Source organism: Polyodon spathula, chromosome 24, assembly GCF_017654505.1.
Source record: "Polyodon spathula isolate WHYD16114869_AA chromosome 24, ASM1765450v1, whole genome shotgun sequence".
Taxonomy (NCBI): Eukaryota; Metazoa; Chordata; class Actinopteri; order Acipenseriformes; family Polyodontidae; genus Polyodon; species Polyodon spathula.
In genome coordinates, this window is record NC_054557.1 from 15,806,685 (window position 1) to 15,878,773 (window position 72,089).

A 72,089-nucleotide genomic window follows, 5' to 3' on the forward strand; every position below is an offset into this window, starting at 1 on the left:
GCACAATTGAGATTTTAAAAAGCATTACTCACATGTTTATCTACCTGTGCAGCATATGCCAAGTAGATTCAGGGCTCAACCAAAAGCGTGTTCTCTCTCCAAGTATTTGGAAAATCTTCACATTCTTAAATGAGCTTATGCCTCTGTTGCTGTAACACATTGGATCTGACACAGCACAGCATGAAACACATTGGATCTGACACAGCACAGCATATAACACATTGGATCTGACACAGCACAGCATATAACACATTGGATCTGACACACCACAGCATGAAACACATTGGATCTGAAACAGCACAGCATCTATCTATTTGTTTGTTTGTTATTTTACCATGCATATTAAAATATATCATTTGATGTCATTGACTATCATTTAGGTGCCATGTACAGCACTGCGGGACAGATTTATCAAGCTCTATGTGGCTTATTCTAGTGAATGGAAAGTAAAATTAATAATGGAAACAATGAAGGTCAATGTAAGTAATGGAAAGCTACCATAGGTTGTGCATCACTTAATCATCTGCATCACTTAATCATCTGCATCACTTGTAATCATCAACATAGTTTTTTTCAGTATTAAGACAAAAGCTGTGGATCCCTGTCTCAGCTACAGACTAGATTATATCTGCTGGCAGGGGCCAGTGCATGTGAATGGGCAGAGGGTACTGTGAGAGACCAGGCGTGCTGCTTGAGTAATGGGTTCTACTTTTAATGAGAGCTGTGACTCATCTCTTAAGAGGACCTTCAATCTGTATTGTGGAAATCTTTATTCTTTTCCTTAAGCAAAATCAATAATGTATCTCAAGATGTAACACACACACACACACACACACACACACACACACACACACACCACACACACACACACACACACACACACACACACACACACACACACACACACACACACACACACACACACACACACACACACACACACACACACACACACACACACACACACACACACACACACACACACACACACACACTTTTAATGACAACTCCAGTGTTTTTTAACTGGTTTAAGCATGATGTTCTGAATCGAGTCCATTAATTATAGCCACTGCTTCAGCTAAGTTCTAACTGACCCTCTGTTTTAATGAGCCCCAGCAGGCTTGAGACTCCACTGCTAGTCTTTTCATTACACTGGTACTGAGGCAGAAATAACAAAAATGAATAAATGTATTTTTCACTGTCTTGAAAACCTCACTCTATTTACTCTGCAAGTAAAGGCACATGGCAAATAAAACTGCTTCTCCATACACCCCTTACTGTAGATCAAATTTCAATAGCTTTCCAATTATTTACTTCAGCCTGGCTAAACGGCTGTAGATTAATAAAACTGCATTATAGCTGCGTTTGGGTTATCAGTGTGTTTCAATCACCATTCACAATTATGTTTGATAACCTTTAACAACATACATTGTGGTAAAAGCAATGTGCATTGATCAAAACAACACGTCTCTCCCACTCCCCCACCTCTACCAAGTGCGACAGCATAAAGACAGTAATCAGGGTCTGGACACCTGGAGATATTCCTATAGCAGCTCTTTCATTGCATGCATGGAAATTCAACTCAAATCAACATAGCTCCAATCTCGTTCAATTGCTTTCCAATATCCAATCTGGCCAGCGCATCAGTAATAATGCATTAAAACTTCTCCTGAGGCAGGTTCAAACCCACCGTGTTTAGGAGGATGCATGCTGTAAGAGATATGACACCGTGTGTGTGCCCAACACAGGTGTAATGGAGGAAACAGCTGAAGTTGTTTTAATACAGGGGACAACCAGAATAGATTCCAGCAGTGTTTCAGGCTCAAGGGCTTATCAAGCATTCAAGCAGAACAGTTAGACAATATTGAAAGTAATGATTAAACACGTCATTAAACACGCCTGGGATAACATGCACCAGATTTTAAATATGGGCCCTAATTGCAGTAAATGTAAAAATAATAGATGTAAAAATAATAATAAAAGCATAGGGACAAACAAAACAATGAAAGAGATGTCTTGAGAGCATTACCATAGATGCAGATGAATCACAATAACAATTCAAACTTAATTGTACCAGAAGTTCCTTTCTTTACTGGCAAAATCCCAAGACGTTATCAGACCACATTGACATGATGTTTCTGTTCACATGTCCTAGAATTGGCTCACTTAGTACAATTAAATTGGATGAAAGTGACACAATTACATAAGATTGAAGTATCTGGTTATCTGAAATTCCACACGGGGACACTCATAACCCTGCTGGACTGCAGTCATGCCCATATAGCGTGTGGTTTCTGCAATGACCTTACTGCAGAGGGTTAGAGGTGCACTGGAATATTGATCAGTCTACAGATCTTTGAGAGCTGCTGAAATCCTTGGCAATGGAATTACAAAGACATATTTTATGTTGCAATCCTTGGCCCACCTGCCTGAACAAAATCTGTAGTAATGTCCGTCCGTCCCTGTCCCCCCCCAGGTTATGACTGTTCTTACATTGCCATTTCAGAACGTATGGAGTTATTATACCTGCAACTCCATTAAGAAATGAAGTAATTGGCTGTCTTTTATTCCACTTAAAGGAACCTGACGTCTCGTTCAATCAGCATCACTTTGCTGAGTGTTGCTGCAGCATTTCTGCATTCTGCAGAAAGTTTAGCAAGGCTACACACCAGTGCATTTGTCTTAAAAAGCAGGAATCCAGTGCATTAACAACTACATTATGACAAAATGGTTTACATTATTACACAATACACTCAAAAGCAAATGTGATAGTTATCTAATTGAAATGATTCTGTGCAGCAAAATGTTATACTTTAAAAAAAAGAGGCTTTAGGTAAAAGCATGCAGTATAAAACAAAAAATAAGTCATTTGCTTGAAATGCAGTTCTGAAAGCAGCAGTATTTATATGAACTTGTCATTGACATTAGATGCGTTTAGCAAACATTCTGCAACAGTACATAATGCAGAAAAGGATTGTTTGTTCTCTTGCAATATATGAACAGCCTGTAAAACAAATTTACATTTGGTCAGATTTCAATCTCATTAACCAAAACATGCATTGCGGCTGCTTGACTTCTGGAGTGCTACTTGTGGCTGTCATTACACACAGAGGGAAAGCCATTCCAGCTCCAGCCACTTACTGTGTGGCGTCTTTCAGTCACAAATAGAAATAGTCAAGCATAACATTACTTTTAAGTTTCAGTTGAGCTCAGCCTTGGTTTGGTGAGGTGAAGAAAATATCTGTATTATTTTGTACAGCAAAGAAAGAAAAAGTAAACCTGAGCCTGGGGCTGACATTACCTTCAAGGAATGTACACAAATAGGGTGGCTAACAAAGTCTACCGCTACTTTCTGAGGCAGAGAATAGTGTATTAACCAGACTTCCATTTATTATATTTTTTCACTAAATATAACATATTTTTTGTAGGACACTGCGGCTTGACATTAATTAAGTTTCTACTTTGCAGTACGGAACCTTCTTACTCAGCACTGGGCTTGAACAAACTGCCAAGCCTGGGGGTGTGTGAGCCCCACAAGAATACAAATGAATGACTGGCATCTGCAGCACATGAAGATACCTCCCTTCATTTAGATTAGTAGCTCATTTATTATTCATGAATTATTTATCTTTAGAACGTCTTCAACAGTAGAATTTCCCTCTGCCTCAGGAGACAAGTCCACCAAGTGAATGGCAGCCAGGGATTATACTATTACTGACCAGGGGTCAGTTGCATCAAAATACCCTAATTGCTCCAATTTAAGTTCAACCTTTTAGGAGTGACGTTAAGAAGTATTGTGCAACATTAGTCTTTTCCATGAGTAGAAGGCTTGTTGGATACAGCTGCATTTTAAAACAAGCTCTACAATTCAGCTTCAGATGCAGAACAATGCAGACTCATCATTTTAATATGGATAGTGAACCAGTTAATTAACTCAAGGCTTGCAGTTTCTAGCTTCAGCAGATTTGTATAATTTGCACTGCATATTGCAGGAAATGCATTCGGAATTTGGGGTTTTGGCAGAGCTTTGTCGACAAAAAAATGATGCTCATGTAGTCTTTACAGCCAGCTGAACTCTTTCCTTGATTTAATAAAAAATATTTATATTTTTCACCAGTACTAGAGACACTATACACTATAGTAATATAATCGCTGGCATAAAATGAACTGATGACAACTGGTTGTGTTCTCTTTAACAACTCTGAGGCAAGAAAGCTGTTTAAAACTGTGCCGTACTCTAGGGAAGCCTGCTGAGTGATGACAAATCCTCTTGCACTAAACTGATAAGAAACACGTCACTGCATCGATTGCCCTTAATGTTTTATTAAACACACTATCTGTTTTTGTCTTTTACACACATTATGTTTTTTAGCACTCGGAGAACTAAATAAAATTGCTTAGAATGTACTACACACAGCAATTGCCTCTTTGGAGGTATGCTGTGTACCATATAGGAATAATTCCCTCCGGGTAAACCTACCATCTGGTTCAATGCTCATTAATCAGACATACATTTTACTACACCTGCTTCCAAACCAAGGTTTAACGTCTATCCAATCATAATATTATTATTCAACTTGTCACCGAATCCTTTTATAGCTTGATCGGTGTGTGCTCATTAGCCTATGCCTCCCTGCACGTAAAAATGATAAACTTAAGAAACATAAACAGATGTAATGCTAAATAAACGGGGCTCTGACTAACTGCAATCCTTTAAGACACATTTCATAATTAAAACACAGTAAGAGCTAGGCAATGATTTACAAGTAAAATGGTGCCGCTATTATGAAACAATTCATCCATAAGTTCAGCAGAAGGTAACTATATACATTCTCTAGGGGCATTCTTACACAAGCTATGCATTTTAAAAAAGTATTCAAACTTGTTCAGCAAGGTCTGCTGCTGAGACTCATTTTCTCTTGTCAGCCAGTACAGACTCGCAATGGTATAATTCTGTGACCGTGGTCTGTTCACTGCTGAGTTAAAGGGAGGCATTAATGTATGGGCTCTACTTACTTACTGGGTTTGTTTTTTTTTTTTGCCACTTAATTACAGAACTTCTTATAAAATGATATTACTGTTCAATTGATCTAAACAGTGGCACACCTAAATACTGGCAAGGTTATAAAACACAGACATATAACTGTGGATATGATTCTGCTGAATGTTCAAAACATCCAGGGACAAGGCAGTGCCAGCCCTCCTCTCTCTTTTGATAGATGAACTGCCTTAATCTGATTCTTGGCCTTTAGCTGTTCCAAATGAATCTTGAAATGAGTGAATCGCATTAAACTGCCCTGGGGAAATCTCTACTGGCAAGGTTTGAAATAGGTACAGTAGTCTTGGCAACACATTCATTTTGACAGCTTCCACTCTAGAATTCGGGGACAGAGGAAGCAGATTCCACCTGGACATATCATCTTTGATTATTAGGGTTAAAGGGTCATAATTTAAAAGAAATAGCTTTCAGGGGTATTTTGGCAAATTAACCCGCAGGAATTTAATAGGTACTGAATGCCACTTCAGTTTATATCTTTCTTTCATTTGATCTGATCTGAATTATATAACAAACACCCCGAGACTTTACCATATTCCTCCAGGAAGGACATCACCTCCCTGAGGTGATGTTTTATGGGATGTAGTCTGTTCCTGTTGTTTACATAATCGTCATGCTAATATTTATACAGTTTATCTTAATGTAATCTTCTAGAAACAATTCTTCTAGAAAGAAAGTACAGCATGATTTTACTGCACTAGTTTGTGTAAACAGTGAAGAGACTTCGATACATATTTTTCATTCCAATCTTTTTTCAGTTAGATTGAACCATTTTGCTAAGAGATAAGACAATAATCTGTCAATTTACTGAAGCAGCTGCCATCATAACCATTTTGTAGAAATATTAAAATGAAATCAACTGCCACCTTGTGGCAACAAATTGGTGGTACATCACTAACTGAATCTGAGTTAGTTTCTTTTATACGGTATAAAGATGACCTAAACTGTCCGCTGTTAGATGGATGACTCGTTCTGCTTGACTGTATACAATATTAACCCATACAATATCCTCGGTCTGGGGAAGGGAATGATTTAGTACCTCTTATGAACAGTAACTGTCTCTCTGGGTCCAGCAGAAAGACTGGGTCCCATGGAGTAGCTAAGGACTGTGGAGCTGGAAGCACCAAATTACAGATGAGGGTCCCATCAGTGCTGTCAATGAGCGCTATGGTGCTGTCCCTGTACATGAAAAGGACCTGAGAATAGAAACATATCATGGAACTCAGTTAGGATATTAATACATATTTTCTAATGATTTTCATAAAAGATAATAATACCCATTTTTATTAGGGTAAATGAAGCTGGGCATGATCTATATATTGTTCTTCAAAGAGGAAAGTTGATGGCTGCTGGTCTGTTTTAAAGTCACAGGATCCAAAATAATTAAATTTAAAACACATTTAAATGAAGAGTAGCCAGCAATGCCCTGTAATTATATTAGAGCCATGGCAACACCAGTGTTGTTGATAAATGACACAACTTATACAAACTGGCTTAAGTGCTCATGGTCACCTGAATAGCTTTCAACATTCAAGTGACTCACCAAATTGGGTTGAAAAGGTATGGATTGTATTGCACTGGGGAGGGAACCTTGATCTTCAGACCTATTGATAATTAATCACAAATCAGTTAGTTTTGCTTTTCACTTTAGATTGAGTAAATACAGGAACAGAATAAACCATTACTCTGATGCTAAACAATGACATATTTTCTTGATGCAATATATTTACTTTTGCATACACAGAAGCTTGTGGTAATGGCACCGTTAATACAGTAGATGTGTTTCTTAATGGCACTGGAAGAAGTTGATAACATATTGATTTGAATGAAGAACTTACAGGAGAGCATTGAAACTCACCTTTCAGTTATCCTTGTAACAGTGGTGTCCCTGCCTCTTACTGATACAACTGCATGTGATGCCCCATCTTTGCAAGACACCAAGACCTGAGTTTTGGGGTTCACTTGGAACGTGCTGCGTGGGACATTACCTTTATTGACAGTGTGGGGTTCCATAAACTGCACATGTCTGATATCACTGTCCCCAGGGATTGAAAGCAATGAGCAGGGGAGACCTGCAGAGCACAACACAGACGCATTTCAAATCACAGGGCTGAATTTTAAATGTATAAAAAGGTCATTTAACAATATCCCTTACTCGTTAGATGTTAACGGAATTGGGTTTAAAAATTGCAGAACAAAAATGCAGCAAGTAATCAATTTGTCAGATAAATTGCAACATTTCCATTGTTCGGGTTACATCCAAAATAAAGGGAGAGTTACTTTTATAAAGATTTCAAAATCTGATTATGTAAAACTCCAAAGTCATTTTGAGAATGTCTTAACTTAACAGACATCTTGTGCTCCAGCTGTAATGTGCTCAAGAGGACAGTGACACCTGCTGTCACCTGTTTTTGTGATGTTGACTGAGTGAACTCAAGCTCTCGAAGCCAGGAATCTTTGGGAAACCGGTGGACCTCCAGCCTGTGTTGAGTCACCACTGCCTGTGTTGAGAAGCCAGGCTTGGTTAAGCAATTCAAACTAGGCTAAATGTGCAGAACAAGTAAGCAGCCACCAGACATTATAAAAGTGAGTCAGCGATTTGGCTTCCTACTTTATCTGGAGTATGGGTTGCTAGAAATGAATCACCAATTCATTTATTGACTTTTATATATTTATACATCAGTGCATATATTTGTGATTGATATTTTTATATGGTACATCACATTTTTTTTTAGTTTTTGGTACAGAGGTTTCTTCTATTTACATCTTCCTGGATAAAAATGAGGTAGATTTAGTTAAAGATCAATGAATTGTTTACGTTATTACCACAAAAAATCATCAATCTATCTATCTATGTTTTTATGGCATGCTTCTTTAATGTCGTGTAATCTGTCTTGAGGTTTGACTTTCCCCGTGGGTCATGTTATAATTTCACAGGTATTTACAGTGCTATTTAAACACAGGTGCCTGTGAGTCAGACTCATGAGAATGTATCATGCTTACGAAAAAAAAAAAAAAAAAAGAGGTAGATTTGAATCCTCACCTGGATTTCAACCGTTGCTTCTCAGACTGGCGACTGTTTCTTTGTTTGTTCTACACGCTTGAGTTGTGCTCTGTTCTGGATAGTGCTCCATGCATCGTCGATCAATGTGTTTATCACCTTGCTGATCATCCGAAAAGGCTGAGGCAGCTCATCCTGAATCTGTTCAGGGTCCTTCTCAAAAGCCTCCTCCTCGTGTACACTGCAAGCCGCCTCGGACGGGGAGGGAATCTCCAGCGAGCTTTTTCTCATGTACACAGGCATCCTGAAGCTAGTTTACAGGCCAGGTAAAGCTATTATAAACAAAGACGTGCAGAACCTCCAAAAAAATTAAACAAATCTAAACTAAAAATAAATAAATAAACAAACAAACGGGTTCATTCTGAAGTTACATCGTGTAGACATTTTTTTTTAACCTGTAACCCACAGTCACATGGATCCACAACAGAAGTATTTTCCAGGTGAAATAATTGCGAAAACAATTAAGTGCACTAGTCCCAGGAACGTGTTACCACATGTTCAATATTAAATAATATTAGCATCAAAATACAGGCTACTGGTAATGCAAATAAACAAATAATAATAACAACTTTTTGGCCACTTACTAAAACATTTTACTTGCAAAGTTCTTACCTTTGCTTCTCAGTTGTTGACACGTTGCCATGGTATCAACCACAGGAAGTGCCCTCTTTGCCTGTCCGTCTGGTAAAAGAGTCCACGCAGCAACGAGAACTGGTGCTGCAGTTAATTGTACCTTATTGCAGCTATTGTATATCCATTCATTCATTTAATAATGTGGACAACTAGTGGCGGACTTTATTTCATAACTCTTTTAAGAATAAGGAAGATTACATTTTTCGGAAAAGTCAGCTATATTTAATTTTTTTTTCGCTGTTTAGGAATTTACTTTTTTTTTTTTCTTGCTGTTGTTTTACACGTTTCTAGGTAAAAGGGCACAATTGGTTTCCTAGTTTTTATGCTGGTCTGTCAAGCAAGGTTCACACGCTCATTTTGTATAGGTATTTCACCTTAAACTCACCTATTGTATATTATTTATATGTATGTAGATTAAAAACAAACAAACAAACAAAAAAACACTAAGATATCATTTTAGTAAGTTTTGACGGGTTTGTACAGTTTGCAGGTGCACCGGTTTAATATAAGTATGGAATACTTTGTAAATTTCACCAACCAGAGCCAAGGCAGAGACCGCATATTCCGGTGAGTTTGTTCGGTGTTTTATTATTATTATTATTATTATTATTAGTCGTAGTAGTTATAGTACTGTATTTTACACTAGTGTATTTACTCAGGTTGTAGAAAATAGGAGGCAAGCTAGCAGAGCTGAATGTTCAGGTGTGCCTTATTCCCATTCCTTCATTGGACTTGAATACAAGATCACTTTACACTGCTGTGACATCACCGAAGCTGATCTTTAGTATACGGTACTCATGTTTCACTTCATGGGCTGTGTTGGTTCGTTTGCATGCGACTCTGTGGTGCTCTGTGCTTGGTTTCTTTCAGAGCCGCTCAGTATGGATCTGCCTTGCTTATTTATTTATTGAAAAACAAATCTGGAAGACAGAAACTGATCAAAAAGCTACAGAGCCTGGAATCCAACATGAGCACAGGAAGGAAGTGTAAGTGTTGGAGTGATGTGGAGGGAGTGGGAAACCTGCTCCCCAAAGCACAACATTCACAAGCAAAAACAGGGAGGGAAATACCACTCTCATTGCATTGCAGTCTGTTCAGTTCCTGGTTTTATTTCTTTGAGTTTAATAAGACACACCTGACCTTGTTACCTGTACACTGTGGCTGCTCATGCTCGTAGTAAAACCAGGAATGAAACTGCTGTGCAACAGGAGTCTTATTTCCATCCCTGAATAATAATGTCACAAACATGGCTCTTCAACACTTTATCTGTACAGTGTCAATGTGGATGTTAATTCAATGAGTGGTGCACTGTGATAAAAGGTGACAGACATGGCTCAAACTGCTATGCAATGGGTGTCTCATTTCCATCCCTGAGTGTAGCGATGCTCAGCTCACAGTCTTAACATCTTACCTTTCTTTCAGTGTTCAGACTGGGCAACACCGTCAGTGCGATCGATGCAGCCAAATGCACCATGCATCTTGAAGACCCAGTGCTGCGTTTGTGCTTGACGGTGGCCAATCTGAATCGCTCCCTGTATTTCTTGTGTGACAACATACTGTGGGCAAGAAGTATCGGGCTGGTTACTGACATGGACAAGGAGAGGTGGAGCGTGCACGCCTCCCGCTGTTACTTTGTCTCCTTGCTCATGAACCTGACCCGGGACCTGTACGAAATCTACCAGGCAATGGAGCGGGAGGCTGAAGACAAGCAGTATCGGCAGAAGGTGAGCCAGCACCGCAGTGACGGCAGAGATGTGGCATGCGTGGCAGTCCTGAATCTCCAGGCTCTCCTCCTGCTACTGTATCACAGCCTGAGACGCAACCCGTCTATCCTGCTGGACACGGTGAAAAATGCGTGTGACCTCTTCATTCCCATGGACAGGCTTGGCATTTATAAAACAAACCCCGGAGTGGTGGGCTTGTGTGGACTGATGTCCTCGATTTTAGGAATCCTGACACTCATGAAACCAAGCTTCAAACTGAAGCCTTAACATTGGAAGCAGTGATTAGGTATCATGAAGCTGAATATCTACTGTTTGTGGTATAGCAAAAGTTGCACAGTTATTATTGAGAGATGAAATGGTAGCCGTGTCAGTCCAGAGATGATAGATGTGTAGATGTGATATCTTTTATTGGACTAACTAAACAATAATTAATCCCAAGCTTTCAAGACCTTCAAATGACTCTTTCTTGAGGTAAAAGTAGATAAGAGAGATTGTATCACTTCTCCTTCTCTTTGTCTGTCATCTCTGGACTGATATGGCTACCATTTCATCTGTCAATACCTTACAGCAAAAGGTCTTTTTGTAATGTAACATACAGTAAAGCGCTGGGATCTTTTTCTATAGTACTGTAAAGCATTAACCCTAAATACTATAGGACATGCTCTGCTATAGCGGGTATTGTAGGAAATAAGCAGAACTGTTACTATGGTTCGAAGCAGGAAATTAAAAGCTACTGTGTGTTCTAATAGCCGTTTGCATTCCATGGAATATTTAGATATCTTCTATTGGGGAACTCTGGAATTTAGAATACATATTGTATGTTGGAAAGAAAATAATTTGGCTATCATGGGCAACAATGGGAATAATTTCCATATTCAGTGGATTATCTGACTTTTTTTCCTTTTATTGTTAGGTTCAGGTTTAACAAGTGTAGTAATTCCCTTCCTTTCGGGTCTGGCCAAACGATTAGCATGTGAAATGAAAACTAATATAAACAGCAGTGTCTAGGATAGTCCTAGACTGGAATGGTTAACAGGTCTGATCCGGTACGAATCTGGAAATGTGAATGTTCATTATTATTAGTAGTAGTACTATTATGTATGTGTTTAGGAAAGCTAACATTTCTTTAGGACATAAAAATATAACTATGCAAGTATTTTAAAGTATGCAAAATAAACACTTCTATCTCAAAATATAATTATTATATATACTTCTTACAATTTCTATTATACTGAAAGATTGTGTAGCTAAGATTAACCGAAATCTGTGTATGGTTAGGTAGCGTGGTTGTGAACTAATAAAGTATTTTTTCTTGACTCATTTACACATTGAATTGGTCTTCAAACCAGTTAGTTATTCACATTTTTCCTGTTTTTTTGTTGTTGTTTTTTGGTTGAGTCATAAATAATGCAGAAATGGTGTGAATAATATCACAGAGAAAACTACAGGCATCCCCCCCCCCCCCCCCCCCCCCCCCCCGAGTATCATTCTGACTCTGAAATGCATTACAAGGTGAGGTTTCAGAAAAGCCTTTGGACTGTAGTTTATTAGCGTATGATGAAGAGCACAGAGTCCAGCTTTGCCCCATGCATTTGAACTTTAGTTGAGTTGGAATGAAAAGAAAGTGTTGAAATGACATGTTTGCTGTAGATACGGAGCTTTGTTTTTTAGAGTTTGTTTCAGACAGAATGACCACTGGCATAGTTCATGTCTGGGAATGCCCACTGGCATAGTTCCTGTGTGAACTATTTGAATCAAATTCAAGATTGCACAAAACGTCACCTCTTACCCAGATGATTTAGGGTTTGCTTGTGACACATTTTAATGAGTTCACTGGAATTACATGGTTCTTAAAGGTACAGTGGCTAACCATGTTGCGAACAAAATAATTTCTCAGTGATCAAAATAAATAAACAAATAGCAAACGTGCATTTTCATTTAACAAAAATGTGCATGCATTAATTTCAGTCAGTCTATTGTACTTGTGCTGTCTACCCCATTTCTCCAGGAGAGAGAAATTCTCTCCTTCAAAGCCTTTTTTTCTCTATTTAATGAAGTATTTGATTCTCTTACTGACTAACATGCTAAATGACATAGGAAGTGCAGGTATAAAAGACTACCTGAAAGTAAGACTTGCTGGTCCTGGCAGATCTCATTTCTGAAATGAAAACCCATGCTTGCTATAACATGTCCTCCTTTGAAAACTGCACATGTGCAACCTGCTTAGCAGATGGGGGGTTTGCAATAATTTCATCAACACAAGTGCAGTGTTAATATTGAATGAGGTTGCTGAAAATCCCTTTATATTATGAGAAACCTAACCCTTCCACCACAAGCCATGACTTAATGAGTGTATAAATTCTCTGCACAGACACATGCAAGCGATACCTGCACCGCCCCCTTCATACACCTGGGGTGTATTTCCTGTTTCCTTGATCTAAAGATCTAAATGAGTAAAGGTGAGTTGAACTTGAACCCACTGCTATAATGAACCTTTTAACATTGTTTTGCAGTATAGCAGAGGCTGCTGTGTGCCAATCACTGCAGTGTGGGTGGGCGGGGCAGTGCTAGTACAGTGTCTCTAGTTGCTGTGTGTCAGTCTCTGCTCCAAGGAGGGAATATCACAACGCAGCTGGAGAGCATTGCAAGGGGAGCTATACTTATGTAAATATTCAATATTCACATTTTCCATACTTTTATTATTATTATTATTATTATTATTAGTAGTAGTAGTATGCATAGTAATGTTTATAAATATGTATGTATTTATTAAAACCATTAGTTGCTAAAGCAAGATTGTGTATTTCTTGTGATGACAAAGTGACTTAAAATAGTGTACATTTCAGTAAGTGATACATTGATTACAACAGAATTCCTATTGTGTGGAGTCTGAATTGTGTAGCTGTATAGTTTGAGACTTCTTCTACAATGTTGTGGGGTTTATCGTAAGTCTATTGCAATGACTGAATTAGAAGTTTCCTTGGTTACCGAAGGTAATTATACTTTGAGAGTAACGATGCAGAGCACCTGTCCATACTTTTCAATTTGTGCTGTGTTTTTTTGTGTTTTTTTTTTTCTGAAATGATTATTTCCTTGGTAATGTGTTCCTCTAATGTCTTTGTGGTGTGTGTGTGTGTGTGTTTTTTTGTTTAATCTCTACTGCACAGTTATTTTTATTCTCCATGTATTCAGATTGTGTTCAGTTTGCTTGGTGCAGATCAGCAGGTAGTGATTTCTTCCTCCACTGCTGCTGATGAACAGTGTGAGACATGCTTGCAAACTGCAGGAGCAAATCCTTTACTGAATGATGCAAGGAAAACCTCACCTGCTCACCCGCTGCTCTATTCATTCTCATAGATTAACGTGTCACCATGGCCACAGAGAGAACCTCTCCTGTCCAAAAGGATAACAGACAGGTAATTATTATTATTATTATTATTATTATTATTATTATTATTATTATTATGATTATTATGTTTTCACTTGTGACCATCCATAAACAACCTAGCTGTATGCATAAGCAGTTGCTGTAAATAGTCTTTTAAATTGTTTCTTCTTAGTTTATGTCTTTGAAGATAGAATAGAGCACATCTTTGTGTTGGTATGAAAACATTGATTTAGATTATTGCAGTCCCCTGAAATGTACTTCAAATTATAAATTCTTATCAAACTCAAATCAGCAAGACAACATTAAGGCTGATGTCTTCATTTGGCAAGTGCCTAGTACTTCCTTGATCAGCAGTTGAATTACGAGCTGAAATGTTTCTCAACTTGAGTTAGGCATTGATTTGATCAATTAATACCAGTCAGGGATAAGCATGATTTTTTAAAGCCTTTGACAGCACTGGGAATCATGTTGTATTGCATGAGCCCCTCCTGTAATGAAGAGGTTGTGCAATGCAGACAGTTTGTATAAAACCCCAGCTGTGGCTTGAACCCTTGAGTTTCTTGTAAGTTTATGTTTGTGTCCTTTGAAGATGAACGTGTTCGGGAGGCTCTTTGAACTCCCAGTGGTGAGCGCCACGTACAGCCTCATCCAGAAAACCTACTCGAGCACCAAGCAGACCCACCCCATCATCTGCACCGTCTGTGAAGTGTACGAGAAGGGAGCCAAGACTGCCACCAGCCTTGCCGTGTGGAGCATACAGCCTGCCCTCCAGGGGCTGGAGCCTCAGTGTAAGTCTGGTGCAGTACTGTGTGTGTGTGTGTGGCTTACAGAGACATCTAACCCCACAGTTCTGAAAGCTTCAGCAGGCTATCATTGACAGAACACATGCTGTGAATAAAAGAGATAGACAATAAAGATCCCTGCATTTGAAACCACCCCCCAAGACATTGCTGGCAGCTAATTTGACTTCTTACTTAGGATTCTAGATACAGTTTGTCAAGTTTAAAAAAAAAAAAAAAAAAAACTAAAAAAAAAAAAAAGAGAAAACTGCAGTTACATAATTTGTCCACCAATGGCACTGTTTGCTCAGTTAAAATACCATTAAAAGAAGTAGGGTACATATTAAAAATTGACAGATTAAATATAAGTCAAACTGTGTGTCACAGCTTGACCTTTCCAATAGCCACATATAAACTGCAGTCGTAATATAGGGAAATTCCTCTTGTTGGAGCGAGAACCGACTGCTATTGCTTCATCTGCCCTTTTGCTTAGATCGGTTTACATGCTCTCTGGGATGTTGCACAACGAAGACACTTTTGTTTTTTGTTTTGTTTTCTTGTCTTGTTTCTGATTTGGCACGTTAATAAGCCATGTCTAGACAGGGCAGCAGAGCTATACAGCCGTTGCCTGTGATTGAAACTTGGATGCACTTTTTGCAGATTTGAGTTCAAGGTTTGGAGTGTGCAGCTGGCAATCCTGGTCTGAGCAGAGCCATTGTGCAGCTCTCTGGGGAAGTTCCTTTAAGCGATTAACTGTAAACCTGTTGACATCAGAGAGTAAAAGGAATTGGAATCTTTAATTTAACCGCTGTGCCAGGAATGCTTAACTCTCAGAAGGGCTGCTGTGAGGGTTAACTGTGCTTTCTGTCCTTCGCCTTTCCACTCACTAACAGTCACAGTTTAATACCAAAATACCATCTGCGTCTTTTAGCAAAGGCATACAGTACCATGCTGCACAGTGTAGGGCAATGAGACACGGTGTCTAGCGTGCTTCTGCAACATACAGACAGGCATGGTACTCGTGTTGATCACACTGTACAGACAGGCATGGTACACAGAGCAGTGATCACACTATACAGACAGGCATGGTACTCGTGTTGATCACACTGTACAGACAGGCATGGTACTTGGAGCGGTGATCCCTGGCTGTTTTAGGACTGCTTTGTAGATGGTTTTCACAGAGCAAACACTGATGGGTATAATGACCTGTTGTCCAGATGAGGAAAGTATTTCCCAATTCCTGGGCAATTGTACTCTGCCTTTCAACACAGAAATGTGGTGCACAAGCTTTGAAGACCTGGCGTTTGATTAAAAACAGATATAAATCAATACTCAAACTTCATTGACGTAAATGTCTCTCGTACTCCCCTCTGGCAGCTAATTTATTTGTAATGTTTAAAAAAAAAAAAAACAATCCCTGATTCTGAGGAATCCAAGCCAATTCATTTAGTTTTGGCATGGAATGTTGCTGACTGTTGGCAAAATCGGCAGAAATGATTGCTTATTGACTCTGATGGAGAGACTTTGGCCTGCTTTCATGTGAAAGTAATCCATTTACAAAAGATGGACCAGTTCGTTCCAGGTTTCTGTGGCAGTACTGTATGCAGTAGCTGGAAGATTTTGCACAGTAGGACCTGTTGCCAGTGTTGTCAGTTACAGATATTTTCATTGCTTTTAGCTTTCCTGGGAAGTTTATTTGGTAACACTTTACATTAATTGTCTCTAATGACTGTGTATTTACATTGTAGTTACTTAGTAAATGCATGTGTACTTACACTTCATTGCAATGCTATTGTGCATAGTTACAGTGTGTGGAATGTGCAGATCTTTTTGCACGATAACTCTATCCCTAGATGCAAATGCACAACGACCTCACAGGAGGATACAATTGTTTCCTCTTCTAAAGCAATGAGGGAAAAAATGTAATTAAAAATAAAATTATATATATATTTCTTATGTGTCTGAAACTGTGCTCCTTTTTTCCTAACATTTTCAACATTTCATAGATGAAAGCATTGGTGTGTTTTCTCCAGTGTAACAGTGTTGCTTTCCTGTGTCCAGTCATAGCTGCCAATAACCTTGCCTGTAAAGGACTGGATCGCTTGGAGGATAAGATCCCAGCACTGCAGTACCCTCCTGAGAAGGTAAGCGCTGTACTGTACTGTACACCACAGCTCCCAACCCAAAGCACAGTGAAGCAAATCATCCACAACTGCACATGTGTAGGGAAACCTGCTGTCTTCAGTGTCTGTGGACTCATCTGTGTTGCTTGTCTTTTAATACTGTATATAATTCTTATATAACTTTTTAGAATAAGCTCAAATATATAGCTTCAAAATTCAGATTTCCGACAGATCAACGCAGGTATTACTAACCTGCAAGTGGCATAAGGGTTATCCGAGTAAAACTGGTATTAAATGCATTTAAAAGGTACATCTGCTAGGCTGAGGAATGCTACTTTCAAAATGTCTTTTTTTCACTTTAAATTGTGGATTTCCAGGATCATGTATTGATATAGATTGTTCATTTGCACAGTGGACCACTTTCAAGTGCTGTAGCTTGAACTTAAGCTTGATTAAACAGCTGCCTTGGTGTGGTTTGTGTTTTTTTTTTTTTTTATTTCACTCAGCTTGCCTCGGGTATTGCAGAGGTGGTTACAAACACGGTTACCACGGTGAAGAATGGCATCACCAGCCCTATTGCCAGCACCTCCGACCGGGCGCTCCACCTGGCAGCGAGCGGCTATGAGCAGACAGTGAACATGGTGACAGGCACCATCGACTACATAGTCAACACCAGGCCAGCAAAGCTGGCCGCGGAGGGAGTGGACGTGGCTCTAACCACCACCGAGAAGCTGGTCAACTACATCCTGCCGGAGTCACAGGAGGAACAAGGTAATGGGAAATAAAACCTGACAGCGTGCCGGTACTGCATTGAGTGTAGGAGCGAACGCAAGGCTTCCTGTACATGAAGTAGCCCTTTACTGTACATTGAGTGTAGGAGCGAACACAAGGCTTCCTGTACATGAAGTAACCCTTTACTGCACTGTGTATGTTCCCATACCTATTTAATGCCAAATATGTTGGACACTGGGCAGCAAAGTCCATTCACAACTCATTCCACGCTTACAGTATGTGTATCAGACCTGTAATCAACAGAAATTCAGCAAGAACAGCAAGAGCTACAAAATGAAGCGACTTTATGTTTCTTTATTTTTCTTTTCGAAAGGGCCTGGTGAAAGCACATTATGTATTGGTTTTCTTCTGTTGTTGCATGCCAATAAATAAATATGTATACAAACAAAGTGCAAAGGAGCTTATTGCTATAGCAGTGCATCCAGTGAGAAAGCTATGAGCCCATGCCAAAGTATCTGCAGGGGCAAATCTGCTCAGTATAAAGCACTTTCTTTCTATTGGTCGTGTTGTGTGCTCTGTAGCAATAACGAGTGTGTAAACGTTAACACATTCCTGCCCCCAGCTGGCTTCACTTTGTATTTGTGTTTTGTTTGGAGCCCTGGCATTGATAAAGCTATTCACAGGCAGTCAGATAACAATGAAAGATGTCTGGTGTGACTTATGGAATCACAGATAAGACAATCTAGCAACCAGTCATAATCTCCACAATCAGATAAACAATAAAAACCACAGCCAGCTTTTTCTTTGGTTTGTTGTAATATGGCATCTCAGCACTAGAGGGCAGTATATCACTGCACATGACAATTGGTGACAAAATATGCTTCCACTTCTTGGTTATATCCACTTAGTCGTTTAGCCTGAATTTGTGTGTTTTAAACCAAAAAGTCCATAAAGAAGCTGTGCATATGTTTATAAAACAGGCAACAAAACAAAAACAATCAAAAACTGATATTTAACAACTCACAGGAAGGGTTTCATTCAATGTCAGTCTTTGCATGTTATTTTAAAGGGGGTCTGGTTTTCAAATCTAATGGAAAACTCATGGCTGTGTCATTCAGTACATGAAACCCTTTGAAAAGTTACGATTCTATTTTTAAAGTCAAGCTTAACAATTAAGCTTTGGTTTATTGTCACTTCACATTTTGTTGTTGCATAATCAGTTAACAGATTTCCACATTTCCAAATTTTTACTCCATGTTTTAAAATTCAAATTGTAAAAGAGGCTTCAAAATTTGAAAACTTGAAAAGTTTAGAACAGAACTATGTGGTATACACAACCCTAAAAATAGAAACAAGCCTGCCATCTGTTCTGTCCCATGGCTGTGGTGATATAGAGGGGTGATGCATGCAGTAAAGATACATCCGTGATCTTCTAGTTTATATCTTACACAACATGTACAATCCACCTGACAAGACACACAACCTTCATTGTTGCTTAGCAACTGAGCTGATTGCAAAGACATAAACACACATGGGTACCTTTCAAATAAACATTAATTACATTGAGCAATTTAGCTCAAACATCTGGGAAAGGTTATGGAAAACACAAACAAAATACCTTTTGAAATGACTTCATTTCAGTGAACAAACACAATAATATTTTGAAAGGCAAGAAGGGCTTTGCAACAATGCATCAATTCCTACCTGCTATTAAAACTTGACAAATAACTGCAGCTTTAATATGCATGTCATTCGAAAACAGCAGATTGCTTTCTCTTGAATGAAAAGCAAATGTATTCACAATGCAATCTGGTTAGCCGTGACACCTTTATAAATAAACAATGACTTGGAGTGCCCTGCTTTCCTGAGTGTAGACCAGCCTCCTAGAACGGCTCCTTGACCTTTTTAGGATTGCCAGAGCTGTACCCAAAGTCAACAGTGAGCTGAGCCACCAACATGTGAACAAGCAAGGCTTTGTGTACGACATGCCTGTGCGCCAGCACAAGGGAAAAGGAAGGGACCCCTAATTGTTGCTTTGGAGGAAACATCAGCTCTCCCCATCACTCAGCTGTAAAAAGTGAACAGGAAATGAACAGCGCCCTATTTGGGAGCACGGTTCATTAGCGCCATTACTAAAGGTGGCATATGAAGCTTGTGTTTTGCACAACAACAAGCTAAATAAAGTAGAGGAGTGCTGCACAGAGAACATGATGTGCCATACGGATGAGCACGTTATTAGCAAGGAGAGCTTTTTCATTTAGATATCAACCTGCCCAACTGTATAGAATCTGCCTACATGAATAACTATAAACCCAACCCTAACCCTAACACGAACCCCAGCCCCAAACCAAGTAATTAAGTATAGCTTCTTCCTAGGACACTTCATCTCCTTACTATATATAATTCAATCTACTGCACATGTTTCTGAAGCTACAGTATGAGCATGGGAAACCTACAAGGCTTGCAGTGTTGCAATTTGCTGTGAATGCTGTGCAAGGCCTGGGATTGGTTCCAGTACTACAGTGGTTTCTGTGGGTCGATAGACATCCCTAACCAGTGTCACCTTTTGCAGAATGGAGCAGGTACGCAGTGCAGTCACGTAGAGGGACCCTACTTTGTAGCCTGTAGCATCTTACAAGTTATTCTGCAAAGCAATTGTGTGCTGTCATTGACATAGCAAAGCAATCGAGGATACAAATGGGATAGACGTGCTGTAAAAGGGTCCTGGAATGTCCCAGCCAGCAGGAAATGCTGGAAAACATTCTGTTTTCTTTTACACAGCCAAGGATGCATCCAAGAGCCAGGGGTCAGATGTCGCTAAGCCTGTCACTAAGCCGAGCAGCTACAGGCGGCTGGGGACCCTGGCCAGCACTGTGTGCAGACGTGCCTACGAGCAGACAGCCAATAAACTGCACCAGACCAGGACACAGGGACAGGAGCTGGTCACGTGGATACCAGGCGTATCTCCCTTGGTAGGTCGCACAAGATGCTGAGTAAAATACTGCTAATCTTATAGGGTGGGAACCACACAAACTTCAATTGTTTTGTCATAGGACATAGCACAGACAAGTGCACCAATAACCCTGTTGAAATAGTAAGAATACATTGGAGGTGAAGTGTAGTTTAGCTGCAGTTTAACCACATGCTGCTGTTTTTTCCTATCATTCCTTGCTTGGTCATTGACTGAATAAGCATCTGTGACTACATTTAATATAGTGTACTGTAGGTTACAAACTGCAGCCATCTGTATCAAATGAAAAGCAACACATACCACCAATGTCTTGGGCCAGCTCCTGTTATTATCAGGACACCAGTGTGAGTTCCTATCTGTTAAAGTCAGTTAGATGTGGTGCTTTTCTCCTTGAATCAGATAGTCTGAGCTTCTTTCATGGTTTAATCATCTGTGATGTCAGATTAAAGTTGTCTTGTCCTTTGTCCAACACACCAGACTGGCTGTGGATGAGAGATAAACACATTCGTGCCAGCCCTGGTATTGTGTCTCTGTCACCATAGTAATACAATCTACATCACGCATGTAACCAGGGACCCGTTGTTTACATTCCTTTATGCTTCATGAGCTACAGGGCAGCTGTACAGTGTATTGATTCTCTGCTGCTGCCCTGACCTGGGATGCTAAGATGCATGCTTGGCTGTTAGTTAAAGCACCATGAAAGCAGTTCTGTAGCCGCCCCATACCAGCTGATGGTTTCCTGGCAGGCATTGGAGACAGAGATGGTGTGAATGGAAATGCAGCACATGGAGAATAATGGGAGCTATGTAGGAGAGGGTAATAGAAACCGTACCATAGAGCATGCACACAGGCTGGTGAGTGGGTTGTGTCTATACACCAGATAAGCACATGTGCTTGTGCACAAGGCTATTGGAAGAGGCAGAAGAAAAGGGAACATCTGTCTTGTACTTCTGAACTCCTGCCTTAAATAGCACGCTGTTGTATCATAATGCAAATGACTAAACATTTTCACCACAACTTGCATTCACAGTTTTGCAATGCCAAGTTTTACTGTACTATAGACTACTGTGGTATATTTCATATGATACCTGTGATAAGGGCTTCTTGTTCGGAATGAGCCAGTGGAACACAGCTGAACCATAACTACAATAGGCTGTATTCAGTTCCGTTTCTAGTGCCAAGAGTTGGCTCAGTCCCTACAACAACTCACCAAATAATATCGCTTATTATTAGACAAAAAGCACAAACATTCATGTAAAAGTGAGCCCATCCTCCCCCCTTGTAAGAAGAGAGGTCTGTCTCATATTTATTTGACAGCATGTCCAGTACAGTGGATGCCATGAACACAGTGCTTTACATGATCAGTAACTGGGAGAGGCAGCCGGAGGCCCCCACAGAGCAGCCAGAGGAAACGGCGTGTGTTTAACCAGGCTGTGTATAAGTCTTCTACTGTTCTCCAGACTGCCTCAACTGGCCAACTCTCAGGTCCCAGGACAGTCCTTTTCATTTTGCTTGGACTTATGTGAAATACAGCTTTCCTAGGCTCTCTGATTGTGAATGGATGGCTCACACTAAACATTGTGCTTCTGTTTAAAATAAAAATAGAATTGCTGTCGATAGAAAGCCTATGCTTAACATGGCGCACAATGGAGTGTTCATGGATCATGCTGATGTTATGCAGTATTAGTATGTCCTTGGGAGCAGTGTGGGGCACAGCCATTGGAAATTAGTCTCTGTCGAACAGTCGGGTGGCATCCTTGGTTGAACTAATGCAAGATGTTAAAGACAAATGACTGAAATTAGGGGAGGGAATTTGGTAGGTAATGGCATTGAAGTGCCTGCTGGATGAGGATGTTGTGCTGACCTTCTCAGTGTATTTGTTTGGTTGCTTAGGGAATATGTAATAGGTCTAGGGCTGCTTTATCTCTTAACCAACACATCTTTGAAATTCAACAGCTGTGTGTGTGTGTGTGTATGAGAGAGAGAGAGAGAGAGAGAGAGAGAGAGAGAGAGAGAGAGAGAGAGAGAGAGAGAGAGAGACTGAAAAAGTGTGGTTATGCAGTTGTAGTTCAGTTGAATTGAATGAGCGTGTACTAATTTAGGAATAGCATTCAGCTGCATACCTCTATCTAAAACTGAAAACCTTAGCAGGAACAATACTCCAGTTAACTTTCTAAAGTCCCTGACCCAAAGCTTATTGTAGAGATTCAGAAAAACACTTCTCCACTTTAAGATAAATATGGTGTAACCTTTCATTGCAAGCTCAGTTGTATCCAAACTCCTGCTTACAAAGTTAATCAAGCCATGTTAAAATATTCAGTTAATCTGCTTTGCAAGAAAGACTGTTTGTGCAAGGTGTTTAGTCACTGCTTTTCTGTCACCGCCATGGCAAGAACACAATGGTCTCTGCTGATTGGTGGGAACTCAATACTGAAGGTCAGGTGTGAGTCCTTGAGATGAAAGGGCTTGACGTCAGTTGTCAGATACGAAGGCTTGTGAGCAGTGCTAGTGCTTTTGTGGTTAATGCATGAGAACCTGGCACAGGTGTCCCAGTTAGATGACAGGTGATGTTGTACCCTGGCTTGTGGGGGCTGCGCTTGATATTTATTCAAGCAGTCTGGAAACAGAAACAAAGGGAGATTACAGTAAAAAGCACACATCATTTCTGGGCAATTTACCATGTACTAGGTGAGTATTGACCGACGTCACTGAGAATAGAAAGCGTTCCATCTCTGGCAAGCAGAGCAGGGTGTCATCTATTATGGAAGCACCTGCTCAGGGGTCTTTGCTACCTGGTAGTTCATCATGTAGGGAAGGTAATCCAGGATAGTTTAGGTAGGGAAGTCAGCCAGTGCAGATTTTTGACCAGAAATTATCCAGTGCACTCGCTACCCCTGCACTTTTTCAAATTCGTGCTGTGGGACCTGTAACGTAAAAATGTGTGCACCTGACTGTGCAGTATGTGTTCTTTCTCTTACAAGAACTGATTACAGTATAATGTGTTCTCTGCAGACTGGTTTAGCCCTGAAAAACCTGGAGGTGGTAGGCAGCATTCTGCAGAGTGCCCGCAGCTCAGTGTCGGGGCTGCTGTGGGGCTGGCAGGGAGGGCAGAGTGCCAAGGACCAGAGGAAGAGGGAGGGAAAGCTGCCAGAGGTAAAGAATACAGGGGAGAGCTGGTGAATAGTGCTGCTCAAACAACATGCTTTCATCACACCTGCACAGAAAACGCAACAATCAGTATTATAGCAGCAATGTTTTTTGGGGAGTAAATTCTCCAGAACGGTTCTGCAATATGGGTCGTATTCATCAGTGTTATTTTAGTGTATGTATTTTAACATTGTACAATTTGATTGTTCTGGAACCTCCAGCTTGGGGTGTCCTGCACACCATACTTGCAAAACTTCCCCCAGATTTCCCCCAGATGCGAGATTAAAATTGTCGGGAATGCAGACACTGTGGTGTTGAAACTGGAAGGGTTAAGCATTGCAATGCCAGACTTGCACTACAAGGTGATTTGAAGGGTGCCTAATGCCACCTCTTTATTTGCCTTTGTGTGGTATTCCAATAAAATGTAATTGACTGCATTCTTAGCATTCAATAGACATTCTTCCACAGCATAATGAGAACATGTAAATCATAAAAAGGTCAGTGGATTTACACAAAACAAAACAAAGTTTCTCATCCTTGTTAGAAAACTAAATGGCCTGTCTGTTTCATAGTCAAGCAGCTTTCAATTACAGTGCTGATGTAGGAAGCTAACCTATAATTCAGTAGGCATATGGTCACTGTATTAATGGTCCCTAGTTAGAATTAGCTACTTGCAGTACTAGTAAATGTGTGTGACTGACCAGTCACAGAGCAAGTTTAGAAATAGGTGATACTGTATTTTACTGGAAAGAAAGAAAGATACGATATTTAGTAAAACTGGTCATTTAAAACTGATCATTTGAACATCCAATTGCACACAAGATGATGATTTTAATCATCTGATTGCACACGGCATGATGATTTTAATCATCTGATTGCACATGGCATGATGATTTTAATCATCCAATTGCACACGACATGATGATTTTAATCATCTGATTGCACACATGATGATTTTAATCATCCAATTGCACACGGCATGATGATTTTAATCATCTGATTGCACATGACATGATGATTTTAATCATCCGATTGCACACAGCATGATGATTTTAATCATCCGATTGCACACGGCATGATGATTTCAATCATCTGATTGCACATGACATGATAATTTTAATCATCCGATTGCACACGGCATGATGATTTTAATCATCCAATTGTACACGAGATGATGATTTTAATTAACCGATTGCAAGTCCTTTGTTTACATTTTTTTCTGATGCCTAATTTTGAAATCGTTTAAATACACTCCAACCTATTTTTTTAGAGCAATGAAGCTCTAAGCATTGTTACCAATCTTGGACAGCAGCTGCAGAGCGCCTATGTGTCTGTGATCTCCAGCGTGGAAGGCATGCCCGCGGCACTATGGAAGACCGTGGGGGATCTGAGACAAATCACCCCCAGTCAGGCAGTCTCTGTGGTCAAGGACAGGGCGTCTTCACTGGGAGAGACCCTGGGCACACTCAGGGACCAGGTTGTGAAGAACGTGTCCCATTATACCCTAGTAAGTACCTTCACAATAATGTGTCACCTATTCACGGACATGCACTTTGTACTGTATTGTGCTTTTTAGAGCATTTTGTCACTGTCAGATCTTCTATGTACATGAATCCAGGAACAGCTAAACATAATCCTACACTAATCTGAACCTCTTAAATCCAATTCATTTTACCCTAAACCTCAACCTAGCCTTACAGCCACTGTGGAATTGCAAAGTTGCAATTCAGTCCCCCAGTGAGACAATTTAAATATTATTCTCATTACAACAGCTATGCTATTGAAAGTGCTCTCAGAGCATTTAGTGCTGGACGAATCAACGTCTTGCAGAATTAGGCTGGCTGGCCAGTTATAATAGTAAAAAACGAAATAGTGTAAGAGAGTTCTGTGATATTTTGCCCTGAGATTAAAGCAGCATTGCCTTGGACCTTGTGTTTAGATGAGAAGTGCTGGTTGCATCATGATCTTTTACAGGGGCGAGAAAGGGTACATTTAGCCCAGGAACATTTTAAATGAGTCTTTGCTTTACAAAACTTCAACCCCCTTGTATAGCCAAAGAGAAAAGGCTTCCAGGCTTTTCAGTCGCATGCATTTTATATAAATAAAGGAATGACACAGGCTATAATATGGGGCCAGTAATAATTGGCATATCCCTTTCCTGTTAAACACTAAAACTGCAGGATACATGACATTTTTGTGTGCACGTTATTCCTATGCGGCAAACGCTGCCTAATCTCATCTAGGCTCCTCTATGGTCTCAGACCATTAATGACTTAAATGAGTGATTTTCTAGGCGCCCAGGGGAACGAAGGCTAATGAGCCATTACCTTGTCCAAGCTCTGATAAATAGAACACTTCACAGTGAACATAGAAAACACACATTGCACTCAAGTGCTGTTCACTCTCTATTCCGATGATAACATGTCTCTATATGTAATTTATACATTTATATAAGCAATGGAACACACACACAATATAGATTGTAAACAACAGAACACTCAATATAGATTGTAAGCAAAGGAACACTCAATATAGATTGTAAGCAAAGGAACACTCAATATAGATTGTAAACAACGAAACACTCAATATAGATTGTAAGCAACAGAATACTCACAATATAGATTGTAAACAACAGAACACTCAATATAGATTATAAGCAACGGAGCACTCAGTATAGATTGTAAACAACAGAACACTCACAATATAGATTTGAAGTCCCTGACATGTCTTTTACTAAATAAATTGCATACAGAATATTTTTCTCCCATTTCTCCCCCGAATCCTATCTCTACCTTGCCTGGTGACCTATGAAATGACCCTGCGCTCTTCTGTCCAATTAGCTGTGTGCTACCAGACTGGCCTGTGCTGATGTAGATTCAGCTCAGGGACTAATAGATCAATATTTCAATCAATGTTTATTTTAAGTAGCACCTTTCACAGTGGACCACCATCACAAAGCCCTTTACAAGATAGTGAGGAACAATGCATAATACATTAAATACAGTGAAATACAGGGCATAGTACATTAAATACAACAGTGAAAAAACAACGCAGATACATTAAATACAGGCATACAACACTAAATACAAGGCTAGGATGTGATACATGAAGACTAAGCAGGGCCTAATGGTTCTCTTTGATTTTTAAGAACTGATTCCATATTTAATCCCTTTGAGTTTCTGACAGGTCAACCAAGCGAAACGCTGACCTCACAGTGCTAACCATTGTCTGCAGAATAATATCCCTCATTACAACACCATCCTCAGGAGAAAGCATGTGGACTTAAAACAACAAAACGAGAAGAGTCTATTTCATATGTATTATAGGCAGGCTCTCTATTTACCCCAAATAATCATTTCTACTAAACAAATAAAAAAACACCTCAAGAACACTTTCAAGTCTAAATGAAATATGCTTTGTTTCCTTTCTGAAAAAAAAAAAATATTATTAGTTTATTATTAGACACCTTTATCCAAGGCCACTTACAGAGACTAGGGTGTGTGGACTGTGCATCAGCTGGGTCCAAGCCCTTTCTTTAGCCACTGGACCACACAGCCTCCTAATTGCAGTGCTAATGACGATCTGGAGCGCTTTAGCCCAATATCTGTACAAGTTCCTTGTTAACGGGGGAGAAAACAACAAGTGAGACTCTTGTAAGTAATAATTATATGCAATCGTTAATTCCATGGTGTGCTCATCATACATGGGCTGATGTTCACCATTAGCCAAGAAAACCAAGCAGAACCCTGCCTCTATTAATTAAAAGCGCTAGCTCCTCACAGAAGCTGCACTAAAGAGAGGGGGAGGGCAGTGAAATACACATGCTATCCTAGTCATACAGTTACAGTCGGATTAGCAGACAGACAGTGGGGTCAGTGTTGTGGGTCATCCTTTGATCTAGAAATGAGGTGACCCTAAAACCAAAATGACCTGTCGGATGTCAGCTAGTATTTAAGTTAGCGCCAGCTGCTTTTGAAGGCTGCTTGTGTGTACTGAAGATCTGTATGAACGATTGTGAAGCTGTGTTGAGGAGAGTACTGACTAATCAATGATAGTTTGCCATGTTCATGTGAAATGGATTAGTATGTTTCAGTCAGGTATGAGCATGTTTTGGGGTGGAGTTAAATAACAACACTTCTGTTCCTTCAGCACATCATTTGTCATCAGAACTTGTAATGAGATTTGGCACGAGGCAGTGAGCGTGCATAGAGCTGTTAGTGGGTGTTGCCTAAAGAAAGTATAATTGTGTCTGTGTTTTGATGTTATAAATATAGGGGGTGTCTGGTAAAGCAGTATGTGTAATTGGAAATGATTTATTGCGCTTGTGTGTTTGGTTTTAGTTTGTGCTTTCCTTTGGTTTTAGTTTGTAAAGCCTGTTCTTGAATCAGAACCACACATGTAAGCCTTGCCAACTGCAGTCTTTTATAGTTATTGTTGAGAGCAATTTTAAAAAAGCAATTCTAATTGCTTTTAAAGAGGTTTCAGGCAATATTTTTTTTCATCAGAATACAGCCCTTTGCAGACAACATTACAGCAGTAAAGATATAAAGGGCACATTTAATCCATACTGATCAGTGCATTGCAATCCTAGACATGCTAGTGATTTATAAATTATGTCCTGATATTTAGCCCTAGGATTTTAATTATGGTGCTGCTATCCTTCTAGTGTAACAAAAACAACGAATAACCAGCAGCTGTGATGAAGATGCAGTTTCTTATAGGGGAGCTCCTGGTACCCCAGCACTGTCAGTCTCACTTACAACACTGCTACCTCGTCACAGTCATGCATTGACTATTCAAAAGATAGGAGCCCAAGACGGAAAGGCAGCACTGCCACCGCCCCAGGGAAAGCACTGCCCTGGAGGTTAATTAGGGTCGCAGATGCATTATTCTAATTGATTCATTGATTAGGACTGAGGGTCATTGTCCCAACTCACACGCACCTTTTTTTATTCCAAATTAATGTTTTACACTCCTTGTTATTTCATGCAAGACCTTTGCCTTATCAGTCAGTTCCTATTTGCAAAAACAACTACAACTGCCTAGTTTGTTAATGAGTTATCCCAAGAGGCAGCTGACCTCTTGCGAATGCTGTTTCAGCAACAGATTTGTAAAGCAAGATCCCCAGACCAGCAGGACGATAATAGCATTCCTGGTACAACGAGGCACCCCCAGGGCAGGGTTTCAGTCCAGAGAAAGGGAGGGGAGGTGGATAGGGGGCATTGGAAAATGTCCAAACAGATTCCATCACAGTTCGAGAGCAGAGGGAGGGGACAGACAGGCATGTAGACCGCTCTCCTCCCTGGCTCTCTCAATGCCAGTCAGGAGAATGACTCTGCAGGGGGGCACGGATTGGGCTCTTTATTTAAAAGCTGGAATTCCACCCTCTTCTAGTTTTTGGTTCATTTCACTGAAGGAAAGGAAAAGCACTGTAGACTTTTTACAGTTTAGGCATTCCAGACCCCTACTGGCTATGGCTAATGCTTTATGTCCTAACAGAAGGCGAAAGTTCAATTCAATTTATTTTTTGGGGGGGGTGGGGAGGGGGGGCTATTCTTGTTTTCAAAGTGAATATCCAGTAGTGCTGTCAGTACAGAATAAAGCTGTATTTTACATGATCAAAATCGTAGTATAGAAATGGCTTGATTTTATTGGTGTTATTGCTTTCTTACCCTTTTTAAAGTCACCTGGAATAACAATGAGTCTTTTTAGTTTGTTTGTTTGCTAGCAGACGTGTAACAAGGCTTCAGCCGCCGACACTGACTCTCTGCTGTATTTCCTTTAAGGTCAAGGCTGACGGAGTCAAGTCATCCACCCACACACCACCAGAGAGAAGATCATGTGATAGTTAACATAATGTAAAGTCTTTGTTAATTCAGAATTAATGGATACCGTTACCCATAATAAAAAAATATATATATTTCTGAATATCTCTGAGTATTTTTTTCTAATTAATTTCACAAGCAACTGGCTCACAAAACGGTTTTAATGACACAAGATTCGAACAGTTGACGGATTTCTGTAGCCGTACGGAAGTTGTATAACATTGCTCTTGTCTCAGCCTATTGACTGGTGAGAATATTATGTTACGGTATCCATGGCAACCCTGAGAGCATTTCAGTATGGGCTGTCTTGGTACTAGAATGAATTCTGCAATAATAAACAGGAATAGAATTGGAAAAGAAAAGGCTTTCCTCCTAATGTCCTCCTTTTGTATTAAAACCAATTTAAAGTAGGTTTTGTAAGACAGCTGTGGAAAAGTATAGGTGCTCATTGTCCTTTCATTCATTATAAACTTAATCTGGTTCCCTGTGGTAGGCGTTACAAAGTCAGGACATTACATTACATTCACTTGGTGAATAAGGAGCAAGACTACCTTTTAAACGTGATTACATGTTTACCAGAAACTCTATAAAAACATCACCTTAGGCAGCACCACACCCATGAGTGAGGCACACCTAGACACATGCTATTACCCGCCAGCGTTTCGAAACAAGCTACTTCACAAGGTGACACGGGTGCATGGAGCACAGCACTGCTGTTATATAGTGCAGTGATGTATTTTTAAGGTCAGTGACTGAAAAACAAAAAAGAAAACACTAATTAATTTTCTTTTTTAAAAGAGGGTTTTGACTGATCTGCAAGGAATTATTTCATTGTATCAGCCAGTTCCAGAATTGTTATCTTTTGAATGTGGAGGTCGGGTTAGTAATAGAGTTTTTGATATTTCAGAGATTTCCCTGAATTCTGAATGTGCATCACAGTCAGAGAGAGGCATGCCTTTAATGGTCTTTTTAAAATGCGTCAGACACTACTTACTGGGGCCATATTACAGGATTAAGCTCCAGCTGTTTTAATGGCTTCTTAATGAGGCTAATGAAACAGTAAAAGCCTCATCAGACATCTACTGAAGCTTGTTTTCCTTATTTGAACCTCAGGCAGGCAGTTGTTAAGCTGAAAGCCGTGTGCTGTATCAAGGCCAAGAGCTGGCAGTGTTTTTCCAAGTCCATGATAAATGGATGGTCGGCTCAAGGACACGCCCAAATCCAGCTGCCTTCGGCTTCTAAAATGAAGAGAAAACAGCCGGTCAGGTGACTGTACCTGATACACACACTGGCCACAGTTGAATAAAACAGCAGAGATTTTGTCACAAGCTGAAAATATGCAGAGGGTATCTCAATTGTGATCACAGGCTTTGCAAATGTAATAATCCATAGCTATGATTATGAATAATGATGCAGTGTCACAGAGTAACAGCATTGTATCCAGGCTTCCCAGTGCTGATAACCTGATAAAGTTGTGTAGCGCACATTATTTATTCTCTATTTACTCTGTTGGTAATAATACTCTTGTGCTGCAGTCAATTAGTTTTCTTCTGTTATTTATTCTTTTAAAGTCAGTGGATGAGATCACATGTTCAACCCCCCCCCCCCATGTTGCTTCTGCTCCATGTTCTTAAGGGGACTTATTATTTGAGATGTGTGACACACCGTCAGCCCTGGAGGTCAAATGTGGATTGTTATTCCACATTGACTGACATTTATGGTTTTCATGCCTTAACGTTTAAGGAGCATGAAGGTTAAAGCCTTAAAAGTAGCAGGCAACTGTTTCTTCTGTGCAGACCAGAGAAGAAAGCAGTCAGAATCAACTCTACAAGTACACAAGTGTGTTTCACTTCACAGTAACTGGATCACGTTACCTGAATTCCATAGGTTAACTCCAATGTGTGTGCATATTGTTTAAGGGAATGCTATGGACAGTATTTCAGTCAAGCCCCGAAGCACTAAACTGCTCTATTTTCCATTCAGTCACGTGCTGATTCGGTTTGATATGAATCTGCAGCGCTACTCATTGTATAAACATCAGTGCGCACGTACATGGAGGGACTTCGTAATCTGGGACTATGTCAAGGTGAAATAGTTTAATAAAATCAACAGTTCACTAGCTTGTACCAAAACTATAAAAGGGGAATAGATGCCTGCCATAGGTCTAAAAGTTTGGTTAAGATTTGTGAAAATGCATGATAAGGGTCTTGAAAATCAAATTCAGCCCCTTCTGAAGCTCTGTGAATCTGCAATTCAGAAACAGAATGCAGGACTTTTGGGCCAGGTGGCATGAGCCTGTGCTTTTAGCCTGAGCCTGTTCTTGTCTCTCAGTTCCAAAGATTGATAGTGTATCTTTTAAAACTGCAAGGGGAGATGCAGGAGCCAGTGTCGGGGAGCTTGTAAAAGCCTGCATGTGTTTAAACAAAAGACTCCAGAGAGGCAGCGATGCAGGACGGCAGATCAGGACAATCTTTTTGTTTACCGTAAGCTCCAGGTGTAAACTCAGGGAAAGAACCATCTGTCTAGCTTTAAACATAATCAAACTCCTTAGAGACAAGGGATCAGGACAGCATTACCAGCTTTATCTGGCTGTAGTTAAGGGTTGTGATGAAAGCAGTGATTAAAACACTCACCTTAAACTCGCTTTGAACGGCTCCGCAGGGAGCTAAGTCAGTCTCACATGCATGTGTTGTAACAAGTTGGATACATGAATTGTGTTCGCTGGACATGTCAGATTTCTTCAAGATTTCCTTACTTTTAATTAACACTGGAAGTGTTGCTGCTGCTCAGTCCCACTCTTTTACTGTACATCATGTTCACTGCAGCTTACATTGCCACGTCTTGCTTTGTTAAGTTTACCATGCTCTACGTCTCACCTTGTAGCACTTCACTGCAGTGCTTTTACCATGGAGCACTTCACTGCAGTACGCTTCAATAAGGGTAAACACCCATTGAATCCTTCAGTGATTGAGCTCCACCTTTTAATGATTGCGTGGTGGGATCTAACATGGATACAAGTGAACTGGCCGCTGGGATTTGAGAAAGGAAAGGAACATAGTAGACATGGCCATGGACCCTGTTAATACTGCAGACTCCTTAAGGTGAGAGTGAAGAAGTCCATGGTTAATATTATAGCATGGTATTAAATATTACCTGTGCTACCATCCAGCTTCATTTCATGTCTGCTCCCTGTTCAGCAGGAGGAAAGACACGATCCCTGTATGTAGAAAGCGTGGAGGTGTTTGACAGTCGATGTAAACAGCACCACTGTAATAGTTTATAACAGAGAGGACCCCCGCTGTGAAATGGCTGCAGACTGATCCATTAGCCTGGCAGAGGTCAAGAGAATCAGACAAAGCTGCTTTGGGGCTCATAACAAGCCTGGGGTTATTTAATAGAGTTGAACCCCCCCGCCTCTTTTTTCAGGCTGAAAAAGTCCCTTGCGTCGACACTGTCCCTGCCATGCTCCTGCTAGGAAATATCCATCTTGACTTTTTTATAGCTTCCCCACATTGTCTAGATGAAGACATTTCTGAGACTCCTAGGTCTTTTTCATAGATTCCTTCTCCAATTTCAATATCTCCCATATGGTACATTTTTATTTCCTGCGTGGTACCTTACACTTTTCTCTATTAAATGTCATTTGCCATGTATCTGCCCAGTTCTGATCTTGTCTAGGTCATTTTGAATGACCTTTGCTGCTGCAACAGTGTTTGCCACTCCTCCTACTTTTGTGTCGTCTGCAAATTTAACCAGTTTGCTTACTATACCAGAATCTAAATCATTAATGTAGATTAGGAATAGCAGAGGACCTAATACTGATCCCTGCCATGCTCCTGCTAGGAAATATCCAGACAGATAGGGCGACTCCAAGTGGTGTGGCACCGGGCTACCTGTAAAACACGCAGCCTGATGTCAGATAGTCTGTGCCTGGGGACTGGGCCGTGACGGGGAGCAGCAGGAAGGATTTGTGAGGTCGAGAGTTAGAGAAGAAAACATTCGAAACAGATTGTTCTGGGCTTTTTACCAAGGCCAGCTCAAGCTTATTGCTATGCCTGTCTGGTGCAGATTGCTGAGATTTTTGGGGCCCCAGCTGTCTCCTAGTTGTTTGCTGGAATCCCCACTCTTTCTAGGAAAATTCAATTTTTATTCTTTAAAAAACAGACTCCCCTTTAGAGAAAACAACAGTCGAGATTTACTGCATTCAGAAGCTGCCTATCGCCACCCCCCTCCCCCCACGGGTGATGCCTCAGACTTGATTAGCAGCTTGTCAGCACAGTGGGGGCGTGGGACGCCTGGAGTACCAGGGGAAGCTGAATAGAGATACAGAGCTGGAACATTTTTGTTTTATTGCACCACAATTAACATTGTGCTCACAATGATATGTAACAGTTGCTGGCTATATAAACTCAGAGTCGTTAAATCCATGAAGTGTGCTGTCTTAAACAAGATACTGTATTAAGCTGAGGTCCTCGATATTCTCTGGAACTAATTCAGAAAATGGAGGTGGTAAACCTGGCTGCCATTGCTGAAAAACTAATTGGGAATGGAATCTCGGAAAAGAAATGTATTTTAAAAAGTATTTTAGTTAATCTCATTTTGTTAAGGCAGGCTTACAGCTGGGGAAACATACTGTGTATAAAATCACTTCTCCTGTAATTCTAGTATATTTGTGCATGGCTCCCAACACCCCAGCAGTATAGATATTGTGACTGCACTGTTATTCTTTTTTTCTCTTAAAATACCAGGTTCTTTCTGGTCCTTGGTCAACATTAAAGTATGTAATGCAACATCTTTCATGACAGCTCTTCTGAAGCTATAGCTTAGCGACTATACACAGGTCCTTGTGCTGCATTTTAAATAGCAGACATGCTTTCATGTTTAACCTACAGCTGCCTGGATTGTCCACCAAGGGGAAAGAAGAAGACAAGTGTCAAAACCAAAACAGTGACAAGGAGAGCCCCCCGGCCAGCCCAGCAGCCAGGAGGGAAGACACAGGAGGAGAGCAAGGCAACAACTCTGCTCCCAGCAGGCAGTCCCAGGCCGGACGAGAGGACAGCGCCCCGCCCGACATCTCAGACACCTCAAAGCTGGTGCAGCAGAAGGTCCTGGAACAGACTCCAGTCCAGCAGAGGATCCTACTGGGGAGGGCCGATTCCGACTCCCGCAGTCCCCGGGGGTCAGGCTATTCCTACAGGGAGACCAGCAGCAGCAGGATGGGAGAGAAGCCCCAATCGGAGGTGAAGACCTCCACCTACACGCGATCTGTCCACAGCAGCGCCTATTCCACTGTTAAAAAGGACTGACTGTCTTCACAACAGGGTTTGGTTTCCATGCTGGCTGGGAGTGTGAGGGCGGGGAAGGGTTACATTGAAAAAGCCAGGCCCATATCTAACCTCCCACTAAAAACACCCGCCTCCATGTATAATCTGTCCTTGTCAAGTTATTTTTATTTTGAACTGCACATTTTCAGCCATGTTTTAAACACCAGATGGTCGTGTGACATTTCTTACAATATATAACAAGGGAGAAAAGTAGCGCTATTACGTTAGCTTAGGCAGAAACACTGTCTCTGTACTAGTTTGTGTTTGTGGTCCAGTGTCTGTAGTTTGTGTTCTGTAGATGCACAGTATAGTAAAATAGCCACTCTGTTCTTTCCAGACACTGGACTGGTGTGCAGGGCTTGAAGGGGGTGGGAGTATTATTGTAACCTTTTAACAGAGGAGAGCAGGAGCCATACCAAGAGGGAGTCAGTTTACGAGTGACATGAGAGCAGAGGTCAGAATATTTAGAAGGGTTTAGAAATAGCTGTTCAGACAAACATTGAGCAACAACATGGGGAACTGGAACGTTAACACTATGTCACATGGCTTGAATCTAAAAATGGTTGAGAAGAAATAATTCAAACCGGGATCATTTAAAGGTCAATTTTACTTTAAACCTTTTCTAGTGAAAACTGGGCTTTCGTGTGCTTTCGTGTGCAGCAGTACGTTTTAATGAGACGATGGGGTGTTAGGCTGTGGGAGACTGAACTGGGGTAGAGGGACCGGGTGGGTGCACAATTTCACACTGAAAAGGCTAGAGAAAGACACATCATGGGATAAAGATACTAAATGAATACAGGGAGTAAGACTTGGAAGGCTTCAAACGTTTTTTGTAGGATAGTGGGAAGCTGAAGATATGCTAAAGACGAAGGTGCAAACCTGCCAGGAGCATGTATTTCTGTAAAGTTCATAGACCTAGGTGTGGAGTAATGTGTACTTCTTGAATGTCTGCTATGTCTTTCCATGAGACAGCTCAGTGTAGGACAAGTTAAACGAACACTCTCATTCGCTAACACACTGCAAATAAACAGCATAGAATCATTTAGAAACCAAAGTTTGCAATTTACATAGCAAACTATTTACAAGCTTTATTCTGTTTTATACATGTATTTCTGTTGAGATTATGCAGATCAGAACTAGAGCGTTAGATACCATTCATGTTGTGATATACACGGTATACAATATATATTGTTTTGCATTTGTATACCATCGTGTGAACAGATAAGGTTCCAGTTGCAATATGTTCCTGTGATTTTATTTCATGCTCTGGAAAGACCATGTTAATGAAACCTGGTTAAAGACAGCAAAGATTGTAAACGAGTACAGCATAAACTATAAGGATTTATAAGGACTTATAAGGATTTATACCGCAACCAAGATTTAAAAAACAAAGAGAACTGCTTTTACTATAATTAGTTTGGAAATGAGTCGGATATTTTTCGTGTCAGGGGATGCATTTAGGTCTTTTTTCACTTTAATTACCAGCTTTTTTTGAGTGCACTTATAATTATGTCTGCATTGGGTTGTAAGTCACAATCAGAATCTTAAAAGGGATATTTTAACAAATATCTGAACTGATTCTCTCATTCATGGTTATTAATCCTGCAATCAGGCGTAGATATGTCCTGTATTTTGATAGTTTCTTTCACAGAAATTACAAAGCAATGCATTGTTCTGTTTCTTGCACAATTAGCTTGCAGAATAGGAAGCTTACACTATATTTTACTCAATAAAACAATAAAGTACTTTCTAATCATTCTTCGTTTCGGAGTTTGTATTTATTTTCTTCTTGTACGAAAGCCAGCCAGACTTGCAATGATTCAGGAGCCAGTTTTATTAGGTTTTCCACCCTGTGCAGTCAAAATAAACTACCAGTTTTTGGAAGAAAATACAAGTTTTAATTTCCATTTGCAAATGGTGCCTGAAAATCTCTGGCAAGAATGAGTCACATCTTAGGTATTTTCTCCTGAAGAACAAACATTAGCAGCACTTGGGTTGAATCTGAGATAACTAATCCAAAAAAAAAGACTCAATTGAAACTAAATTCAAATGCTCCTGAGTGGAACAGCAGAAGAGTGTAGAAGCAGTGCGTTAACTCCAGGGTCAATGCAGGCTGTTCACACCATGCACACACCTCACCAGTCACACTGCAGGGTTTCAGTGAAATGTGTATGTTCGTCCATGTCAGCTATGCATCGGCACCTTGGATAATAAAAAGATAACATGTTATTTAACTAAACAAAAAGAGATCAGTTTGAAACAGAGCAGGAAGCCAATACACCTGTGTGTTTGATACGGTGCAGTGACTGCAGGTATGAAAACACACACTCTTCAGCTTTGATCACCAAGCACGAAGCACGCTCAGATACACACTGTCCTCAGACAAAATGCACTATATATTACAGGGGGTGTGTCAGGAGTGCTGGCTGCACTCGGACATGTGAGCTCATGAGCACACATAGGCATGCACAACATGTTGCACAGACTTTTTTTGTCTGGATCTTGTGTGTCAGATAGTAGCAGCTCCTCTTGCTCTGAGGATTCTGTGATGGTGTGGGATGCTTTTTCTTGGCATGGTGTTCTGGAGCTGAGAGTTATAAATGCATGGAATAGCCTGCCAGATGAAGGAGTAGGATCTAAAACACTGGGAACATTAAAATTACAAAAGACTAGATTTGGTGCTTTTAAATTCGCTCCCTCCAGTAGGGGAGAATAGTGGGCTAACAAGAAACAGGCCTTGATGGGACGAATGGCTGTTTCTCATTCCCAAACTTTTCTTATGTTCTTATGAGAGAGAATGCTGTGAAATATAAAACAACAGTTACTCCGTGTACTTTGCTATGTATGTCAACACCAGTATACACAGGAACTGAGCTGTCATCAAGACAGTTCCCCGCCACACTGCCAAAACTGTGAGTGGAAATGGGAACAGAAAGTAATAGCCAGTTGGAATTGGGTCAGCTAAAGTCCAGGACTCCTAATAGTACATGAATGAGATGAGTCTGCACTGCACGTTCAAGGTCTTTGGTGAAACAAAACCTAACAGAACATAGCAGCCAGACAGCCTGTGTCAGACCTTCCAGTGTGGGTCAGAATCACGAGTATTTCTAAAACCTGTTTTAAACCAGTATTTGTGAAACATGCATTTGTATATAATGCTTAACAGTCCTGAAATTAAACGTGAATAGGACCCAGTGTTCTGGACACACATAGTGCTGAACATCAAAACGAGAGATACATTAAAATGTTGCATTTCAATAAGCATCATTACACACTATGTGCAACAATTACCTTTTAAAAAAAAAAAACTTTCAAAACAGTAATGTGAAATATTACCAGAGCACAATACTGCACCTGCTTCGACGATGCTTGCTCCTTTGTTTTGTATGCACTTTGGTAGTGAGAAGTGCTGCAGCAATCAGCTAGTGGTTTATTTTACAATCTACGAAGAGCCAAGAGGAGCCACCCGGGTGCTTCAGATAAACGTGTCAGCACTCGCAGTTCCAGTTTCATTCGGAGGCTGTCAGGAGCTGTGTAGTCCTATCAGCCGATGCACAGCCATGGTAAAGAAGGAAAGCAGAAGCAGTAGTAAAGATAACAAGCGAACAACAAACAAAACCACAGCGGCTGTCTTTATGTGTATTTATTACAGCATGAGCTGAGAAAGAATAGAAATACTTTACATTTAACTTAAATTAGTACATGTACATATTTACAGTTCATTATACAAGTGGCATCAACACATTTTCATTGTGCATGTCCAGGAGTGGCGTTTGCTTCTGTTTTAGTTTTCTGTCTTTACACTACCCCAGTGTTTTATTGCCCTGCATGCCTATTACACAGGGCTTCAACCTTTCTTTAAGGGTACAAATATATACCAGCCAGTCTAAAAGAATACCCGCTTTCCATTTCAGGGTTTGGACAGAGATTCTTGTCAATACTTTTGTTCAAAACTTTATAATTCTGGAAGGCTCTCCTTTGATATATTGGCTTTGATGTGGGTATGAATGCAAAGATGGCAGGTTTGAGCTTCATATACCAATATTACTCTTTATTACAATCTAAATACAAACACAGACGTTGCAACGTTATGGGTATCAGATACAGCAGGACAGCGGGCAGATAGAGGATTGTGTATTGCATTGCTGAATAGAATAACGAAACAAGGGACAAAGTATCCACAAGGAGGTAGTGTAAAATGAACATAGATAAGGTTCACCGGGTTGCAAAAGCAACTGGGGCTCAAAAAGGATTTTCTGAGGTGCCTGACAGACCCAAACCACACTCTGTTTCCCCTGGGATCTTCTTATAATGGACGTGTGTCTCATCTCAAGGGACCTTTTCTGTTAAACTAAGTGACTGGAAAGGAATACACAGCCGGCAGCACCTCCTTGTGTTGCTGACCTGTTCAGTATTATAATATTTCGCTAGTGCTGCTCACTTTGGATTCAGTATTTACTTCCTTGCCACTCGCCCTGATTAAGTGTTGTGTTACGACCTTGCTCATTGCAGCTGTCCTTACCTCCCCTTTAACCACTCTCCACTTCATCCATTAAGTGCTTCTCAGGAAACTAGTTCAGTACAGTCACCCTGATCATCTACTTACAGTCCTTCCCAAAAAAATGCTTTTTTTTTTTTTTTTAACATGATTTGATTTTAAGCATTTCCGTTTGATTATGAGTGTTTGGTACAATACATGAAAACCCTTTTCCACTGTTTCTACCTTAATGTCATAACGGGGAATGCTTTTAAAAACCTAAGTAAAATATGTATCTTTTTTTAAAAACAGGCACCACAGCAGTGGCCAGAGTGAGTAAGCCAGCACTTTAACAGCAGGAAGAGTTACTGAAAGCCGGAGTGTGGCAGCAGCCCCCGGGTCCGGTCTGCTACACAGAGTCCGTCCTCTTTCTTGCGAATACCGCAGACATGCTCTTCACAATGCTCTTGATCCCGGCTGGCTTCTTGGCCGAAGTCCTGGATTCTCGGATTCTTTCCAGCAGCCCGTGAAACACCAGCAGGACGCCATGGTAGGTCTCCGCTGCAGACACCTCGTAAAACTCACAGTCTGTGGAGAGGGCCAGGAGCCTGCCCTCCTCACTGGACACGGTCCTCCGGTGGTGCAGGTCCCGCTTGTTGCCCACGATCACGATGGGCACCTTCTCCACGCCCAGGTATTCCTTCGTGGCTTTGATGCACTGGATCTGCTGGCGGACGATGCTGAAGCTGGCTCGGTCACAGATGCTGTACACCAGAATGAAGCCATCCGCCCACTGGGTCCTCTTCTCCTGGATACACTTCACTTCAGGCAGGTCCTAAAGAAGAAACATGTAAGTGACATCTTACAGAAGCATGTCTATAGGTAGTGCACAATGCATGTCTATAAGGACCGCACAATGCATGTCTATAGGGAGAGCACAATGCATGTCTATAGGGACCGTACAATGCCACCTCTGTTCCAAAGAGGTCTGGTCCATAACCACTGAACCATTGCTATACAAATATACCTGCACATCAGCTACTGTGTGGCATGTCACAATTCAGTTCAATCACCGCATTCACAGTTAGGAAGAAAAAAAGAAAGAAAAATCCATAACTAAAATAACAAAAAGAAATGGATTTACTACCCATGCATTATTTATTTATTTAAATGTTCCGCAATCACTACGACTCCTCCACAGCAGCACTTTACCACGAAACACGGAACAGTAAATAAAACACTGAAGAATAACTAAAGCAACGACCTACAATGTTACCTGAAGCCGCCTTCATTACAGGCAGCATCACCCCTTTGTTCTGTATCGTTTCTAAAACTTAGTTGTGCGCAAACTTCAGAGCAGGGCGCAGTATATCACAAGGAGCAATGACAACTGATTACCAAGCGCACAAAGAGCACGAGGAAACATCTTAAAGAAATGGGGGAAAACATTCCTCAAACAAAGGGCAAGCACTGCTTCCTTAGCAGTTAAACTACACTCCGAAAAGGGCATTGACCCCAAAAAAGGAAACAATAGCGGCATCTCGTGATACGCTAGCCTGCAAACCATTGTGTTGGCATAGCAAATAAACCGAAGAACAATCTGCATGAGAACAAAAACGAATGACTTGTTCCACCATAGACCAAATTAAAAAACGCTAAATTTGAACATACCAGCAATTATAGTATACAAAAAAAGTACTGCAGTGCGAGTGTCTTTGTATTTCTACATGCATTCTTTAAACAGTAGCCTGGAAGCAACAGTGCTGCTATTTCATTTTGGGTATGCTCTGCTTGAACCCATAGGCTTTTTAAAGCAAATTTTACCTCAACCATCATAGTAACCAGTAGTAAAGTAGGCTGTGTACAGTGGGTATGCAAACATACCTCTGAGAACTTACCTGCGAATACGGGCAGTCCCAGATACTGAAAGAAATCTCTCTTCCATCCACAATAACGTTGTGGCTGTATATTGATTCTGGAAAACACAAGCATTGATTGGTGTTAAAAACCCTTCCAGTTTCTGCTCGTTGTGCTGTGCATAGTGTTACTTAAAGGCAGTACTTCAGTGTCACTGATTGTGGCTGCACAGACTACAGTGTATTTTCAGATGTGGAGAATATACTGACCAACTATACCAAGACGTTAAGTGTGTGTGTGTGTGTGTGTGTGTGTGTGTGTGTGTGTGTGTGTGTGTGTGTATATATATATATATATATATATATATATATATATATATATATATATATATATATATATATATATATATATATATATATATATATAAAAAAAAAAAAAACATAATTGCAATAATTACCAATATCTCCATATTCTCCAATGAATCTCCGAGTTAGAAAACGTACTGTGAGAGCTGCAATAAGAAAATACTGTTTAGAAACTTTTTTTTTTGTATTACTATTATTCTAAAAATGTTTTGTGGTACCAGGTCGAGTAATAAAGTAATCTTACCAGTTTTGCCGACCCTGTCTGCTCCCAGGACCACTACGTTAGCGTCCGTCTTTAAAGCTGCAGTTCCGGTCATATCTGAACAGTTTCTAGATTCAGCTGAGGTTGGTTTTAAAGTGGAATTTCTTAACACCATTTGCAAACTAGTGGCGAACAACTCAGCAACTGTCAACCTGAATACACGTTTCCCTGATCTCTCAGACTGCAAAAAACTTCCCTCTCAGCGGTCTGCCTGAGCAAGCGGACTGACTGGGTTGTGCTATTATTTGCAAGGGGCGTGGATATGTAAATCATTACATGATGTGCTCAATAAAAGTGATTATTTAGTGCATTGTCACATACTGTTCAATTAGTTTCTTTCTCTTGCACTGAGTTTCATTATGCATGTGCGTCCTAGTTTTTATTGTCAGTCTGTTAGCTGGTGTAACACTATTTGTGTTTTCAGGTTCCAAGACGTTGATTCTCTGATCTGATTCTCTTGACATCTCTGCACATGTTTTCAAAGCGTTCGCTCATTAAAGAAATCCTATTTTTTTAAAGGGGGCAATTCAATGTAAATGATGTACAACGGCTTGTGATAAAGGGTCACAGGTTGTAGTGTTTGGTTCAAGTTTTATAAAATCTTCCAAACGACTCCTCTGAAAGGTAGGAGTTAATTCAAGACTGTGGTAAAGGCTTTAGAAATCCAGCTCTGAATGGAGCGGACCCTACACCACCCTGGCTACTAAGCCTGCATTGTTTCTCAGTGCAGTTTACATCCAAAGAATAGGCAACCAAGAGCACACATTACTGGCTTTGCATCTACAGCAATACCCAATGCGCCTTAAAGGTGCACAGTAAAGCACTGAATAGAGATTGCGAAGGACATATGGCCCATGGGTAGAGCTTGACTTTTACTGTTGCATACACACACTATCACCATTTGCACTTTGTATCATTATGTAGTGATGTGAAAATGTTCTTCTAAGAAAAAGAAATGTAGCTTAAACATAGAAAATGGTTTTAATTGACCACCTTTATGAATTCTGAGAAACATTGTTGCTTTTGAATTGAAGAATATGTTCTAGTTTATAAGAAATACGTCTCTCTTAAACAGAAAGGTATAACCATATGTATTTCAGCAGACCTATAAAACCAGGTGCTGTGGAGATGTGTTCCAGAGTGCTGTATTACCATTTACAACAGCCAAGCAAGGCATACAGCCAGAGCCAGAGCGCCACCCAGTGGCTACACAATGGAAGGCACAGGTGTTATTGTCCATCAAATCAACAGTACAAAGGACACTCTTGAAACCAGGACTTGAAGGATATGTTGCTGTAAGAATATCGCTGTTAACAAAGGGGAACAAGACTAAAAGGCTAAAATATGCTCAAAAACACAGAAATTGGATTATAGAACATGGTCAAAGGTGCTTTGGACTGTGACAGCCAACCATCAACTGTCTGGAACCCTGTTGTTGTGGACACAGTGTCTTCCGTCAAGACAACAGTTAATTTGTGAACAAAGAATAGTAAGGAGTTCCTATAATAGAAGTTAATAATATATATATATATATATATATATATATATATATATATATATATATATATATATATATATATATATATATATATATATATATATATATATATATATATACTGCTGTGCAAAAGTATAGACAGTGTGTGTGTGTATATATATACATAGATACATAGATAGATAGATGTATTATTGTATCTGACAAAGAAAAGCCTTATACAGTACTTGTATTAATGTTTTTAAATCTTTTTATTCAATAAAAATGTTCTCACTTTAATTGTTTTTGGCATTCAAGAACCTGGGTTTATAATTACTGTATAAGGGGAAATTTTGGTGGAGAATTTGTTTTGGCTTTATTGGCGGTTTTGATTGGATCGCCAATAATACTTCCACCAATCAGACAGTTGCATACATTTCTTATAGCGACTAGCTGTGTATTATTACTGGAGCTCAATACACAGCTTTCTTTAAAAGGTATAAAGTATTGTAATCTACACAGTGTAAAAGTTGCATTTTCAAGTGTGTGTTGGAGGACTCTAGGTTCATTCATAATTATTCAAGCTAAACTGTCCACTCATGCAGAATATTATGTAAATACAAAATAAGCATAAAATAAATTACAAAATTTGGCAGCGGGGTCCAGCATATTAATTCAATGGTGTGGTGTGTGCTCAAGACAGAGGTATACTTATACCATGTCGGTTTGTTTGATCGTGTATGACACATTACGTTTTACATGATACTGGGTGGTCAGCAAAACTAGTGCACTTTGCAGATGGCAATCCTAATGTTGCCAACCCTTCCCGTGCACCCCTCTGTGCTGCAGGCTGTTCCACTGGTCCACTCGCTCCTGCATTTACCCTCTGTGACAGCAGAGCCTTCTGTGCCTGGCTTACTGCTGCATAGCCTCCATCTCCTTATCCTACCTCGCCAGCTTTATAACGACATTCCTCTAGATAAAGGAGCTCACCTAACTGCTTTACTTCAGGTAATTCACAAGGCTAAGTTTGCATGAAATAACAGCAAGTAGACGCTCAAACTGTAAGGGTTCACATAAAAGCCCTGCAGTGTTATGAAAGGGTTTGACGATGATTATAAACAATGCATTGCAAAAGCATTTTAATGACACGTTACATGTGTAACTTTTATACGGTTAATAACAGGGAACTGGAGGATGGTTAGATTAAGAAGGATGCCAGGTGGGTTCATAATTGGTATCCCTGACCGAGATATGAATTTGTGTACAGAGTTCTACTTGCCACTAGATGTCACTGTATAATAAAGTGAATAAATCCAGAAACCCTGTTCAAGAGTTTTAATAGACGTTAAAGGATTGCAATCATCTTTAATGTCTTAATGTGTGTTCTGCATGATTGTTGCTTCTGCTTAGATCAGCAATGTTCTGCTAATCAAATAAACATGACCCCATTCTCTAAACTCAACGGCAGAATAAAATCAGCCTTGTAATCTGTATTGTGAATTGGCCAGCATGTAATGAACTCAATCATTGTCATAGTTATGATGGAGTGTTCAAACTGAAACAAAAAAACGAGAAGTAAAAGGTACACAGCAGGTTTGCAGTGAATTCAGTTTGTTTCAATGAAGATGCTCAAGGTTGCTAAAACAAATGACTTTTTACTGTAAAGTGGCTCTTATATAAGATGAGTGCACTAACAAAATCCAGGTAGACATATAGTCCATCACCAGCGCCCCCCAGCCCCAGATGAGATTTCAAGAGCTTTCTCAGCGTGCACCTCTCTGCCTTCCTGTCAGCTTCCATTCCCTGCTCTCAGAGGGCCCAGTATACCGAGAGTTCAAGCTCCTATTGTGTTGCCAGGACTGCTCTGTGTTAGACAGACCACAAAGGACTGGCTTCTATATAATTATGGGTCCCTTGGTAATGCTGGAAGGCCTGAGCACTGCCTCTCTTTACTTTAGCATCATTCTGGATCACGTCCACCCAACAGTGCTGTACCCTGCTAGCGAATGGTGTGCCCAAATGGACAGCACAATGAACTTAGCATGGTGGTACATGCTTTACAATGACACAGTGTATTCAAGAAATTCATTCACAGGTACAGGTTCCACAGCCTGAATTCATAACACAGGCACTAGTGAAAGGAGCTATCCAAAAGCCTTTATAAGAATATTTGCAATGAACTGAAGCCAATTTAATTGATATTTCTTTAACTTGACAAACAGCTTCCCCCCATAGACAAAATCTGCCTGCTTTCCAATGTGAATGGCATGATGATGTATTTCACTAAGCGTTCTGGATATAGATAAGAGTGCTCACAGAGCTGGGACATGGACCTGAAATAAATTACCGCTCACATTATTATTACTTCATTTCATTCTCTGTGTTTGGCAAACAAAATATATGAAAATGACATCGTTATTCACAGCGCAGCTATGCATTATGCATGACTTTATACTATAGATTTCTTTTTTGAGTCTGTAATTTCACAGAAACTGTAATTGGAACATTACTTTCTACTTAGATGTTGTATTACCCTCCTGATCATTTTACAAAACAAAACAAAACAAAAAAAAACATTCTATAATTCAAGGTCTGCAATGCACTCTCAAGCTATATTAAAATTTTAACATGGCATGTTCACCTTTTGAAAAATGTGCTGAGAAAAAAATTCAAGAATTAAAAAACATTATACGCTTGGTCAATTGCGCGTGTGTGTGCATCTGAGTGTGTGGACCTGTGTGTGTGTGCGTGTGTGTGTGTGGACCTGTGTGTGTGTGTGCGTGTGTGTGTGTGTGTGTGTGTGTGTGTGTGTGTGTGTGTGTGTGTGTGTGTGTGTGTGTGTGTGTGTGTGTGTGTGTGTGTGTGTGTGTGTGTGTGTGTCTGTGTGTGTGGACCTGTGTGTGTGTGCGTCTGTGTGTGTGGACCTGTGTGTGTGTGCGTGTGTGTGTGTGTGTGTGTGTGTGTGTGCGGTGTGTGTGTGTGTGTGTGTGTGTGTGTGTGTGTGTGCCTGTGTGTGTGTGTGTGTGTGTGTGGACGTGTGTGTGTGCGTCTGTGTGTGTGCTGATAGACATTCACTAGGGAGGCTGTTCTGGCAGATCGGGTTGAATACATTGAAACTCACGTTAATAGCTGTCACCAAGGCCACAGCTAACTTCTTGTTAGCACAGAAACGAGGACTCTGGCTTGGCATTTTAAATCTTGGCACTTGCTTTTACGGGCTGCCGTATGCTTCATGATCTACATGTGGAAGGGACATTTTGCACCTACAAATATTTAATTGCTCAGCACCTTCAAAGGAAATCTACAACTTTACCAGAATAAGATATAGCTATGCCCTGAAGCTCAGTGGCTACTAAAGCACACATAGCTTGCTTTGTGGGATGCGAGCTACAGTATAGAGAGTGTGCAACACTGACTCACTTAACCAGCAGAGGGCGTGGAGTGGGGCACGGGGGCTTTTTAATGCAAGACAGCAGTTTATAATTAAATAACACCCCTTCATCTAATAAATAGCTTGTACAGGTAAGTCAAATAGTTGTTTTTTTTTGTACACCAAGAATCACTGCAGAGTTTAACATACCCATGCAAGGTCCTATTAAAATACAATACAAAATTGATTTTAAAATAAATAAATGAGCTAGTCTCATTAGGTGTTTTAAACCATCTAATAATCTGATTCATTAGCACCCATAAAACTGACCGTGAGCCTGCCTAATCTTCAACAGACACAAAAGCTAATGAAAAAAAAAATCAATACCCCGGCCTATGGAAGTAACGACCCTGAACTGGGGTGTTCCAGTGATGTGCCATAGATATTTACCCACACTGACAGTGAATGACTATGTGCAATCAAACCTAATTGACAGGGAAGTGTGCATTGTATTAAACTCCTCAAGGTTGGTTTTCCAAAGCGAGGAGACATACAGTATTAGCCTTGCTCTGTGTGCAGAAGCCATAGGTGAAGCATTGTGCATTGAAGGCTGGATGACTTATACAGTATGCACATTCAGAAAAACCATGCACAAGGAGTCTTTTCAGAAGCAATCTTTGCTGGAAAAGTTTGCCAGTATGGCAAATAAATGAACTAGGCAGGACCACACAAAACTCACATAATCAGATACTAAAGAGGTAAGGAATTAAATACATAAGGCATCACTTTTACACAACTGTAAATACCTAATGGCAAATGTACATTAGATATGTAATCATTTATAGCAAATGTTCAGTACATCTATATCCGCTGACTTCCAAAGACACTGTTCAGAACTCTGTTCTGCTTGTCAGCCAGGCAGTACAGTATGTGACCTGAATATGAAGACCTTTTCAGTTTACAGCTGGTTCCCATGCCCAAGATATTATTGACATGGGGCCTGATCTGTCTCTAAAGCGTCACTCTCCCAATACTGCAGATCAAACTGAATCTCTGCTCTGTAGAGGACAGCACCCCAGCTCTGTCACATGGGAGCGAAGGGTTGAATTAAACAGTATGGATTCACTCATGCAGATAGCAAGGTAGAAAGAACTATAATGAATGCTGCTGCTGCAGCTGTGCCTGTGTTTTGTGTGAATTTTTTTTTTTTTCTTTTTTGAAGGCATTTTTAATTCTTAAAAAGTGTTCCTGAAGTTGTGGATGGATCACTTTTTTATCTTTTTTATTTGAATTCCTTATTTCCCCCACATCGCTCAGGGTTCCTTTTATCTTGTATCTGATCCACGCACTCATTGAAAGGCACTGAACTCACTGCTGAGCCAACATGCTTCAATACTTCCTGTAGGGTTGCTGGCTGAGCTGACCCTAGCAGTCAGTGCAGTTCTTTAGTACAAGTGGCCAGGTTCAATTTGGCAAGCAATTTACCAATTTAGCCTGACCACAGTATGAATGTTAATGGGATGCTCACCATAGACCTGAGATTGCTGATTTCTGTGTACAGAGGGGTTACCTGGATTCTAACTGTCCTATCATTGACCAAGCTGAGCTTAATAAGTTTAAAATAACAGGACTAAACTGGAACAGCAAAGAGGTTTGAAACACTGTTGTGCTCTATGGAATAGATAACGAGTAGTTACTTAGTTTATCTGTAACTTACTCTACTATTCGCCTTGAATGAGCTACATCCCCAAAAGCATCAGCAAAGGGAAAGCACAGGACTGGTGCCATAAAATAAGGTCATGCTCCTCATATTTTCCAAAGCATGTAAGTTGTGTAATTACTTTTTGCCCCGAGTGTACACTGTAAGCTCATATGGCAGCCAAACCAAAGTCATTATCCACCTCAAGTCACCATATTGTTATCATTAAATTACAAAAGCCTCAAAGTACTATCTGTTACCATTTGAAAAGTCAGTACTGCTTTGCAAACTGTAAATGCAGCAGTGTTCAGGCAGTCTTAGAAACCACAACAGTGCATTCTTTCAGGGGATTCTTATCCATAACAGCAATCACTTGTCTGCCCTGCAGCATTCTAACTCAAGAGCTCGCCGTTCAATGCAATGCAGTTCACTTTCCAGACCCTTTTCAGTCTTCATCCAACTTCATGCTGGGATGAGTTTTACAATTTGGGCTTCTTCAGTTTCTTCGGATATAAGCAGTTTCTCTCTCTCTCTCTCTCTCTCTCTCTCTCTCTCTCTCTCTCTCTCTCTCTCTCTCTCTCTCTCTCTCTCTCTCTCTCTCTCTCTCTCTCTCTCTCTCTCTCTCTCTGACTCTTTGTATTGAATTGAATGTTTCAGAATTATTATTAAAAGAAAGCCTGCTGTTGCATTTTATGGTTTGGATGAAGGTTGAGCTCACTCTTACTATTCTGAACACCTGAAGGGAAATATATACATATTACACTGCATTGCAAAGCATCAGTATGGAAACTAAAATATACATACAATATGAAGGAGACTTCATTATATTACAGTAGGCATCACAACTGTTTGCTAAGACCAGACCTCTACAAACTGATTAGTAGGAAGAGCAGAATATTCTACACTAATTCAAATGGAACTTTCGCATTGCAAATGGTGCTACTTAACTTGATTAGCAAAGCTTTTTCAATGTTGTAGTTGCCAAGGGTTAATAGCTGGCCTGTCTTTAAGCTTCTATTTGCAGTAGTCTGCAGATCCACAGAACAGAGCTGGAGATTTTGAGAATGTGTTACGTAAGGCACTGCAGCCAAGACGTGAGATTCTTGTCAGTTCTTGTTTGATGCGCACACCCATACAATATTGCTGTCACAGTCTCTTCTGGGATTTATTTGTTTATTCTGCTGCAGTTTCTTTCCCCCACATCTGCCTGTTTTTGCAGCCCTGCCAATTTTAGAGCAAATTCTATTTTAGAATAGCCAATGATATGCCCTTGGCACTCTGTGAGATAAGAGAGCTTTAAAGCACAAGAGGACAGAAGACTGGAGCTTGGAAAGACCCTTGTTGAATTAATAATAATAATAATAATAATAATAATAATAAATAATAATAATAATAATAATAATAATAATAACAGGGTAAAATGAACACGGTGTACACAGACTGATGTTATTACATTCTGATCACTTCGACCTCATGTACATTCAGCCCATCAAGCACATGCCACCTTTTGGGTCACTTATGCAGCAACTTGTTTGAGGTGACATTTGGAATGTTTCACGCTGCAGTATTTGAATGCTTTCAAGTGGTTTCTTTTGGAAGTGCATCTGCTACACTTTCATTAAGCAGTCAATTTCATTTTTACCCGTTTTGAGTGAGAATACCAGTCAGTCCACAGCCTCTCTGGGACTATTTAAACAACTGTGACAGAGATGGGATTGGAGGAGTCAGGCTTAAGGAAGGTTTTAAAATGCCTGGAGTGTTGCATTTCATTAGTACAGAGCTATTGCTGAGATGAAGGGTTCAGAAAAGATCAGCAGCCCCCAAATGAAATAACACGGTTGTAATTAACATGCTGGAAAAATACAAAATCACGCCCACCTCATGCTAAGAGTTAGTTCATGGTAATGAGCTTTTAATTAAACATTGTCCCAGACCTTCTTATAAAGGACCAACAGGCTAATGGTGGGGTGATAAAGCACTATCAATATTCTTTGTGATATTTTCAGAAGGCTCTTGAGTTTGGTTTAACCAGTTTTCCAGTGTCAGGCTAAAAGACGACCATCGCTTCTTCTGCTGTCAGAGGTGGCAGCAAGGCTAATTCGAGTTAGATCTCACTCAGACACTACTTCATTTAAATGTAAATGAAGCGCAGTTCAAATTAACATGCATACATAATCTTTTCACTTTCTTGGGGGATATGTGAGGGTATCTGTGTCAGGATGATTTGAGATTAAAATCAAGGACCATACACTTTCCAGTCATCTTAGATGAGGAACGGGCTGAGGGAGGTGCAGTAAAATTGTGTTGGATTGGCTATTTCCCCTTTAGGGATACATGGCACACTAAGGACCCCCCTCTGTGACCATCAAAGTATGAACTGACTAAGGCACAGCCGTCCAGCCTTGTAGGGATAAGGACCCAAGCCGACAACCAGGGGGTTCTTAGAGATGAACCTAATTATTGTGTATTTATATAGTAGTTACTTAGTAAATACATGTGTACTTACACATAATTACAGTGTTAGTTTGCATAGTTAGTTTTTACATGATATAACCCTAATACTAACCCTGACCATTTTCTGATACAATTGTGTACTTACATATACAGTGCAAAACACTGTGCATAATAACATTGTAATGATGTGTTAGAACACATGCAGTTACTAAGTAACTGCTATGTAAATACACAGTAAGTAGAGACTCTTAATGCAAAGTGTAATCAGGTTTGTTTTACTACAACTAGGTTAAACAAAAACACTGCTTCAGTTCTGTTCATTTCTTGCATTTTAACTGTGCCTTCTACTGAACAACACCATGCTTCCTGTATTCTTGTCAAACCCATCCACATCCTAAACGGGATGCTTCATCTGTTAATGAGCAGAGATGTATTGAGGAGGGCAATGAGCCGTGCGCGGTTCAAAAGAGATCTGCTGGACAGCCCTGGTATATACTGGAATATAGTAACAAATCCCATGCCTACTTGTATGAGCAAGAATTGGATTCGAGGGCTTCTTCCTGGACTCGTTTAAAATGCCACGCTGTCAAAGCCGTTACATAACAGTCAAAAAAGAAAGCCTGACATCAAAGACTCCAGACTTGGTGTCTGTATGCATTTAGTGCAGCTAACACGACAGCAGAACATTGTTTTGTCATGTTCAATTACACCACAGCCTCAGCCTCGCATCCCTCTATTCAACTTTAATTAAATTGTGCTTATTTTCAGGCTGCGTGGGTTTTTTTAAATGCAGATTAACAGTCATTAACTGTAGACTGACGTATATTATTCATACAGTGGATAATATCATGTGTGCACCTAGTCACACATTTTCTATATGAAAGGTGCACATTAAGCTAATTTCTTAACTTTGTTTTTTTTTCATAGCAACCCGTGAACCAAGAAGTAACAAACACACCTGTTTTAGTCTTTCACCTGAATGCAGGGGCATTGGAAACGCAAGCCGGTAAGTCACCAATCGTTGCTTTTCCTATGACTTACATGCTTTTAATGTCTCTGTATTTATTCTATGAAGAATAAACGGTGAAATCAGTCTGTGAGATTGGGAAGTGGCTCGGAACCCTTCAGTGAACGTGGTTCACAGTCATCTCCAATCTCTCTCCATGCATCATTGACAACACGTGAAACTGTCTCAACAATCCATGCATTAGATTCTTAATATTGACAGTGCTGTGCAGAAATAATCACCATGCTACATCTCATCATGCGGCTTTTAGTAGGATTCCTCTGCAACAGCAAGGATAAAATAAACGATAACAAATGTTAAGAAATCAAATTTATTATGGCAGATTTATTAAGTCAGCAAGGAGGTTACATTGCATATGTATTGTATAGTGGCAAAACAAAAATGCAAATACACACATAGTGTCTTTGGCTTCTTTACAGGGATGGTCATGGGGGTTTTTCTCTGGAAATGAACAAGAAGAATCATTCCATTCAGTAATGGGCAATAACCACATCAGCAAGTCTGATTATAGAGAGGTCAGCAAGAATGTGAAGGGATGCAAACAGCAGCTGGACTGGGAGCAGACAAGACTTGATTAAGGTTTATCCAATTTAGCGATAAATCTGGTGGCATTGTCCTTGTAATTCTATTAAGCTTCTCATTGGGCGGATGCATAATGTCATTAAAATAGTCTTTGCAAAAATTGGATGTAATACATAATTCATACTGCCGTTTTGTTTTAGAGTGTCCTTTTTTGACACATCATTGCCAGATGTGTAAAAAACTAGAATGGTTCTCATTGACAAATTGAAGGCTCCATCACTGGTATTGCTTCATTTTTAAAGTTATTAAAGGTTTGGCTTCTGATTAGCTTAGTATTTTGGTCAGAAAGGTCAATCCTGGCTCTAGTTTGCGATCTCATGATTCTGCTAGTTTGGTATTCCCAAGGATATGGACACAATTAGGATAACTGGCTTTTTCTTATCAACTCCCAAAAAACCTGGAACACTTTTTCCCATGGTTTAAGAATGGAATTTGATAGCCTCTCGTGTTTTGGTTATAAAGAGCGGATTTGGGATTGGCTTAAAACTCCTTGCCTTTGCTTTTCTTTTAATCCACATTGAAAAGAAAAAAAATAAACGCTGTATTACTGCTCCTGTGTTTATTTGTTGTTATTTTCTGAGGCTGGACCACACAAATATTAATTGTGTTTTTTTATGTATGATTGTGTCTGTATATGACAGGATACCTTTGTAAACAAGGCCTTGGCCTCCATGGGTTAATTTTCTGTATAAATAAATAAATTAAAAAAAAACAGAGGAAATCTTTTTTTTTTTTATTTATTTATTATCTGCAGTCATTTAGAGACAAAAGGTCAAACAAACTGTGTTTGTATCTAAATATGTTTTATTTCACATGATGTGATGTTTTGACAAAAAAAAACACCAAGCATTTTTTTTTTTTTTTTTTTTTTTTTTAAATAAATAAACCGGTCTAATTTTGAAATGATAATTGGCCTGAGGTCATGTTGTTAATTGGGTATTGCTAACAACTGCTGCATCTCCCTAATTAGGAATGACACTTTGTGCTGGATAGAATGCAAAAAAACAAAAAAACAAAACAATGTACTCGGTATGCTTTCAAATACATCCACTATTTGTTCCTTTAACTGTTTTCCCTCACCCTGTTTCAAAGTCCAATAATATGCTGTTATTTTTTTATTATCGGGCCTCCTTTGGTTGGATTAATCCATCTTCCTGGAAACACCTGTTCTATATGCAGTAAGCCTTGTCCAGATGCAATAACGTATTGCACAAACAGTAACAACAAACACAATTGCAATCTCAGAGCTTCCTTCACACTTACAACATCACAAAGCACTGGTCAGCAAAGAGCAAGGAGGGTGCCCACAACATCACAAAGCACTGGTCATCAAAGAGCAAGGAGGGTGCCCACAACATCACAAAGCACTGGTCATCAAAGAGCAAGGAGGGTGCCCACAATATCAGAAAGCACTGGCAATCAAGAGCAAGGAGGGTGCCCACAACATCACAAAGCACTGGCAATCAAAGAGCAAGGAGGGTGCCCACAACATCACAAAGCACTGGCAATCAAAGAGCAAGGAGGGTGCCCACAACATCACAAAGCACTGGCAATCAAAGAGCAAGGAGGGTGCCCACAACATCACAAAGCACTGGCAATCAAAGAGCAAGGAGGGTGCCAACAACATCACAAAGCACTGGTCAGCAAAGAGCAAGGATGGTGCCAACAACATCACAAAGCACTGGTCAGCAAAGAGCAAGGAGGGTGCCAACAACATCACAAAGCACTGGTCAGCAAAGAGCAAGGAGGGTGCCAACAACATCACAAAGCACTGGTCAGCAAAGAGCAAGGAGGGTGCCCACAACATCACAAAGCACTGGTCAGCAAAGAGCAAGGAGGGTGCCCACAACATCACAAAGCACTGGTCAGCAAAGAGCAAGGAGGGTGCCAACAACATCACAAAGCACTGGTCAGCAAAGAGCAAGGAGGGTGCCCACAACATCACAAAGCACTGGTCAGCAAAGAGCAAGGAGGGTGCCAACAACATCACAAAGCACTGGTCAACAAAGAGCAAGGAGGGTGCCCACAACATCACAAAGCACTGGCAATCAAAGAGCAAGGAGGGTGCCCACAACATCACAAAGCACTGGCAATTAAGAGCAAGGAGGGTGCCCACAACATCACAAAGCACTGGCAATCAAAGAGCAAGGAGGGTGCCCACAACATCATATTGTGGTGCCAACAACATCACAATCTGGCTTCTTAACATTGCTTCACACAGGTATATCAAAAACATAATTGTAAAACCACATTTTACTTTGAAAACTCCTAATGGCAGTGCATAATATCAATAAAAAAGTAAGAATGTGGCTGAACACAGCTTCAAATATAAAACAGGTGGTAGCTGGCCTAGTTGGTTGTATTAATATTGGTTGTATAAATGTGCCACTGCAATACTGTATATAGGTCAAAGCTCATTAATTACCATCTGTCAGGAAGGAAAAATGACGATCTAAGTAGAAACTATGACAGAGAGGATAGAGAACACAGATAATGGGATATGTAACAGATAAGAAATGAAACATTATGAAAATTCAGACAATATGCAGTAAAGTGTCCCTCTATTGAAATGTGAGCCAGGTGGCTGCCAGATCGAGGCATGAGTACAGGATGGGAAGAGTCTGCACAATGCAGTGCTGTAAGGAGAATGCATGCACATGTAACGGGCACTGTTGTGTGATACACTGCCCTTTTTGTAATTACAAGAGCAAACATGGATCTCTGTGTCCACACAGCTGGATGAGATGCTTCCTGTCATTACTGGACCATTGTGTCTTCATGGAGAGTAGCTGCTGAAGCCAAGTATTTAAACCAAGCTGTAACATGTAATGTGTAAACACACCCTAAATGTAACATTGTCACGAAGAAGAATCCCATGAAATAATGTATCCCATCTGGACTTCAGCCACTGGTGCCCCAAAGACATGTTTGAAAATTCAGGCTGTAAATCCAAAGCAGATGGTGTTTTTAGCAACCATTTTTTTATTACTGCTGTTGTGGCTGGAAGTTTAAGGAAGTTTTCTGGCTCCCTGTGTTTTATTGGCAGAACTGAGTCTAGTTCTGCCCCCCCCCCCCCCCCCCCCCCCACTCTCCCTTTAGATTGGAGCTGGGACTTTGACATGCTCTTGTCATCTCCTTCCAGAATCTTACGAAACTCATTCTTTTTTTAACAGGGAGTCAGTTTCGCAGCAGGCAGCATATGTTGCCACACTGAGCAAATGAGTGGCTTTAAGACCTCCCAGGCAAATAGTTAGGTGTCAGTAGCATTTACTGTTCTAGGCAACAGCTAAAAGCTGGCAAACAGACCGACAGCAGCAGCTCCGTTGAATTTATTTAATCATGCTCAGGCACCATGAGAAACAAAAACATTTACACAATTTCACTTGGCTACGGCCCGTTCTCTCAAGAACACATTGTCTCAGCGGTGAACATATATAACATAACTATAGCACTTGTTTCACTGAGAAAACACTAGCTTGTTTATTCAGCTTCTTTATAGAGCACCTCCACTGTACTGCACTCCCACAGCTGCACAGTCACTCCCCACAGAGCAGCATGCGGTATAGCTGTCTGGTTCAGGGGGTAAGAGAAGTGCTCAACGATATTGTGCTGAATAATCTACAGCCCAGCTTTTCTGGAAGACAGCTCATCAGTTCATTAGTCATCCTCATTCGTGGAACAGCCCCATGAATTGTAGTTTAGTATCCTCTATATATCCAGCAATGGAATTTCATTTGCAGTGTAGAGTGTTTGGCTTGTTCTTATACCTTGCATTGAAAGGAAGTGGTGGATGAAGTGCTTGAGCAGCTGAACTCCAAGCCCCCTTGCCAGGGACAGCAGACAAGCAGGTGCTGTTTTGCCAACGTATCTCCAGAGAAGCCTGAGGGATTGATTGAAATTCTGCTCTTGCGCACGTGAATGTTTTTGTTTTGTGTTGCTTTGATTTAAATGAAAAAAAAGGAAAAATGAAAGGTTATTGTTATTAGGGTACACGCAAAGCGTTTTGTAGGGTACAGAGTAAAAGGCCAGCCTCCTTCCCACTAACTTTAGGCTTTCTAAATGAGGTGTTGTTCCCCCTTTTCAGGGCTCACAGATCCGATAACAGCACTGTGGTACTTGAGGAGTGCGCAAGATAAAATGGTGTGTCAAGAACAAGGGACGCTTCACAGGAGGACACAGGAGGACACAGGAGGACACAGGAGCACACAGGAGGACACAGGAGGACACAGGAGGACTCAGGAGGACACAGGAGGACACAGGAGGACACAGGAGGACTCAGGTTGAATAGGCTGAACATATTGTATGTGTTTTGTTTTCAAGAACAAAATTGCTTTGTACTGTGTGGGTACTAATAATCATGAAATGACAAAAATAGACTTGATGTTGGACTCACCAGCAGCACTGTATATGAGTACGTGGTGGCATTCATTTGACTTTCTTCAGGTAAGGGGTGTCCATCCTCAATCTGTACCTTATCAATCATGACACTGTCTATCTTAAAGCTTTGTGAATAGGATGCAATATTGCAAACCTGTATAGGACTTACATATTTTTGTTCCTGCTTTCCATTATTCAGGCAATAATTAACAAAACAGAAGTATTTTTTTTATATGTAACCCTTATCCCAACCCTTTACTAGCCTAGTTCAAACCTACCCTTAATCTTTCATCTTTTTTTTTTTTTTTTTTTGCAGATTTAAAAAATCTATTTAGTATCATTTACTGGCATTCTTTTTATACTCTGTAAGGGAGGTTCTGAAACCTTAAAACAGGCTGTGCAAAACTGTACTAGCTCATCTTTGAAATCTGATTTCAAGCTGGCATTAAGGTTGCTGCAGTATGTTGAATTACTGGCTCTGTGCTGTGTTACATCCAGCCTTGGAGAATATGTACGCTGTCACACAGATCACCACACTGCAGTCCTAAACTGCACACCATAAAAAGCAATAAACCAGATTGTAATCCTTATCACACTAGCGCTTATTCCATCTGGCCCGAACAGGCAGGCACAGAGAAAGCAAAGAAACATCCGGGTGGAAAGTGTCCCTCCAGGAACCCTGACTCCGATGGCTCTTAAGAGAATTGAAAAGCTGAGATGGTGTGAAATTGCATTAGTTGTTTTTTTGCAGACAGCACCATACATTCTGCGCTGACGTTTTTAACTGGTTTGATCTGTGGTTTTATTAAGCAGCTGGCAGTTTGGTTTATAGGTCAAGTGGAGAGAGGCTGTGGGAGGTTTAAAATGCCCTGCTAGCTTGGGAGATGTGTAAAAGCTTTCATTTCTACATGCCGTTTACCCTGCTGAGGAATAAATTGCTTTTTATAGCGGCTTTTTAGTTCTTCCTTTAAAACAGATAATACAGTCACATGATGCACTTTACTGTTGCTCAGAGATTTCATAATAGTACGCCTTTCTCAGCAGTATCTGTCTTGTTGTAACACTTCATTTAAGGTTTCACTGATTGCAATGCAATTTCATAGTAACTACTTCATATGAATAACCTGTCAAGGACAAGGTTACTTATGTCTCTTTCATAGTTGACAATCAGGCACGTCTTTTAGAGAAGTGTACATGACACTGTTCTTTGAGGTGCCTGTAGAATTGCCTTCAGAATTTTGCATTGTCTGGCCTTGAACCTTACTGATCCGCTCGCTCCCTAGTGCCCTGCACTGAGACCAGGGGATGTAGTATCTTTATAGTTCAGCTGAAGTCGGCTGAGGGAAGTGTTATCAATTGCAATGCCCATGGATTTTGGAATTCTAGGTATTAGAAATGCAGATGCAGTGAATGTATAAGTATAGGTTTAAGATATATGGTTTTGGACCTTTGTTTATTACCTAACATTAAACCACCCTTAGAATTCTTTTCTAAAAGCACTCTGATACTCGTATGATGGCCGCTATAAAAAATATGATTGTATTTTGTTGTGTTGTATACACGTGTTCTTGGCTAGCTCTCCCTAAAGCTAAAGCAATCCCCACGTGTTTGTTATGGTAATGCACCGAGTTGTTTAACATCCTATAAAATGTTACAGAAGATTATGTTGCACTGAGTGAGTGCCCTGAGTGAGTATTTTTATTTATATTCACATAACCTTGTGTGCAAGTCTGTATGAAATATATGCCAAGTACAGCCTATGCCTCCTTATAGAAAACAAGGAGTTTTGCCAGTAAAAGTTGGATAGTGCCCCCATTCGGGTGCTGTCTCATTTAAAGACAGTTTGGAGTTAGGAGCCTGGTTTAATTTTACACATGTCAATGCCATTCGAATGATTCAGTCCTATATCCAGAGTCCAACAGATCCCAGCTGTCAGCGGGAGCAGTTCCTGGGGCTCCCAGAGGAGATGAGTTTATTGAAATGGAATGACTGCTATTCTAACCTGACTTTGTTACACCCATCCGCCGTGCCCCTGCACTTCATGGCTCTCAGGACACTAAACTGCAAATGCTAAAGATAAGCCTGGCGTTGCATGTCAATAAAACAAACGCTCTAATGCCGGTCAGTCAATGTCTTAAATTGCACAAGAAACATGGATGCAACTTCCAAGAAGATGATGGAACGTCTTTCCACAGACAACCAGACACGTCGAGTCTGGTTCAGCTATGTCTAAATATCATTTTAAACCCCATTAATTTGAACCTTGTTACTCAATTTGTTTGCTGTAGCCACAGATACAGCCCTGAGGCGATATGGAACACAGAACAGCATAAATATCTGAATTGCAGTCTTCACATCACATATTGTTTTCCGAGCCGTGACATACTGAATACTGCATGTTTTATGACTTTTTGTAACTCCATAGGACACAAATGGCAGCTGTCTTTGTTGTAGGCAATCTGCTTGCTATATGAGCATATACAAGTATAGGTAGTAGCTAATGAAATAGATGTGGGGAGGGGTGTAGTATATTGTTTCTACAAATGTCCTAGTGTGACCTGGGTGTGTCTTCAGGATAAATAGTGACTTGCGTTGGAAAGCAGGAAAACAAGTCGTACGTCTGATATATCTTTCAACAGATGAACCTCAGGAAAGGCGGATCTCAGATTCAATCTATTTCTGTTAACGTACAACATCCATTGTGTTGCTACAAATCCATTTGTAATTTGGTTTTACCAGCTTTCATAGACTCTTGGCAGCTTTCCAGCATTGCAGGTCAAATTAGATTGTTGCCGAGATGGGTCAATCATGCACCCGTTGACACGTGCCGAAGTGGGAAGACGTCAGTCCCTCATCATTAAATCTGAAATGTCATTGACCAATCATCACTTGTCATGAGTTGTATGACAAAGCTGCATAAAATTTCAAATACAGCTGGAATACAATGAGGTTGTAGGGTGAGCTACGGTACTGGGCACTTCCCACATTCTCTGGATCTCTTGGAGATGCTGCTGTATTGTATGCGAACCCCAGGCATTTTCAACTCCACATGCATGGGGCTGTATACAGTACGAAGCCAGGTATGACCCATTGAGATTGAGAATGTGCTGGGTTTCCTCAATGAAGGAGAGGCAATGTCCACTAGTACTTTTTCTCTGCACTCCTATGCTTATCTGTTCCACTCTGGAGTTTAGCACATACCCTGTATTTGCTGTTGTTGACAGAGTAATACAGTATGTGAGGTTTTTAAATCAAATCACAGCCCACAAGTATTTACTGCAGACAGCTTTGTATACACTATAATGAGCCATAATGGTGTCTGATGAGCACGCAAAATCATTCAGTCAAGGTGTGCATCATAAATGAAGCTCTGATAAAGCATTGGCACCCTTATTCACTCAGTGCTTGTTGCACCACAATGTGTGAAACCATTGTGATAACCACTTCACATACAAAATTAGGACATGTTTGTGTTCTGCATCCTCTCCCCAACCACCACCCACTAGCAGGGTTTGCACAATAACTGATGGACACAGTTTGTTTCAAGAGGTTGCATTGGATCCTAGGCATGGATTGATCACACTGCTATTTGAAGATACACAGAACCTCCTTAGGCACTCAATAGACAATAGTGCAGAATAGTTCTAAATAAAGGGAAGAAGGAACAGTTGGAGTGTCATCACTCACAGGTAGGAAGCACTGAAACAAGGCTCTAGTAGTTAACTGAAGAGGATGTTTTAAGCTAATCCTTTCTCATTCTGCTGGAGATTGGGTGTGATGGAGAGGTGCGTTGACACAGGAGGGATTTATCTGCAAGATTGATTCTCTGTGTATTAAGCCAATTTGTGAAAAAAAGAAGAAAAAAATGCTAATGAGACTGAATAAAGCTTTAGATCCTGTTTTGCACCACTGTTAATTGTGTGCTGTTTAGTTTCCTCATTAACAAGCTTTGTTTATTTTATCCTGCTTGGCATGAGCTGAATTAGGTCAGACTGTAGATTCAGACGCCACTTCAAAGCTTGTTTGTAACTCAAACACCACTCGAAAAGGCAGGTGATGCAAACACAGAGACAAAGTCTCAAAACACTCAGAGAGCAACATTCAACAAATGAGGTGTGCTCTTTGTACACTGTCCCCGGCTTGCACAATGCAAGCAGAGGTACGCTTTTGAAGGCTTTGATGGGAAGTGAGCACAAGGAATATTAATTATCTTTGTTTAGTCTTTGTTTTTCTAAAGCATGATAGCACAGGCACACCTGAAATTAACCGTTGAAAGTGGGGTGTGGTGTTATTCTTTTGTTCAGCTTCCCAAGGTTTCAGTATGGTTGACCTTTCTCAGGAGAATGATGGGATGTTAGTTAGAATAGGGTTCATTGTAGAAGCAGAGCATGATGAAAGCTATATGCTACAGTATATCTTAAAACACTCCCCAGTGCAGGTTTTTAATCAGTCATGCTTGTCTTTTTTCTTTACTTACAGTCCAAAGAAATGGATGGACTTAACTGCTGAGTCTACATCTGGGGTGATGGATTTTTCAAATTCAGTAAATGCAATGCAGGGATAGTGCTGATGGTGCTTCATTGGCAATGTGGTATTTCAAAACATACAGGGGCACGTTAGTAAAGAGAACTGCTGCCTCGAGATGTATTAGTGAGCACAGCAGGGAGCTAGGAAGGAAAGAGCATTGCTTTAGATTTCAGGTCTCATCATGCAATGAATCTACTGCTGCAGGTCCTGATTCTTCATCTAAGCTTCTCAGCATCCCATCATGCCTAGAGTAATAAATGAATAACACTGTGACGGCAAGATGAATGAAAACATGATCACCCTTCATTGGCTGTCTTCAATAAACTGGAAAAAACAAGGGGTCTCAAAGTTCACTGGTGTCATTCTTATGGCCATTGATAATATCATCCGCAGTAGTATTTCAACTCACACAAGGTAATTAACAAGAACTAGTCAATATCTCTGTGACTGATCACTCTTGACCTTTAACTTTACCATCATTTCTGCATCTTTCATTTAGAAAAATAAATATGGATAAATTATATGAAGCAAACAGCTACCAAAATAGCCACAAAAAAAAAAAAAAAAAAAAAAACAAGCAATTTTACAGTCATGGTGTTTGATTAGAAGAGATTGACCCACAATTTAGAATCAGGTGTACTTGTTCATCCTACAGAGTGAATGGGACGGGAATCAATTATTTTCAGCCCAACATTATGTTAAGAGGTTTGAAAAACAGAAGCAGTACAAATTGTGATCACCAAATCTCCTTAAAATGAATTGTTTCGGGTATTTCAGGCCTAAGAATTTTAAAGACACGCGGTCTAAAGTGCATGCAAAGAAAGCATGTTCTCTATCATGACAATTTCCATCATAAAAAGTTGAATTAGATACCATTCAAATCCAGAAGAGAATCTCATCTCATCATGTTTATATCCCCACTGGCACACACATTCTCACACTCAGAAGCTTTTTAATGTGCACTGATATAACAGCACTAAGGACCATCTTCTTTTGTTTTTTGTGGCTCAATGTGCCATCTTGAGTTTCTCCAGGCTACAGTTGTCCCTGTATTATTTTTAACAGTAGCCGCAGAACAATAAAAATGCAGAAGCGGCTTCATGCTTTGCTAGAGAGCTCGTGTGTTAAGCCTCTGCATCAGAAACCCATCAGTGGAACGCAGTGCTCAAGAGGTGGCTGCACTTCAGTGCATGTTATCCTGTGACAGCTCACGGGATTAGCAAGCCATTCCAATGTGGCAGCAGAAGCCCTAGTAATCATCCTGGCAGTAGCTGTGTTTTATAAATCAGTACTATAAACAAAATAACATAAAAATATATAAGCTGAGTTGACTTTATCAAAAGAGGAAAACAGACTGAAGATAAATGTATGTGCTTGTGTTCGCCATTCTAACTGGACCCAGGTACTGTACAGTATATATATATATATATATATATATATATATATATATATATATATATATATATATATATAATACACAGATGGTCAATTTAACAGCTTAACCAATAAGAGTTAACAATCCTGGCCTTCATTAGAACAAGAGCTATTGCTGCAGAAAGAAAGTCAGAAAGTGCTGCACCTCTGACATCATAATTGTGATCTTTCACAGAGGAGGTAGCGTTACTTGGGGAATCTCATCACCATTCTAGCAACACTTGTTCATGCACATCAGTGTTGGAATGTCTTGTCCATTATAAGGATCAGTGGCTTAACAGTATGTGAGGGACATCTCTGAACAGGCAGTAGCAAAGCAATGGGTGTTGTCTTGGCTGCCAGGTTCATTGGCTCTGTTATTTTTATTTTTTTTTGTAATAAATAAATAATAAATAAATATGTGTCAGATCTCCCTCCCCCCCCCCAAGTGTCTCCCCTGGTGTGCAGTGTGAGTCATGCAGTCAGGGGAGTGCAGGTTTGCGCCGGTCTTCGCTGGGGATTCTGAAGGGAGCGTCGCATTGGCGCTGACGCTCCAATGGGTTAGGAGGCAAAACCATCAGGAACAGTTTCTCCTCAATGCCAGAGCTCACTAGGCCAGCCACCTAGTGAGCTCCAGTGGACACCTGCAGGGCTGGCCTTTGTCCTCCAGAGGTCAGTAGCTCGCGGAGTTCCTGGGTGTAAAAGAGGAAGCTGGCTTGGTTGTGGGATCGGAGGATGCCCACTGAACCTTCAGTGCGGGAAATTTCTGCGTTGAGGGGGGAGTGGGGTAACTGGACATTCTAAACTGGGGAGAAAGTCAGGGGTAAAATAAACAGACACACAATTAAAAAAAATAAATAACAAATGATTTCATCAGCATCTTTCTGTGTTGGTATGGGCGGTGTAGACGCGAATGGTACTGCTGGACAGGCTGCTACAGTATAATAGATGCTCCCACCCTCACTGCATTTCCTGCCTTTTAACCAAATCATTTCATTCACAACAGAGGCAGCAGTGCCACTCATCTCTCCGAGCATAATCACTGCTGGGGAAAAAGCAGCGTCAGCAGCTTCTAAGCCAGCCCTCAGGATTGGAGGGGATTTTCTTGAGAAAAAGAGCTCAGGAGACTGTTTCTGGAGCCCCGGGGAACTGCCAGGGGGCTTGTCACACCACTTTCTTGTCCCAGTAGGATTCCGTTACAGAATAGATCACCTCTTTTGTGGACAGAAGTTCTAAATCTGAGAGACAGACCTATTAACATTATATAAGGGAAATTACCTAGCTGACAAGTTCCTGGCAAGAAGGGATTTATAAATATAAATACATTCATGTGCTTTTCAGCCTCAGTAAGTCAAGGCGACGGGTGAGTTGGGCACCTCTAAGGTATCGCACAAGCTTTAAAAAAAATATTCATGAATGGGTACACAATGAGGTCTTATGAGTATTGAAAAATGGTGTTCTCAATTATATTTGATCTAGGTCATAACAAAAATACATATTTTAGTGTGGTTAATCACTTGGAAATAACACATCACATCACCCTTTAACTAAATCTACCCAATTAATTATGTATAAACCAATATCCAAGCTGTGGTTTTTATTATGCAGTCACTTGCAATGAATGCCACACACCACTGTGTTATCTTGTATGTTTTTTTAAAGGCTGGACATATACACCATGCATTTCAGCAACAACATGGTCCATTGTGTCCTGTGCATGAGTGGTACAGGGCAAGAAGAGGTTAAATACTGACCCCTTTGGTGGAAATGAGGTACTGCATGTAAAGGGAAATACAGGAGGTGTACAAGAGCTCTCCCAAGAGAGCCTGGTTCTTTTGTACATTGCTTTACATCTGCTGCTGAAGAGAGAGCGGTCTGTGGCCTGCCAGAAACCCAGCTACTATACACATGCTTTCAAAAGACTCCCTCGCTGATTAAGTTCTAAATTACAACTCTGTCTCTGTTCTTGTGTTGATAATGCAAACTGCAGAAATTAACTCCATCAATTAATTGCTGCTAGCAGGAATAAAATTACACTGTGAAATTTGAGAGATTAAATTTTTTCATTAACCAGCTAATATATATGCTTATAGGTCTTACAGAGACATCAGCAGTATTTTAATTATTATTATTGTTTTTATCTTTCAAATTGATTGCCCTCACCTGCACGCTTTAGAAGTCACAGAGTGTACTCAGGGTCTACAGCATTGGTTGGTTTTAAGGGCTTGTGGCTGGTTTTCCTTCACTGAACTACAGCATGAGCTTCCACATGCTCTGCTCTTTTTCTTTCATATAGTTCATACCGTATAAGACTACATGGGGTCAAATTGTACCACAATAAAAACACCTGCATGTAAGGTAGAGTAAATGTGTTACTACAGACACCAGATGGGAAATGAAATGATTCAGGGAGTTTATGAAAGGTTCTGGGTAAACAAAGCAGCCCCAGTTACTTGTTGAACGTTTCCTGTTTTCCTGCTCAGGATGTTGCCATGGTAACAGAGCCAGCCATATTTGAGCTCCTAAAACCCCAGTGGAATTAGTATGACACAGGATCCATCATGATCTACTGTCAGGAGCAGGAAAATACAACCAAGAGGAACAAAATACAAACTGTAGCTGACTGCTTGAGATCTAATTTAAGGTTGATGTTTTTACTGTAGACATATCTATGTGGCTGCCTGCAAATAAAGCAAATGGGGCTGAAGTGAAGCATGGCTAGGATGTGTGGAGGCTGCTGCAGCTTTGAATGGGAATCTTAGAGCTTAGAGCTTCCCATCCTCATCCTTGATCCACTGTTGTTCTCTGCAAGGTTATGAACTGATAAAAACCAATAAAACACCGGTGATACAAAACAAATGAAATCAGTTTATATCCAATAAACACCAGAAAAAATTGGAAATGGTTACTCAATTCACATTGACTTTACCCCTTTCCCTATGACAAAATACATAAATAACCTATAATAAAAACCTTTCCCAGTGCAGTTGGGCAAAGTCCCTCCTTCCTGACTTGTATCTCATATTGATTTGTTCTGAATGCTAAACCCACTGAGTGGCATCACATTTCTACATTTCTATTGGAGGATTGTAACACGCTTGCACAATTCAAAACGAGATTACAATTAGAAACGGAGGATTGTTCTTGCTGGAGAGATTTAAAGCTATATTACAGTTCGATAAGGAGCATTTACACGCTCATGGAATTTAAAATAGAATTGGAAATTGTGGCAGAAGAATATACCCCTGACCATAATGATTTCACTGTGGAAGAGAACAAACGAAAGAAGGTACAAGTAATGTTGAGTTACTTTACATATTGTGACAGGAAAAAGCACACAAGAATTTGGAAAGTAACTGAAAACAATAATTTTATACAGTACAAAAAAAGCTAAATCCCAGAAAAAAAATTCCATAAACCTAAAATAGCTAAAAAATAAGCATCGACTAAAAACCAAAAAACAGAAGCTCTAGTTATACGGTATAGGCAACTAAACAGCATGAAGCAGCAACTTTCAGCCTGTCCATACATGTATCTGTAAACCCTGTCCGACACACAGCAGAAAGCCCTGTACTGCAATCATTTACACATTGTTTTCAAGGCATTCATGCTCTTCCACCAGGACAGATCGAATGAGAAGCTACCACACTCAGTGTCGTTTGGAAAGAGGAGAAAAGGCTTTCTCACTCTCCAGTCATTCGTCTGGGGGGAAACATTCCCCCATCCATTAGTGTTAGCTCTCTGAGGAGCAGCATCACTTCAGTTCGCCTTGACAGGCGTCTGTGCTGAAGCCTCTGTTGGAAAGCTAAACCAGCCCTGTTAACAAGCAGTAGTAACAAAGGAAGAGGAGAGGGATCAGAAGGTTTTGTATTGTTTCCCATCTCCCAGGGTTTCAAAAGCGATTTCGACAATAATCTGACAGAATACTCTACCGTCCCAACTTGTTCAGTATCTCTTTTGGAGACACTTACAAAGCGCTTGTCTGTGAACCGAGAGGCTATTAATCTGAATCTGCCATCTGCACTTTCCAGTAATCCACTGATCAAAGGATCTGCCACTTGCATTTGCTTAACATGTTTTTCTCCCAGCAACAGGAGTCAGGTCCTCAGATGCCGGATAAGTCTGGTCATTTCTTGAAAACAATTCTAACACCATCACCTTGGGGGGCTGTGCTGGGTGCTGGAACAAGCTGTCTCAAGATTGTGTCCCTTCATGTAAAGTCATTCAACAAGGCAGTCACCCAGTCTTTACCTATAATGTTATCTGCATTTGTCATCCTAGAGTCTTATTTCACCTTGGGGACACTTTGCTTTTCGGTATGGAAAGGATATATCTATATATACACACACATATACTGTATAGCTCCATTCATTTATACTGGGTCCCACCATACAATTAGGTCTCAGCCTCAGAGTGTTTTTGTCTAAATGCTTCATGGTTGGGAACAGGGACAGATCCCAATTCCGGTCACTTACCTAATGGAGAAGCAAGGTATCATAGCAGCCAGGGGCTCCTATTTCAGGGCGTTTGTGATGTATTTTTCTACCTCGCTTTGTCTTTGCCCTTGCAGCTAAGCATTGGTCCTCTTATTTTACCTCCGGGATAGTGCTTGTTTGATATATAAATCAGCCAAGTTCCCAGCAAAGTACTGTGTGCGGGAATTACCAGCAGGCACTGCTGTGTTTTACTTCTATACGATATAGGTCTTTGAGTTCATTGAGCCAGACCGGAAAAGAAATAACAGCTGTGTTTAGCCTCTGCCATGGGGGTAAAATGGACTTACAGCACAAAACAGCCTGTCGTTTGAAGCTAAACCTTCACTGTGGCTCCAAGACATTATTAGCTTGTCACTAAAAACAGAAAGCCCATTCCTGCACCCAGTTCTAAATCAATTCTCCAGAGGAGATTGATTGAGCTTTAGATAAGCGTGCCACCTACTCCATCTATTATAGCTATAAATAGCACACAAGGGGCTATAAATGTACTTTTCTTTTTACGTGTCGCCACATCACACTTTATTTTTAGCCTCCTGGCTTCCCATCATAATCAAAAAGCTGAGATGTTTAAAAATGCCCTGCTATCTCCTTGGTCTTGCAATCTCCTAAAGACAGTGATCAAAAATTCCAATTTCACCTTCATTCCCCTACGGGAATAGATCTGACTGGTTTGGAATGAATTAATCATCATTAATAAATCGGATGAAATGGAGACAATCAGAGTGGTCCCCTGTTATTGCTCTAATTGGGTTTCTATTTTAGGGATGCTGCTCCAGCCCTCCCCCTCCCTCCTCTGTTTTGTGGTCTATACAGAACAGATAAGTAAAACAGATAGGATCTGTGCTCATAGGGGCGACATAACAGATTAGAACAAATGTATTTGGTCTATCACAGGAGCTAATTGAATGATTCTTGACGACTGCAGGAAATACTGAAACGTCATCATCACTAACAATAGAAAAGTTTCCTTGATTTTAATGACACAGATAAGGGGTTACATTGCTGTTTGTGGTAAAGTACACTGGGGTTCTGTCTTGGTGACATTCAATGCTGTACCAGTCCTGGCAGTCCCATTTACAGAAATCCATTTGTTAAGATCAAAATGAAGAGAAATGATTCTACCGGGTCATCTGCATTGGAAGTAGATGGATCACATTTGAGATTCCATTGCTTATTGATATCTTTGGCCTGAAGAAGGGACGATTATCTATCTAAGGACAGCAAGATATTCAGCAAACATGGGGTCTGAGTAGGGTTAACTTGGGTAGCTAGTGATGTCCCAGAAACCAGCATGACTGTCCCAATACTATTGTGTATCAGCCACCAGCTGAGTAGGGTTCTATTGTATTAGTCTACAGCAGGGATCTCCAACCCTGGTCCAGCAGAGCCCCAATCCTGCAGGTTTTCTAGATGTCTTTACATCATCAATGGCTAAAGATCTACAACACCTGTTAATCTTGACTAATAAAGCCAATAATTGGTGCAATTAAGAGCTTGGTTGAAATGAAAACCAGAAGCCCCAGTAGCTCTCCAGGACCAGGGTTGGAGACCCCTAGTCTATAGAGTAGTAGATCTAATGCTATAAGTGCTGTATCACTGACCCCTCCTTTTGTATTATTATTGCAGATCTAGTAATGCTAATTAGGGGGTCAATGAGAGTATGCAGAGTTGAAGCGCGGTGGTGTCCACATGGCTTTCATCTCTGTGCCACTGTGGTTTATATTTCCTTTACACTGAGTTGTCGCATTGCTAATATTCACATTACCGGAGAGCCAGGGCCATTTTTACAGGGACAGCAACCTCCTGCATCACCGGTCTCGGCCGCTGCAGACAGACTCTGCACCACAGGATAATGAGGGAGGAGGGGGGCATCTGATCCCTGCCAGGGACTGAAACAAATCACAGTGTGAAGAGAGGCACCCTGAGTCACAATTCTGAACAGGGTGTGTTTGCATGAACCAATTGCAAACATTACTTTAAATTGCAAAATACGCTCTTCAGTCTAAAGAACGCTTATAAATAAATAAATAAATAAATAAACAGTACAGCTTTGTAATTGACAGGATATGTCAAATAAAGCACAAGCATGTCTGCTTTACTAATCTAAATGTTCTTGTGCCAATACTGTAACGTTGTCTTCCTAACCACTTCACCAGCACATAGTTTCCAACATGAAGAATCACCCTCTGGCCCCTCAAAGTCAGGTCATTATTGATTAAATGAACAAATTAAACCTCCATCTAAGTCCTAAAGCAGTGAGCTACCTCATTGATCCTGTTAAACCTGGTGTGGACGGCCCTCCAGGACTGGAGTTGCCCATGCCTGCAGTATAGGCAGCTACGTGGGCTTCGTTCAAGGTGTAAATTCCATTTGTAGGTACTAGCTGGACTCTAATTGTGCCCTAGTTTAAAACGGTTCTCGTTGAGCCACCAGACTGGATCCACTGCAATAGAGTGTAGTTCCACAATGGCATTTGCTCTGAGTGATGATACCTGTAATTACCACCTGTGAAAACACTCAATTGTCTAATTATGGCATTAGCACCACATGCTTTATGTTAGCAATTAACAGCAATTCAGAGTTAGGGTTTCTGCTGCTAAGAACAGCCTAACAGAGAGAGAAAGAAAGGTAGTGATACCGAAAATTAAAGAAAGAAAGATGGTTTTTGGTTTGTTGGCTGAAAGGCAGAGAATAATGATGGCAGAGAATGACTATGGTAGGTAGCACACACTGCGTTGTTGTTAATCTGGCTGTCGTTTGGAAGTGGTATTTGACCCCAGTATAAATGGTACTGGTGGAGTGGAACGGGCAACTCTTACATTATCTCTGCAGGGTCTGAACTTGTTTCAATGTAGGATTGTGCATCTTATCAACTTTCGGGAGCTGTTGCAGAATTATTAAATAAGAAAGGCAACTTGCTATTGATTCTCTACATTTGCAAAAAATCTATGAATTCTTAATGACATTTAAATATAAATGCATATACATATCATATCCATTTTTAGTAAAGCAAACAATATAGTCATCTTAAAGGAGTACTAACCAATGTGTATTATACCTCTTATTAGCTTTATTAACATTATTACCAGTCCTCTTAGTCTTGAGCTAAACATTTTTCAAGTATTTCTTTAGTTTTTATGGTTTTATACATCAATTCTGGATATGTAACTATATCAAATACAGCTCTATAGCGTTTTTATTGAAATATCTGGGTATTCCAGACTGCAGTATAAAACCCAAGCAAAAACACCCAGAGGATCATAAAGAGAAGAAAAAAGGGATTGTGATAACATTGCAATTGTTAATACGAGGTACCTGGTTAGGAATGCTTTACATTCTGATCTGTATTTATTAGATATTATATCGGACATTGACTGTGCAATTGCCTGATAACTCTCTGGCATATTGAATACGTAAATAAGCTAATTGCCCTAACAGAATGTGTCTCGGCAGAAGAGTTTGCTTAATTGAGTGCCTGCTGTCTGTGATTCATGCAAAAAGTTCTGAGTACTCCAGTGAAGAAGATGATTACTGCGAAGAAGAGACGTCTGCTTCAAGCAAGGCCGTCCAGCAGACTGCTTCTGGTCCTGCTCCTCCGTGCAAACTGCTGTCTGAAGGTCGGTTAGTTGGGATTGTACAGTGCACTTTTACACAAAAACAGAAAAGAAATGAAAGAAAAATATTATTTACATTTTGCATTGAATTATGTAAGCAAATGTGTTTTGATTTAATTGCCTTATACATGCGTTGCACATCTGTCCAATACTGATGATAATAAAAAGAACATTAGAATTGCAGCATTAAATAGTGTGTCATTGAAGCTGAGCATCACCTACAACGTGTCTACAAACGTTATTGTGTTCACCCAGAATGTCTCCAGCTCCCAAGCACTTTTATAGTGATTTATGTGTAGGCTTCCAAATGATATGTAGCTGGTACAGGATCTGAAAACTAGAAACTCCACCTTCTGCATAAGAGATAAAGAAAAAATAATCCAGTGCACACTGTCTAATTACAATACGTCTTTATAGCCAGCTCAAGCAACTTTATCGTTTCTCGAATAAATATTTATCATTTCTGCCCTACCTGGAGTTAACTGTTAAATCAAACACAAGCATTGATTAAACAAATCTGGAAGATTTGCATCTAAACAGATTATTTTTAAGCATCGGGAGAATAATGCAAATTATTTCCTCTGAAAATGGAACGTGTCAAATTATTGAGAAGGTGTCTCTCTATCAGAGAGGATGCCGGCAAACGGATAATTAAATGAGTTTGAAGGTCTAAGTAAAGGCAGCCAAAGCCCACAGCTTCCCTTTTAAGAGGCTTTTGGTTCTGTATTCATCACGTAATGGTCTGTCAGCCAAGACCAAAATAAGAAAACAGGAAGTCCCTCTACCACCATCTATTAAAGGTGCTGGCCTATGCATTCGCTACAAAGCTTTTCTTATTGAGCTGCTTCTCAGCTGTTCTTAAACTATTACTAAAAAGCTAAATAGTTTGAATAAAACAATGTTTTTGATATAAAATAAAACTTTGTGAACAGGTCCCAAAGAGCTTTCAGTTGTTGGTATGCTGATTCAGGATGGCATTTTATAGTAGGCAGAAGTATTGGCCAGTAGCTAGTAACACACATCTCTCTCTAATCCTGATGGAGATCCTCATCATTGAAAGTAATGCTGTGCATAGTGTGTGCCTGCTTATTTTTCCTGTTCCTTATGTAAACTGTACGGCAGTATTCCCATATTAGGTTTCCAGCACATACATTAACAGTGGAACAAATAATCCATTCTGTGCTGAAATCTGTGGGTCCCTGTAACTCGCAATGTAATTGGCTGGCTTCAAAATGCTTTGACTGATGGCAAATCTCCAGTCGAGTCAACACTTGCCATTTATTTTTATTTCCATTTTATAGTAGCTTTATGGCAGCTTTTTAATGCAAA

The 72,089-nt window shown here is 40.3% G+C and overlaps 3 protein-coding genes and 2 long non-coding RNA genes across 9 annotated transcripts; 3 read left to right on the plus strand and 2 right to left on the minus strand.

Annotated features, from left to right (window-relative positions):
• Window positions 1–3,784: 3,784 nt before the first annotated feature.
• On the minus strand, window positions 3,785–7,554 carry LOC121298928. Its single transcript, XR_005947346.1, has 4 exons — window positions 7,462–7,554; window positions 7,045–7,128; window positions 6,600–6,660; window positions 3,785–6,252 (listed from the first exon to the last, which is right to left on the minus strand). It is a non-coding gene; the product is annotated as an uncharacterized LOC121298928 (long non-coding RNA).
• A 1,329-nt stretch (window positions 7,555–8,883) lies between these two features.
• Window positions 8,884–11,931, plus strand: LOC121298912 (peroxisomal membrane protein 11A-like). Its single transcript, XM_041226222.1, has 3 exons — window positions 8,884–9,317; window positions 9,621–9,736; window positions 10,173–11,931. The coding sequence occupies exons 1-3, from the start codon at window positions 9,262–9,264 to the stop codon at window positions 10,739–10,741; spliced, it is 741 nt and encodes a 246-aa protein (XP_041082156.1). The 5' UTR covers window positions 8,884–9,261; the 3' UTR covers window positions 10,742–11,931.
• A 1,101-nt stretch (window positions 11,932–13,032) lies between these two features.
• LOC121299112 (perilipin-1-like) lies at window positions 13,033–36,521 on the plus strand. 5 transcript variants are annotated; one of them, XM_041226657.1, is made up of 9 exons: window positions 13,033–13,138; window positions 13,832–13,890; window positions 14,452–14,650; window positions 16,703–16,785; window positions 17,271–17,535; window positions 20,278–20,468; window positions 23,480–23,620; window positions 24,885–25,121; window positions 34,332–36,521. In XM_041226657.1, the coding sequence occupies exons 2-9, from the start codon at window positions 13,846–13,848 to the stop codon at window positions 34,743–34,745; spliced, it is 1,575 nt and encodes a 524-aa protein (XP_041082591.1). In that variant the 5' UTR covers window positions 13,033–13,138; window positions 13,832–13,845; the 3' UTR covers window positions 34,746–36,521. The 5 variants fall into 5 exon arrangements, with proteins under 5 accessions (XP_041082591.1, XP_041082592.1, XP_041082593.1 ...); XM_041226658.1 differs by having other exon boundaries at window positions 24,924–25,121; XM_041226659.1 differs by having other exon boundaries at window positions 24,927–25,121.
• Window positions 36,522–38,391: 1,870 nt separating this feature from the next.
• On the minus strand, window positions 38,392–41,943 carry LOC121299293 (ras-related and estrogen-regulated growth inhibitor-like protein). The gene is made up of 4 exons (XM_041226971.1): window positions 41,707–41,943; window positions 41,555–41,608; window positions 41,139–41,215; window positions 38,392–40,075 (listed from the first exon to the last, which is right to left on the minus strand). Exons 1-4 carry the CDS (start codon window positions 41,837–41,839, stop codon window positions 39,650–39,652), a joined length of 690 nt encoding a protein of 229 aa, XP_041082905.1. The 5' UTR covers window positions 41,840–41,943; the 3' UTR covers window positions 38,392–39,649.
• LOC121299294 lies at window positions 40,004–52,865 on the plus strand. Its single transcript, XR_005947379.1, has 3 exons — window positions 40,004–40,090; window positions 51,652–51,730; window positions 52,171–52,865. It is a non-coding gene; the product is annotated as an uncharacterized LOC121299294 (long non-coding RNA).
• Window positions 52,866–72,089: the final 19,224 nt, after the last annotated feature.

What these genes read in the sequence shown, in the direction of transcription:
- LOC121298912 (XM_041226222.1), top strand. Translation starts at nt 9,262, where the DNA reads ATGGAATACTTTGTAAATTTCACCAACCAGAGCCAAGGCAGAGACCGC. An exon ending in GGCAGAGACCGCATATTCCG is followed by an intron (nt 9,318 to 9,620) that starts GTGAGTTTGTTC and finishes GGTTTCTTTCAG; the next exon opens with AGCCGCTCAGTATGGATCTG. An exon ending in CATGAGCACAGGAAGGAAGT is followed by an intron (nt 9,737 to 10,172) that starts GTAAGTGTTGGA and finishes CCTTTCTTTCAG; the next exon opens with TGTTCAGACTGGGCAACACC.
- LOC121299112 (XM_041226657.1), top strand. Translation starts at nt 13,846, where the DNA reads ATGGCCACAGAGAGAACCTCTCCTGTCCAAAAGGATAACAGACAG. An exon ending in TACCAGGCGTATCTCCCTTG is followed by an intron (nt 20,469 to 23,479) that starts GTAGGTCGCACA and finishes TGTTCTCTGCAG; the next exon opens with ACTGGTTTAGCCCTGAAAAA. An exon ending in GGGAGGGAAAGCTGCCAGAG is followed by an intron (nt 23,621 to 24,884) that starts GTAAAGAATACA and finishes CTATTTTTTTAG; the next exon opens with AGCAATGAAGCTCTAAGCAT.
- LOC121299293 (XM_041226971.1), bottom strand. Translation starts at nt 41,839, where the DNA reads ATGGTGTTAAGAAATTCCACTTTAAAACCAACCTCAGCTGAATCTAGA. An exon ending in AGACAGGGTCGGCAAAACTG is followed by an intron (nt 41,609 to 41,706) that starts GTAAGATTACTT and finishes TTCTTATTGCAG; the next exon opens with CTCTCACAGTACGTTTTCTA. An exon ending in GGGACTGCCCGTATTCGCAG is followed by an intron (nt 40,076 to 41,138) that starts GTAAGTTCTCAG and finishes TTTCTTCTTTAG; the next exon opens with GACCTGCCTGAAGTGAAGTG.